Source organism: Halichoerus grypus, chromosome 5 (genome assembly GCF_964656455.1).
Source record: "Halichoerus grypus chromosome 5, mHalGry1.hap1.1, whole genome shotgun sequence".
Taxonomy (NCBI): Eukaryota; Metazoa; Chordata; class Mammalia; order Carnivora; family Phocidae; genus Halichoerus; species Halichoerus grypus.
In genome coordinates, this window is record NC_135716.1 from 158,405,109 (window position 1) to 158,477,197 (window position 72,089).

Below are 72,089 nucleotides of genomic sequence, written 5' to 3' on the forward strand. Positions count from 1 at the left end.
CCTGTGCTTTCCTCTCTTCCTCGTGTCTTCCCCAAATGTCATCTTCCCATGCACGCTCATTCACACATTCCTGACAACATTCCCATTCCCTTTCCTTCCCTGGTTTATTTTTCTTCATACCACTTAGTATCTAACATACCATAGATTTTTCAATTTTTTTGTTGTCTATCTCCCATTGCTAAAATATAAGCTCCACAAAGCAGTGATTTTTATTTATTTTGTTCACTGTTAGATCTTCAGTGTCTGGCATAGAGGGATTTTACCAAAAATGGAATGAATGAATGAATGAATGAATGAATGAATGAATTGGGGTTTCATCTTGTACAACAATGAAATTTCTTTGAGGTGTTTTGTTTTAACTTTGAAAGGAATACAGATTTTGCATTCTACTGTCTCTATATCCAATTTTATTTTGATATTAAAAATGTTTTATATTGTTCCTCCTCCTCCTCCCCATCCAAATTTTCAAGTAAAATCAGTGCTCCAGGTCAATGCTCCGTTATCTTGTGGCCTCCTGTACACCTGGCATATCATCACACCTCCCACCGCTCTTTGTCTTGCTCTTGCTCTGGCTTTCCCAGCAGCAAGTGAAGAGACCAGCTGTTCCAGGGAAAGGCCTCCGGGAGTGAGTTGTCTGTAAGTTCAGGAGCAGCTGAAACTATGAGAGACTGTGGAATGCCTTGAAGCCAAAGGCATTTCAGGCTTCATGGCTAGGCAGACTGAAGTTGGAGGTAGGGAAAGGATGATTCCTTGCTTTTTCACTAATCAAATCATATTTTTTCTTTTCCTTTTTAATGTTTTTTTCCTATCCCCCTTTGAAAATGATTTCTTTGTTTATTTTTTCTTTCACTCTCTCTTCCATTTGAAAATGATCTTACTCGTTAATTTGTTTAATAAATATGCATTGAGTGCCTTCAAGTTGCCAGACAATGTGCTGGGTTCTGGGGATAAAGTAGACACAATAGACATCATTCTCACAGTCATGGAGATCCCAATCATGTGGGGTATGCACAAGAACACAGACTGTGGAATCTGGGGTGATGATTGCTAGGATAGGAATGGTTCATTGCAGGATGCTGGGAGGGCACCTACAAGAGAACATAACCCAGATTTGGGAATTCAAGGAAGACTCTCCAGAGGATGTGATGGTTGGGCTGATACACAAGGATGAGTACAAGCTACTCAGGTCATTTGGAGGGGTTCCTGTCCTGGTGCCTGCATTCTATCAGGAACACCGTCAAACCAAAGTGTGTGTGTGTGTGTGTGTGTGTGTGTGTGTGTGTGTGTGTGTAGAAACCATTCAATGTGGGTTGGATTTGGGAACTGGGGATTTTTTTCCCCTGAGGAAGAGAAGGCTTGGGTTCCCTCCAGTATTTGAAAGACTGACACATAGAAAATGGATTTGGCTTTATTCTCAGTGGCTCCAAAAGGCTGAGTGATAGTCCTGGGTAGGTGTTAGAGGCAGGTGAGGCTTTTGAACAAATCTGTCTAAAAACACAGGGGTCACTGAGGGAGGTTATAAATGCTTTATTGCTGGAGAGGCCAAGAAGGAGCTGGAAGGCATGTGGTGTGATTCTTGCCAGGGAACTGGACTAGAATATTTTTGGTGGCTCCTCTTGCCAGAGGTTCTGGGACTCTGTGCCATTGCCCTTCAGGAGGGGCTTTGTTGAGGAGAGCCTGCGGTATATTTAGACTCTGCCTTGCTTTTGACTGATACAGAAATATCAGACTGAGCCTTGCCCATGGGAGCTTCCACACTCATCAGGGAGAGAAGCATGCACAAAGCTGCAGATAATTCACAGGTGATTTTGTGGAACAGATCATAAGAGTGAAAGAAGTTGGATAAAGGAGCAACTGAGTGACCTGGGGGGCGGGGGTAGGGGATACACTGGAGTGAAGAACTTTGTCTGGAGTTCAAGTCCCAGTTCTTACCCAGGTATCTTCAGGGGTGTCTTCAGGCCAGCCATTTCCCTCTCTGAGCTTTTGTTTCTCCTCTGGAAATTAAAAGCCCATTTGAACTCTAACATTGCAGGGCTCCATGACCAGCATCCTGTAATGACCATTTCAATAGCTGACAGTTGGGGAAAAGAGAAGTATTCACTCATTCATGCATACATTCATGCAGTCATCCATTTTATAAGTACTGGTTGAGCTCTCCCATGGGCTTGACCACCAGAGAAGGAGCCAGAGGCAAACACATAGATGATTGGGATGGTCCATAAGAAGACTCGTACCCAGGTTTGCAATGGTAACAATTAAAAATCCATCAATAGGGAAATGGCCCAGTACATGTGGCTTACTCATATGGTAACATAATATTCTTCATTTAAAAGGAATGAACTAGATCTCTTTGTATCAAATGGGTGGATCTCAAAAACAAAACACTGAGTGAGAAAAGCAAGATGCAGAACCATACACACTTGCCTAGTAAGTGTCAGATATCATTTGTAGAGGGCCTCGTTGCCACCCCCGCACCTTTCCCTTCTCTTGATATAATTTTGTGCAGATATCCACAGCAACTGTGCAACCTGTGCACTTTGGAAGAGGCTCACTCTACCCTCCTCTTATGGTGCAGGATGTGTCCTGGGCCAAGGCTGATGGACACAATCCCACCCCGTGGCTATAATATCTTGTGCAGGACCAGTTGCATAGACCATTTTAGGCCGTGAGAAATGAGGAGAAGTTTGTTGGGGCTCCTGGGGAAGAAGCTTCCTCATCTTAGAGCACTTCCTGACCCACCGCCTCTCTCCCTGGATGCCGACAAGGAGGCATACCATCCTAGAGTGGATGGCAGCCATCTCATAGGGGGGAGGAGGAGGGGGAGGAGCCGGCCCTGGGATGAACCTGAAGCTAGGGAGAGAAGAGCCAGGAGACAAAAGAGATTGGGTCCTTGATGACACTGTTGAATTGCTAAATCAAATCAACCTTGAAATCCTCCTTGCCGCTAAACATTTCAGTTATGGGAGCTAGGAAATCCTCAGTTAGCGTTGGGCTTTCTGTATTTGCGACTCAAAGGATACTAACCAATATACTATTATGTAAATTAAAAGAGCACATACAAAAAACACTATACATTTTTCGTTGATATATACATATGGAAGTAAAAGTACCAAGCAGGGACTAAGAGCATGTCTACTCAATTCATGATATGGTTGACTACATTAGGGGTGGGAAAGCACTGAGAAATAGGTCTAGGGGTGGAAGACAAGGAACAGCTAGCATTTATTGAACATTTACTGTGTGCCAGGCAAGCATTTTCTAAGACCCTTACATCTGTTAACTTGATGAATTTTCATGACAACATTCCACATCTATTTTACAGATGTGGAAACTGAGGCAGAGAAGGGTTAAGCAGCTTCTTCTTGGTCACCTGGCTAATAAGTGGCAGAAGTGGGATTTAAACCCAGAGAATCTGGCTCCAGAGTCACTTATTAGCTTTATGTTCTCCTAATAGCTATGCTAAGGGAACATCAACCTTATCTGTAACACTTTCTGTCTTAAAAAAAAAAAAGGTGAAGCAGAGGGAGAGGCCACATGAGCTTGGGTGAACATGGAAGGCTTTATAGCAGCCTGGCATTAGAAGCTGGACCTGGAAGTGAATCCAAATAAAGCTGGGACATACCGGATTGAGGGCAAGTGAGCAACCAGGCAGAGAGGTGGAAAAATGCAGGATCAAAGGAGCCCATTTGGATGATGTGGGGAGTGTGAGAATGTTGCTAGAAATCAGCTGAAGTCAGATGGCGTTGGGGCTTAGTCTCCATTCACCCCTATCCCAACCCCAAAGGATGGCCTTTTGTTTGCTGGGGGGCCGGCTGGTGCTTCTGCCTCCTCTCCATCCTTGACGTTCTCACGAGGTGCCCATCTGGTTGTTTTCGCTGCGTCTCCAGATGTTCTCTGGACTCCTGCTGTGAATTATCTGCTGACCCAGCAGTAGCCTCTTCCTGAGCACCCAGGGTGCTTTCAATGTAGAACATACAGCCACATTTAAACCAGCGAGACCTTGTCTGCCTGGGAAGCCATATTCAGACTGAGCTGCAGTGTAGACTCTATTCTGGGCTCCGATCCTGCTCAGGGTCACCTGCACAGAAGCGGGTGTGATGTCCCGGGCCATCCACAATGGCTCCTGACAGCCACGGGAGGGACACAGATGCAGGCTAGCATGTAATTAGTGCTAGGAACGCAGCTCTCTGATCACTTTCCCTCAAGAACGTGCCTCTCTGGCTGAGAGGCAGATAATGGACAATCACAGAAGATCCTTGATTATGGCTTGATTGAGCTTATGGGAGCTCCAGACGGCTAATGCAATTGTGGCTTCCAAACCATTCAGTGGAGGGCATTTCCATATGGACGGGGAATTAAATAAAGCTGTCCTGAACACTTTACTGGGCTTGTGCCTCCAGTGTCTGGCCGGATACAATCTTCCGCTTCAAGTGACCTCGACAGAGACTGTAGGGAGTGGTCATGACCCAGGACGAGAAGGCCAGCTTCCTCCTTAATTACTGTCACATTTTTTCCTTCAGGGCTCTTGACCTGCCTGGCATTAGCTTTTTGCTCCCTTTCCTGGAGCCAGAGGTCCCCTCCCTGCCCTCAGTCCCCCCCCCCCCCAGTCGGCACCACAGCTCCAAGCCTTAGGCTTTTCCAGAAGTCTTGACTTTCAGTAAACAGAGGATCATTCTGGACACCCCTTCTACAGGGAGGTGACTCACTGGTCTGGTGGAGATGAGCCAGGGAAAAGAATGGGGTAGAGCACAGGTCTCAGGTCAGGGCCTTGGGGTGGTCCTAGATCTGTCCTGACTCATGTTTGGCCAAGTTCTTCTTTCTGAACCTCAGGCTGTCATCTGGGAAATAAGGGAAACGGGCTAAATGATTTCTAAAGTCTAGGGATTAAACCAATTACCCTCATCTACGAAAGCAATAAAGTAAGTGAAATAGGATGCTGAATTTACCTTCCAGCTGTCTTCAAATGTTGACAAAAGCACTGAAGATGGAAACTGTGGCTGCCACATGCCCTGCCTGCAACTTCCCGAAAGAGAGTTGAACTGGTCCCCAGTCTTTTCCCCATCGTCCGTCTTCAGCCATGTAGATGGAAGAACTGGAGCTCCTTGAAGGAAGGAATTTGGAGGCATAGTGAGCTGCTGGCTTTGTGAGAAGAGCGATGCCTTCCCTTCCCTGCCCCACGGTGAGGATAAGAAGAGTGTTCCCCCTACCCAAAGCCAAGTGACAATAATTCCAAGAGAATCACTCAGAGCCTGAGGTGCCAGCAAAAGTACAAACAGGCATTTCACTCTCCAGTCAGATAACTGCCAAGCTGCAGAAACTTCCAAGCCTACCTGGTGATGCCCAGGAGTGGAGCACGGTGGAAGAACTCTTGGAAGGCTTGGCATGCATCCCCTGCAATGTACATGAATACAGAAAGTGCTGCCTGGAAGATTCTGAAAGTAAGTGGTCGTTGGAGTCATGTGTGAGGCCAAAGGTAGGTCAAAGGACGGTCAGCCTGCGCATCACTGTGGCAACATGGCAAGGACACACAAATGTCTCATGAGGAAAGTGGATGTTACAGGATAGGTGGGTTTAGCTAGTCTTAGGTGGTGAAGACACTCTACCTTCTAGGCAAGGGGACTCCATCAGTAGAGGTCCTGGGGTGGAAGGAGGATTACAAGAGGTGAGCCAGAGGGCACATTGCTCATGTCAGGAGACTATTCAGGATAGAGATTCCAGAAGGAACCTCCCAATGAGCAAGCCTGTATTTGAAGGTCTGTCACATCAAGGGCATCAATGCCAACAGCATTGGCCAAGAGAGAAGATAGGACCAGATAAGTTAAAGATAAGACTTCTGCTCTTTCCAGGGATGCCTGGATGGCTCAGTCTGTTAAGCGTCTGCCTTTAGCTCAGGTCATGATCCCAGAGTCCTGGGATCGAGCTCCACATCGGGTTCCCTGCTCAGTGGGGAGCCTGCTTCTCCCTCTGCTTGTGCTCTCTCTCTCTGACAAGTAAATAAATAAAATCTTTATAAAAAAGATTCTAATCCCCACACCTCCTGCTCTGATTCCAGAATAGCCAAGAGTATCATGAGAAGAGGAAGAGGAAGAAGTGGAAGTATAGACCACACTCCTTCCATGGCCAGCAGACCCCACCCCTTTTTCCATGGCCAGCAGACCACACCCACTTCTCCATGGCCAGCAGACCACACCCCTTTCTCCATGGCCAGCAGACAACATCCCTTTCTCAAATCCAGGAGTGAGACTTGAGCATGGTGAGGCGGAGTAGCTTTGAGTCATATTAAGATTGAAGTTTCAATTTGGGTGGTTTTGATTTGGATAGTTCGGGCCTTTTTAATGTCTGCAAACGAGTCTTAATTACCAAAGAGAAAATGTTCCCATGACTGTAAGGGAGAGGATTGCTCTGAGTTCTGCCTGAGACGGTGTCAGGGGGTAGGGGTGCAAACCAGAAAGAGCATGTTTAAAGGCAGTGGTTGGAGAAAAATAAAGCCTTTTCCTATTTATATGCCATCAATTTCAGACTGTTCAATATGCAGTTTTCATAACCAATTCTCTGATTCAATCTGTTATCATGTTTAGTTTGGTTTAGTGTCAGAAATGAAAAGGTGAAAAGCACCGTATTCACCCCTCAAGCTGGGCAAATACTGTGTTGAAGGTACAAACTGCATTCCCTGGCCCCTGTCAACCTCCCCTGGCTCCCCAGAGGGTAGAGGCCTGTTCTTGCTCCCACAGCCCATCACGTGCTGCCCACCCTCCCAGACCTTCTCTGCTGGATGGTATTTTTGCTTTGGTCTGTCCTCTAGACATGGTGCTCCCAAGGACGTAGGCTGTATCTCTAATGCTTGGTCTAGAGTAGCTCTCAGCACGTTCAGTTGAGGAATGTTTCTGCCTCTGATCTTACCTCCCTGCCCAGTCCAGAGTTGGGGGGCCTCAGTTTCTCACCTATAAAATAGCAGATCGGACTGGATGATTTTAGGGGCCCTTCTAGGTCCAGAAGCCTTGGACCAACAGCATGGTGTTTTCTATTTATTCCCATCCTGGGAGGCATTCTGACAACCAGCTGTTGAGTGTTCAGTGCTGGATTCCTCTGAGAGGAAAGGTCTGAAATGGGCAGGAAGGACAATTCACCTCTGTGCTGGCCACCTATCACGAAGTCTGTTTGCCTTGTACGGCAGGATGTCCCCCGGGTCGCCACAACAGGACCGGCCGATCGGGAAGGGCTGGGAGGGCGTAGACACTGCCCCTCCTCCTCATCCCTCCTGACCCTCTCTGCAGGTAGAAGGAAGGTTTGTTGTCAGGCGGCTTCTGATCTGAATTTCACCAGGACCACGCTCCCTGGGAGAGAGAGGAAAACAAGTTAGATCACAGTCCAAGAGGTTTTGTGGTAAGAGACAGGACTATGGAAGTAGCTGAAAACTGGGAAATAAGGTCAAGGTCTGCCTCACACAACCACACTGGTGCTGAGTCCCAAGCATTGACTAGAGTTTCTGAAGTTCCTGCTGCCTGAGCTCAGGATTAGTCCTCTTCAAGGGAGGCAGAGATGCTGAGGGTGCAAGTGAGGATGACCGGGGCCTTAAAGGCACATGGGAAGCACGAGAGCCCCCAACTTGCATCTCAGGTTTCCTCATTGCTCCGTCTGTTGTTGGTACTTTGATGTTATATGTTGTAAAGGGGTAAGTGTTGTCATTTGCACCTGTCTTGTCCACCAAAGCACAGAGCTCATGCAAGGGGAGTGCATGGGGGTAGCTGCACGCACTGGATTTGGGATTTTTCCGGGAGGTCAGGGGTACTCTGGGGTGCTCAGCCAGGCTGGGAGAGCCTCATGAAGTTGCGGAAGGACCACATAGAGGGTTTTGTGGGCCTCGAAGTGGTGTAATTTTTGACAGCCATTTGTCTCTACACACACACACACACACACACACACACACACGCACGCACACACACCCCTGGGTCTTTTCAATAGATACGTGCCGAGCTCTGGAACTGACAGTCATGGCAGCTGATCATTTCAGAGTGCAAGGGTCTGCTGTCCCTTCATCTCCTCACACTCGGTCAGCATCTTTACACCAGCACCATCCCCAAGGGCCTCTGCCCCTTGGGAGAGCAGAGGGGTGCATGAGAGCTCTCTGCCTGGGAGGATGACTAGGGAGGAGAGAGAAGGGAGAAAGAACAGAGCTGCCATTCCGACCCAGCCATCCCTTTGGGGGCTGTGTGAGTTGCATGAAGTGTGACTTTGCAGAGAAATTCAAACCCCAGCCGGCTGGGACAGCTGGCCCCAGGCCTTCCCACACAGCGATGACTCAGGCAGGCCGGCCCCACTGGAGGCAGCTTTTTCATGGCTTGCTAAAAGAATGCTGTGTTTCCTGGTCTCATTTCTTTAGGGTCTAACCTAAGTCCTCTTAGGAATGCATCAGTGATTCTAATTCAGGTCTCCTCAGGGTGTTTTGGGCATACTCAGTTTATCCTGGTGACAAGAGGTGGCTGTTTCAGCAAAAAAAACAAAAACAACAAAACAAAACAAAACACACACACACACACACACACCAAAAAACCCCAGAAAACAAAAAACTTACCACCATGACTAGGCTGGGCCAACAAGTTGGAGAAATGTTCCACTTTCCAATGAAAGGAGTCTCTGAAGCATCTTACTTCTTTTAGAGTTTTAATGATAAAATTAAGCCAATTTATGGGAGAAAAATAAGCATTGAAAGTCAGTTCTATTTATGGCTCATTTGGTTGTAAGGAATAACTTTTATCAAGCCATCACACAAACACAGGGAGAAGTTTAGGAGGAAACTGGCAGTGGAATATTTGAACTCAAAAGTAGGGTTCTCACAGGGACACATATGCCGGCCATTAGCCTCCCTGGGGCTGGAGTTGGAGGGAGTTGTAAGGGGAAGGTGTCTCTGGGGGCCTTGGAGGCAGCTGTCCCTGGGCCTGCTCTACCTTATCGTTGTGGCCCAGTGTTGTGGGATGAATGTTGTGGGATGAATTGTGCCCCCGCCAATAGATATGTTGTAGTCCTAACCCCTGGGACCTGCAAATGTGCCGCTCTTTGTAACTAGAGTCTTTGCTGATGTAATCAAGGAAAAGGAGTCACACTGGATTTGGGAGGGCCCTATGTTCAATCACTGGTCTCCTGATAAAAAAAAGTCACAGACACACACAGAACACTTGGTGGGAGGATGGCCATGTGAGGACAGTGGCAGAAATTGGAGTAATGTAGTCGGAAGCCAAAGAATGCCAAGGATTGCCAACAGCCAGCAGCAGCTGGGAGGCACGGAGGGGTGCTTTTCTTCAGCCTTCTAAGGGAGCGTGGCTTTGCTGACATCTTGACTTCCAACTTCCAGCCTCCTGACCTGTGAGAGAATAAGTTACTATTGTTTTGTTTTTTAAAGGTTTTATTAATTTATTTGTCAGAGAGAGAGAGAGAGAGCACAAGCAGAGGGAGAAGCAGGCTCCCCGATGAGGAGGGAGCCCGATTCAGTGCTAGATCCCAGGATGCCAGGATCATGATCTGAGCCAACGGCAGATGCTTAACTGACTGAGCCACCCAAGAGTCCCAAGTTCCCATTGTTTTAAGCCACCTAGTTTGTGGTACTTTGTTACAGTTGCCCTAGGAAAGGAATAAACCTAGCTACCTGCCATGCCCCAGCTAACAACTGGCCCTCCTCCTTCCTTGTTCAAGTTCCTGATGCAAAAGGAATCTGGCCTCAGTCATCTTTTGTGGCTGTCCCCAGGCCAGTCAACTGTAACTGGATGTGCTGGGGTCACGTGGAACAGAACAGGACTCCACAAGCTCGAAAGACCGGAGAGGTCAAACCTCCTAAGCATGTCCTGCATACCCAGGTACCTGGGGCAGAGCCCTTCCAACCTTGGGCAGGACCTAGAGGCCTTTCTCATCCTCCCTCTCCACCTTTCCACGCACCATCAACTTCCTACGTGTCATTGCTAATGCCTCTGCAGAAAAGTAGATACTTTTTTTAATGGAGTTCCTGTGAAAAATACAGGGACTTGGGTCCTAAATTCAGATGCCTAAGTCTTGAGTTTAAAGCTAGCTTTTGGCACCTACCCAACTATATGACCATGGCACCGGGCAGACCTTTCCACTTTGCTGACCTTTGATGTCCCTCCAATGAAACGGAGTCAGTGTCCCTGGTCTGCTTAGAGTTCGATCAAATCAGAAAATAGATGTGAACATCCTTTGATCTTGCTGAAACCCCAACCCCACAGGGAGCCCTGCAGGCGGGGAGCAGCCTCCCAGTGCAGGGTAGGCCTCCGTGCAGAAGCTGGGATGTGCAGATGCAGGGACAGGCTCAGGGATGGGGGGCCTGCTGGCCGCCTGCTTCTCCTTTGTCTTTTTCGATAATGCTAATTTGGTTACTCTTAGTAACGGCTATTCTCCATTACTATTACTCATTCCCGGCTCTGAATCATTCTGATGGATACAACTTGACATCAACCAATTTGCCTAATTCATCACCTTTGCATTTCTTTAATAGTAAAGACAAAGTAGGAAGGTTTTCCAACTGGCTTTGCAATTCTTTTCTCCTCTCCTCCAGCACCAGTGGGGGATGCAGGAAAAGCTTCTTCAGAGGGGCTGCTGGGTGGAGAAATCAACTGGCCATTCACTGTGTGGGCTCAGTCGAGCTCAGGGTGACCATAGCTTTGCCTTGTCCTTGACTCTGCAGCCCCGAGGGCTCGTTGTTGGGCAGCCATTTGGGGTTGCTGTCTGTGATTAAGCCCAGCCCAGCCGGGACTGACAGTTCCGTCTGGTTCCCGTGAACTAGTGCAAGCTCATCCTCGGCCTAAAGGTTGGAACAGTTCTCCTTCCTCCATTCAGTCCTGATTCTCTCCTCCCCCAATTCTGGAAGGTGCTCAGTGGACTCATCCTTTCAAGTCCAGCCCCCGCACCTGCCCCATGGTGGAAGAAATCTCCCACCCTGGGCCGCAAATCCCTTTTCCCTCCCGTCATTAAGACCCTTGGTCCTTTCTTTCACATTACAAAAGAGAAATGCTCACTCTAACAAGCCAAACAAGACCGAAACACATATGGGAAAAAGTTAATATTTTCCCTGTTCTCTTCTCCTGTTTCTCCCTCACCCTTGTATCCCCTTGGGTAACTGATGCTTTGTTTTGTCTGCATCTTCCAATGCCTTCCGGATGTGTCCACACCAACATATTCATTCATATACTCACATACGGAAAGGGTTTTTCTTCTAACTTTTAAAGGTGATCATATATATATATATATATGATCACCTATATATATATGATCACCTTATATATGATATATATATATATATATATATATATATGATCACCTTTAAAAAAAACAATATATTATGGACATTCCTTCAGGCCAATTCATGTGTATTTAGTTCATCCTATGGCTTCATAATGTTCCATATATTTTTCATCCCTTGTTGTTTTCTGTTCTTCGATCTTTGTATGTATTTTTGTTTACATTGGTGCTTATGTTTCTGTGGGAAAGGGTCACAAACATGGCTTCTGGGTCAAAAGGTATGTCATGTGTAATTCTTGTGGTTTCTACCTGATAGGAGGTGGTGATTTGGCTCAACAGTGGAATAAGGGGATGCCTGTGCCCTCATCCTCCCACCAGGTTTTAGATGTTAAATGTAAGGATTTTACATCTCTGCCTATCTGCCATGTGACAAATAGCATTTTATCGTTTTAACTTGCATTTTCTAAATACTGGCAAATTTGAACGTCTTTTTCTATTTATTGGCCATTTGCATTTCTTTTCCTGTGAATTCCTTGTTCAAATCCTTTGCTCATTTTTTATTGTATCTTTTAACATTTAATGCCTGATATTATAGTTATTTTTGTACTTGTCCAACATTCCCCCATTCTAATAGCTAACATTTGTGTAGCATATAAAACACTTTCCACGTACATTAGCTCATTATGTCCTCACTGCGATTCTGCGAGGACTGTATTATTATCCTTAGTTTCAGGAAAGTAGAGCTCAAAGCTCCGTTGAAGACCCGCACTATGGTGGCAAGGCTGAGACTCCAGCCACCATCCCACAGTGCTGTGCAAGGGATTGCCGTGACTTTTCCTCCATGTGATGCCTCCGTGGGCCTTATATCAGGGGATACTCACAGAATGAGTAGAGAGATATAGAGTGGATGGAGGAGGAAGGGACTGGTGGATAGCTGGACAGATGGAGGCTTGGATCTACTACCTGATTGAACACTCCCCCAGTAGATGTCTCCCGGATTTCTGCTGAAAAATGTCCTTCTCATTTTGCCTTATCATGGCCAGTGGTCTTGCCGGTCTATGATTCTTGACTTCTCCTCATGTAGTGAGGAATCTCTGGCCATGCATGGAAAACAGCCCCTGGCCTCAGGGAGACAGCATGTAGAGAGTGCCACAGAATAGGAAGACATAAGCAGCAGTTCTCCACTGGAGGTGATATTGACACCCTGGGGACACCTGGCAACGTCACAAGACATTTTTGGTGTCATAGCTGGGGCAGGAGATGCTACTGGCATCTGGTGGGTTGAAGCTGGGGATGCTGCTAAACATCTTACAATGCACAGGACAGTGCCCACAACAAAGAATTATGAGACCCCAAAGGCCAAGAGTGCCACTCTCAAAGAACCCTGGCGTAGGGGCACCTGGGTGGCTCAGTTGGTTAAGCGACTGCCTTCGGCTCAGGTCATGATCCTGGAGTCCCGGGATCAAGTCCCGCATCAGGCTCCCTGCTCAGCAGGGAGTCTGCTTCTCCCTCTGACCCTCCCCCCTCTCATGCTCTCTTTCTCTATCTCATTCTCTCTCTCAAATAAATAAATAAAATATTAAAAAAAAAAAAAAAGAACTTGTAGCCACAGCAAGTCCATCCATAGCGGTGTGATGAAAAGGAAGGAGATAATACTTGCAAAGTCATGGGGCTTGGCTTTGAGCATGCCGGTGCCCGGATACTAGCTGTGTGCCCTTGGGCAAGTCATTTAGCCTCTCAAAACCTTCGTTTCTCCAACATAAAATGGGGATGGTCTTACCTCCCTCCAGAAGCTAGTGGGAAGATGAGGCAGAATGATGGGGATGAAAAGGTGCTAGGTAATGTGGGAGGTGGCCATTGTCATCGGAAGCATTTAGGGGAAGGTCTCTTACTTATCTGGGTGTGAGTTCCAGGGAGCTCGGTTTAGACTCTCTTGGTTTCTGGGCCGACGGTACGTAGGGTCTTTGGATGTGAAAATGCAGGTGTTTGTGGTTTGGAATCCAAAAGACTAGCTGAATGCTAATCTCCCAGTGTCCTTGTTTGCTCCTCTGAAAACTTTGAGGGTGGACAGCTAATCAATGGGGGGAAATGATGACTCCTGCATTGTGCACATGCCGACTGGCAGCCTCTAGCTGAGACCCAGGCCTTGGGAACATGCTTTTACTCTTGAAGGAAGGCTGGGCGGGGAACCACGGTAGAATTCCTAATCCTGGGTCTGGTTGGCTGGGGAGCAAGGTCTGATCCATTCCGGACATCAAACAAGGCAGAGAATGGAGAAGGGAGAAATGAGGCACAGTGCCAAAATTAGGGCCTGGAAAATCAGGAGAAATGAAAAGGAAAAGTGGGAGGAGGTCTTGAGGCACTTTGGAGTCTGGGAGGGGATGCTTAGAGAAGCATTCTATGCTCCTGGTCTGGAGGTGGGCAAATGATTTTTTCTAATCAGCCCTATCACATGGTCCCAACTGCAACCTCACCCTCCACTCTGACCACATTTCCTGACCCAGACTTGAATTTCTACTCAGTCCCAAGGCAGGCCCTCTCCTCCCTGTTCTCTTTTCCCCACACCTGGACCTCCAACCCTTCCATCAACCTCTTTGCTCTGACTAGAATCCCATCCACCATCTTGGTGTGGTCCACCATGTTGACTTTGGTAGGGAAAGAGTAAGGGAGAGAGCCCCAGAGAGGGACTGGCCTCTTTTGAACCTAGGAAATCAGATTCCTCAGCCTGCTGCCAGGCTATTCTGCCCCAAGGACCAAAAAGGTAGTTCTTTCCTTAATATTCTTGGGCTAGAACCAGCCTATGCATAAATACACATGTTCTGTTTTGAGTCATAAATAGTGGTTCATAAGCATCTTTTACAGTTTATGGAATTCACAGCATGGATGCGAAGCACACTCTGCCTGGGTTTCAGACCCTAAGCCAGGCTCTGCATCTTCCCAGCAAGAGCATCCCGAATCCATTGGCCTTCTTGTCTTTCTGGAACTCTTGGGCTAGGGTTGCCCTCATCTCAGTAAGAAGCTTCTGTGAGGGTGGAGAGGAACAGATAAAGGCAAGGATGTCAGGATAGCTTGTAAGGTGATTCAGACCCTAGTTCTGGGAAGGAGGAACCCAGGGAAATTCCGTTATCAGTGTTTCTCGCTCAGCATAGGAGCAGACGGGGTGGAGAGGACACAGACCGCCTGTCTCCCCATGTGGGGACCAGTCCCCTGGGGGAGCGGAGGCTGCCTCCAGCCTGGCTGGGTGGGGCGGGGACTGCGGAGGCTGGTGTGGCAGCTGTGGGCTGCACCGAGGCCTGTCAGGGAGGAATGATTAATGAACAGCCGCACCAGCTGAGGCTAACCTTTGGAGAGCCGAGCAGGACATCTGCAGAACTGTCAGCGCTCTGACAAGGACAGAGCTGAACAACCAATTATGCCGCCATCACTAAGGTGGGCTGTCACTTTAATCCCAGCCATTCACTTAGGCAAGGACAGGGAAATTTCTCCTCTGCAGAGGCGTGTGCCTTGACCACCTTAACCATTTCAGGACAGGGCAGGGACCCTCGCCAGGAGCCGCCCGAGCTAAGCCTCCTGACAAGTCTTCCCACTCCTGGGCTTTCCTGGTTTCCTGTCCCTCCCTTGTCCTGGCCATTGGAGCAGAACTCCAAAACCACACATATGTCTCCCATTTCATTCTGCTGCCCCCATGGCTTGAAGGATAAAATCTGAATTCCTTAACCTCCCATCAAAGCTTTCCATCCCATTGGTTCACTCAATCATTTATCCAATCAACAATTACCTATTGAGGACTTGGTATGTAGTAAGCTGTCTGCTATCTGGTGAGCACAGTAATTAACTATGAGAGCTTTCTTACCTTTAGAAGCTGGTGATCTCACAGTAGAGGCAGATAAGCAAGTCCCTAAGTAGAGTATAAGTTGTCTCATAGAGGTAGTAATGGAAAGCTGTGGGAAGTCAGGGAAGGACGGCTGCAGCCAGATCCATGGGACAGGCGCAGGGATGATCTTGGGCTTTGTCTAATGCCCTGAGCACACATCAGTCAGACAGAGAGGTGGGGAAAGGGAAAAGCAAGTACAAAGACACGAAGATGAAAAATTCGTGAATTCCAGCAATTCCATGTGTCTGCAATGCCAGGTCTGGGAGAAGTGGCCAATAAGTCTGGAAAAGTGGCAACCAAGTGGTGAAGGGCTTTGAATGCCAGGATAACGTGATTTGATTTTGTCCTGCTTCTTAGAGGGAAGTAGATGTGAGACGTGCCCTCCTACTTAGGTTTTCGCTGCCCTCTGAATCTTACCACATATCCTGGATTCCAGGCACGGTAGACTTTTTGTTATTCTCTGACCTCGCTGTACTTTCACACCTCCATGTTTTTGCTCTTGTTTTTTTCAATCTGAAATGTTCTCCTCCCATTCTTTGCTGTAAAACTAGGAATTGTGTATTAGCTGCTAAAAAGAGAGGCCCCAAATAAGAATGGCTATAGCAAGATGGAAGTTTTGTTTTGTTTTTCATGTGACATGAAGGTTAGTGATAAGTGATTCAGGGCCAGCCGTGGCATAATAGCATCATCAGGGACCTAGTCTCCTTCCATTCTTCTGTTCTATCATCCTCAGTGTGGCTTCCATCCTCAAAATCACCTCAGGGTCACAAGATGGATGCTTATCTAGAAGCCTTGCCTTAAACTTCTGTTTTTATTTCATTGGTCACCCCATCTGCAAAAGAAAGTGGGAAATATGGTGGTGATTTTTTGTTTTGTTTTTTTTGTTTGTTTGTTTGTTTGTTTTTTCAGTATTCATTCTATCCCTCCAACAAAATCAGGGTTCTGTTAAGGAGGAAGCAGAGAATGAGTAGGCGACTAACAACCTCTGCCATAAATGCTAAGCAAAAAGCACCCGTATGTGCACCAAAAAAGAGACAGATATGAATGAACTTAAGGGTTCAAAGATGGAGAAGTCATGCTCTAAAAGGTAAAAGGTCTAGGAGAGAACAATGAAACCAGAATAATGAGGATAAATCTAAACAACCGTGAAAGCCTAGATATCCCCCAAATTTCTAACATTTATCTTGAAAAAAAAAGTCTTATATGATGTAAAAGGAGAATAGTAGGATATGGTAATCCATCACTAAAACCCGAGTTAAAAAAAAAAAAAAGATGCAGCATGGAGTTGAAAGAAGAGAGTAAAAGTATGCTTAACTGTTTATCTTCAATAAAAAGATCTCAGAGGATTCCAATCCACACTTGATTCTGATAATTAAAAGAATGTAAATTAGGAATTATTTTGGAAAAATGTCAAGGTTATAAATAGTGAGGTTGACACCAACATTCATCTTCTAATACATTAGAGAAATAAATGCAAAGAAAATAGAATTCATCTACGAATAGACAGGTAAAAAAGGAAACAAGACAGTTACTACAAGATGACAAGAGGAAACAAAATGGCTAGTTATAACAATGTGTAGAAATGTATCAAATTCCCCTATTAAATACAAAGACTTTCAGGTTTTATACAAATAAAATTCATTTATACTCTGGGCACCTGGGTAGCTCAGTCAGTTAAGCGCCCAACTCTTCATTTTGGCTCAGGTCATGATCTCAGGATGGTGAGACTGAGCCCTGTGTTGGGCTTAAGATTCTCTCTCTGCCCCTCCTTGCTGCTGTCTCTCTTTCAAAAAAAAAAAAAAAAAATTCAACTATACTCTATTTGTAAGACAATCAACTAAAGGTCAGGAAAAATAATTCTTTAAAAAAAGGGGTGGGCAGATGCTTCAGGGAAACAGAAATCAAGGACCACAGCATTACCTGGGCAAAGTTTAATTCAAAGCAATAAAGAAACAAGAAAAAGAGTCTTGTTTCATGGAGAGGGAATCCCAACTTTAGCCTGAGTAGGACTCAGAAATCTCTGAGTATTTCTTTAGAGATGTGAACTGAGGCTAGGGGTCTCCCAGGAGAGAACCCAAGCTGTGTCCATTGCAGCAGTTGAGATAGAGCTAGGCATATCTTAGGAGATGACAGGCCTTTCTGTGCCAGAAGTCTTTTTGCCTGAGATTCTAGGGGGCTCATCACTACGGATAAAGAAACCAAGTACAATGAGTGTAACCTGGGAAGGAAATCATACTTACCAGAAGCTAAAGCATTTTTAGGACAGTGTGGTATCTATTATTGGGATTTGCCTTTTGGTCCATTCTCTGTTATTTTTCTAATCTAAGTCTTGTGCAAAGCATGGAAACTACAATTAAAGACTTAAATGATTACTTTCCTAAAACCATAGTTTAAAAAAAAAAAAAAAAAGCCAGCAGTGTGTCCTTGAGATCCTCATAACAGAGTATAACATAAAAGGTGGAGAGGGCTATCCATTCACTTCAACATCGCATTGAATACCATGCAATATGATTGGTGTTTCCAAAGTATTAGTCTGATAGTAGTATGGAATGAGTAAGTCTGGAGAGAGAATAGGTATTTAAAAGGCTGTTACAGTAATCTAAAAGAGAAGTGCAATTTGGAATCAATAAGACTCCAGCGTATTGTCATCGCTGCACAGCATAAAACAGGGGTGCTTAACAAATAAATTCATGGTTGTATCCCATACATGCCTGGAAGAGGGGCAGTGGAACTTCCACTTGTAGCCATAATGGAGTAACTGGGATCACCTCCTACCTTCCCTCCCACTGTAAAGGGATCTAGACAAAAGCTATGAAATAACACTTTCCAAGCATTGGACAACGGTACTGCTGTGCTGTGATTCTTTGGAGAAGGGGAACCAACAGGGTAAGCTCTACAGTTATTCTAGACTTTTGTCTGGATGTGTCTTGTAGGTCATGGTTCCATGGAAAGCTAGAAGCTAGAAAAAGAAAAACAAATTGAACCTAAGATAAGCAGAAGTATGGAAACTAAAGAATGGAGCTCAGTAAAATAGAAAATAAATAGTAAAGAAATCAGTGAAACCAAAAGCTGGTTATTTCAAAAGGTCAACAAAATTGACAAAGTTTTAGCTAGACTAATCAAGAATAAAAGGGGAAGGACACAACTGATCAATATCGTGAAAGAAAGAGGACATCCCTACAGATCCTCCAGACATTAAGGGAGAAGATGATATTGCAACAACGTTATACCAATACATTCAACAACTTAGATGAAATGGACACATTCCTTGAAAGACACAAATTGAAAACTGACTGAGGAATAAAGAGAAGATCTGCATTGTCTCATATATTTAAGAAATAGAATTCATAATTTCAAAATCCTCCCACAAAGAAAACTTCAGGCCTGGATGGCTTCAATGATGGATTTTTACCAAACACAATCCTCCACAAACTAAAAAAATAGTAGAGGCAGGGTAGCACCTCCCAACTCATGTTATAAGGCCGACATTACCTTGATAACCAAAAACAGGTAGTGGTGTTATAAGAAAAGTGGATCCTAGACCAATATCATTGATGAGCCCAGAAGAAGGGCAGAGGCACCAGGTGGACATGGCATTCCTCAATAGAAATCTGATGGGAAATTATGGCCCTAGAGGATATGGAGCTCTCAAGTAGGTGCTGGGTGGTGCAGAGAGGATAGTCTGTGGGAGGGAATTTGTTAATAAGCAAATGTGAATGCCCATCCCCCAGGGACTCCTAAATATAACAGAGAGGAACCACGGAAATCTGTAGATCTTACATGTGCTTGGAAGCAAGAGCTAGTGAAATTATGGTATCATTTGTTTCCATGTGCTAGTAAGAGCTGGAAAATTTGCATTTTATTGACAGAATGTACACTTTACCATGAAAGTATAATTTCAAGATAAAGGCACAAGATAACCTTGCATCCAAAAATAGAGAGCAAGAAGCTATTAGAAATATAAGAATAAATAATCAGAAATGCAAACTGACAGGTTTTACTATTCCTCCTTCTCTTTGTTTTTTTAAAAACTTGGTGAATCTTTTCCATCTATATATTCACTTTGATTTTGGCTCAGAAAGCTTTGGCTTTTATTTTTCCTTTCATTTTTAAAAATTATGTCTTTGATTATTACTTCTGTTATAGATATTCTATATACATCTTTGGCAATACCTTTGATTTTTCATTTAATTTCCTTTTTCCTTTTTGTCCTCCATATGACCTTTTTCCTCCATTGCTTTATCCTTGCTTTTTTATTTAGGAGTTTTATAGCTCTACTCCCAAGTCCCCCACATTAGTGACTCTTTTAAATACTATTTTATTACTGTTACTGCTGTTATTATGCTTGTTATATTACCAGTACTATTCTGTAAGCTTTTGTAATCTGCCCTTCACTTGAGCCAGAGACATGGGTGCAATCTTTGATTCTAGCCTTCTCTCTTTCCCTCCTATTTTCAATGCCTCATCAAGTCCTGTAGTTTTACCTTCAAAAGGAGTCTTGGAACCACCATGCCTCTATTCTCCCAGCTACTCCTTTTGTCTGGTTCCTCATCATTTCTCTTCAGGGTTATAACAAAAGCCTTCAAGCTGATCGTCTAGATGCCAGCATTTTAGGACAATAGCCTGATTCCTTAGCTAACCTAAGATACTCCTTATAATTTCACCCTTGTCTCCCTCACAAGATGCATCTCTCCTATTCCTTCTCTTGGATGCTCCAGTAATTAGCATTCCTGACTGGCCAGGCTTCCTCTCCTTGTGATTTTGCATGTGCTTCCTGGACGTTGCTTGCCTCTACCCCTTGGCAAGCTCTAATTCATTCCTCAAGATTCAGCTCGGACATCACAGACTCTGGGAAGACCTCTCACATCTGCCTCCCCTCCCTAGTCTGTGTCAGGTGGGGTCCCCCAGACCCCACATTTTCCTCTATCACAGCACACATCACATGCTACTGCAGTCCTCTCTTTATTTGTCTGTCTCTTCCAACCCCAGATGGTCAGCTCCTTGGGAACAGGAATTATCTTATTCATCTTTATTTCTCTAGCACCTCGTGCAAGGCTAGTATGAGGAGTTTTTACTGAATGAAAAACTTAAGAGTGATGACTCTAACTGCAAGTCCTAGATAAACAGCACTCATGCTCACCCTTTGCTTAATGCTGCTTTAATCCAGCTCCTAGACTCTGTGATACATGCAACAGAAAGTCAGCCCCTAAACCAGCTGTGTCTCCAGATCCTGGTGCAGGGTTCAGCACACCATAGGCACTCAACAAATATTTCGCGAGCTGGAGTGGGCTGCAATATATTATTCTGTCCCAAGTCGGGTCTGTGCATTGAAAAGGGGGCTGGAAGTCAATGATGAAAGGCTATTTAACTGCATCCACACCAGTCTCCACAGGGATTGTATGGATTTTGTTTTATGTGGGGAAGTGAGAGGACTACTGAATAGAAGAAACCCCGGGCTGCTCACTGGAAGGGATGTAATGACAAAAGACCTGGTGACTTGCAAGAAGGCATCTACTGGAGGGTATTTCTGAAGTTGGCCAAATTCAGTGTGATGTGCAGCAACATAGCAATCTCCTGCTCATTTGTGGGGGTCACCCAGCAGGTGGAAATCAGAATTAGAATGAAATCATGTTTCCGGGACAAATAAATAACAGAGCATCAGGCTCCCTCCACCCTGCTCCCCTAACACCTGTATGCAGTGAGGGGTCCGAAAGGCAGGATGATGGCTGGATATTGCCAGCCAATGGTGCCCACCACCAGGAGGGTAATTCTGGGCGATCCCAGAGGAGACTCAGAAGTAGATGCAGTAGGATGATAGTGCTGCCCTGTGCAGCTGCTGTGTCCAGCTGGACCAGGGCATTGGCCTCTGCTGGGCCATCCCCAAGGGCCATTTTAAGAAGGAATGATAAGATCTAATCAATTATTGTGTAGGAAAGGGAGAGAGAAATCCCGATTTTCCCAAGCCCTCCCTGCTAAAATCTCCTATTGTGGAATAAAGCATTCATTTTCCCTTACCTTTCAGTTCAATTTTAATTTGACGATTTTTTTACTAAGCACCTCCTAACTGCTGGTTACTGCTACAGGGGCCAGGGATCCAAAGAGGGATGAAACACAGTGCCTGTGGTCATGGGGTTCTCAGTGTGCTCGGATGACTGGGGGACAGAAACAGAGGGGCTGGGCTGGCCCAGGTTCGGACACTAGAAGACGGTTGCACAAAAGACAGAGCCCAGCACCCCGATGGGCAGAGAGCTCCTTTCAGCAGCACAGGGTGGGGTGAATCCCAAGAAGGCTAGAACCCCAGTGGAAGGGTTATCTAAGCCAATGGATAGAAGTGGGACATACCGCAGCACTGAGAACAAGAACCAGGTAAGCCAGCAATGGTGTAAGTAGGGCTGTTTATGGGCGTGGTGGGGAGAAAGCAAAGGCCTAAAAATAACCCCAAACTGGCCAGATCAGAAAGTACTGAGAGCATCCAAGGGACCAGGAGAAAAGTCCTGCTGACTTTGGTCCTCTGGAACCTCCTGCAGTGTTTCTATCCCAGGTATTAAATGCCCATCACATGGCTTCTGTCCCAGCCTAGTGGGGAGACGGACACGAACCATTCAGGCTTGAAGTGTGGCATGAGCCACAAGCCCTGGGTGTTGCCAGGGGCAGAGGAGGAAGCATCAGGACAGGCTTCATGGAAGCAACGACTTGGACTGAAAGCTCCCGGAAGGGTCAGGGCAACCCCGATCTTGGCACATGCCCCCAAGAAACCGCCCCCAGCAGTGCCGGATGTCTGGGTGACTGGCAGTTCTGCTTCATCCCTTTCCTGAAATTCCATCTGCTGCAACTGTTCAGGCCTGGAACATTGAGATTCTGCGCAGCAGCGGGCCTATTGGAATGCACAGGAGGCCGCTGCCTGCCATCTCCTTGTCTTTCCCTGGGCTGTGTTCCCACGGAAGGCGTGAACCTTCTTTTCTGTGTCTCCTGGGTGGAACATTTGAATTCCCCTGGGAAACCCCACTAATTCAAAACCCAGTGACTCAGAATTTGTGATCATGTGAATAGGACTCGGATTAACTTGCTCCCTGAACTTGATGTGAAAGGAAGACTTTTCTAATCACATAAATAGGGCAAGGTTTCATGGGGAATGATGGATTTAAAAGTTATTTTTCAAGGGCTTTAGGAGAAATCAGAGTCACAGAAGAAATCTCAAGCCATTCAGCTCAACCACAGGTAGGTTTGGTATCCAGCTTCTACGGGCATGATTACATACATCCTGTGACGGGGAACTCACCCCTTCCGGAGACAGTGGATTCCATCTTAAGGCAGGTTGATTGGAAAGGTCTTTCTTATACCCAAATCTGTAGAGCCCCTAATCACTGGTCCTATTTCTGGCCTCTGGGGCTGCACAGAATGGGTTTGTGCCACAAGGCTGCTCATCAGAGACCTGAAGACAGAGCTCAAAACCTCTCCAGGTTTTGTCTTTACTGGTCATATGCACAGGAACCGGCCTTGAGGTCTCAAGCCTCAGGGAGAGACTGGGGACTTTCTGGGCGAGATGGCTTAGCGGCAGCCTTCCCAGGGATGGGAGTGAGCAGCAGCTGGGAAAGCCCAGGCCAGGAAGCCTCAGGCCAGTAAAGGACTGGGAGGTGGGAGGGGTTCTAGGTCCTGAACCACTCTAGGGCTAGCTGTGCCCTGAAACCAGGCTCATGGGGGAGGGGAACAGCTGAAACAGGGAGCATGGGGCTCGGGACAGAGTGCTCCAGCAGAGCACTGAGCATGGGCAGCACAGCGGGGCAGATGTGCCACGAGTCTCTCTTTCTCTCTCACCCTCCTCTTCCCCATCCTCGCCCTCTCCTTTCTCCTTGTTCTTTTCTACCTCCTCCTAAATCTCACAAGTTTTGGCCGGCTCAGAATCTCTCGTCTCTTTTGGCCTGGTGCATTCTCCTCGCTTCCTATTCCTCCCATCTGGCTCCCTTTCTTTCTGTCCTTGTGGTTCTCTCCCCTCTCCTGTCCTGTCTGCCTCATCACTGTTTCTGGAAGCCTCACCCTCCATATTCAAAGAGAATATATCATATACACAAGCCACGCTCAACTGAAGCTACTTGTGAGCTGGACTTCCTTTGTCTGTTATCTTGAGTGCTTTTTGTGGGGCAGTGACCCTCCCTTGAAATACAATTCTATTCCTGCTTCTGAGTGATGGTCTCTGCATCCATTTCGGGATAGCTGAGAACAGGTAATTTCTGCAGCAGGCAAACAGGATACACAGATGAAAATCCAGATTCACAAATACAAAATGATTTGCTTCAGGAATTATTTAAATAGCCAGTGCATTTACAATGTGATTCAATTTACAAAGATCAGCTTCACATGCAACCTCTCTGTAACATCCCTCTTATGTATGGTGAGTTCATATCTGAGTCTTTAAAAAAAATCAGCAAAATGTTTGAAAGCCTAACTGAGTCCTCGTTCCTTTGGGCAACCGGAGGAAGTAAATCTTTTTTCAAAGGCAGCTTGACATAGTGGGAAAAACACAGATTTTAAATCCTGGGTCCTTAATCCTCTTGGTCTAGAAAGGCTTAGTCTCTCTGAGTCTCTATCTTCTCATCTGTAAAGTGGGGAGAATAAAATGACCTGGCAGGTCCGTTGTGAGTTAAAAATGAGTTGACATTTCAAACTCGTGACCTTCAAAGCAGGTAGGATTACTTGAGATTTGAGAAACATGCGTATCTGGAGTCTTTCTTAACATTTTCTGATCATACGTAGCAAAACCGTAAAGATTTGGAGACTGGATTTAAGAAGGCCATGGTTCTTTGCAGTAAATCCTACCAGAAGAACCGTCATCAATTCCCGGAATTAGCTTAAAGAAAAACTTGTTGAACTGACATGTAAAGAAACCATGATAGCACCCTGTTATTGTTAGTGTGGGTCAATAGGTATATTTTGAATGATCTGTTTGGATACTGTGTTCCTTAGATGCAATGGGTAGGTATGAACTTATAATTTTATGGCTTAAAATTCTAGGCTCTGTATCAAAAGGAGGTGGTACTTAATGTCTTGGCAGAGGATGCAGATTTCAACAATGAATAAAGAAGACAAAGTCTTAAATTAATTCATGCCAACGAAGAGGAAGATAGAAGAGGTGAAGAAGTGATTAACCAGGCAGAACTTCGTAGGATTGGAGGGCACTCCCTGTGGAGAATGGGGCTTTGGTCCAGATGCCATGGGGCTACAAGGTGCTTTATCAGTTTCTTTGTGAACTAAGAGAGGGAGAGGCCAGAAACTGGGTGGCAAGAAACCACCAGGGCCTTCAGAGGACTCCCCCAGATGGAATATCCAGTCAGCAGTGGGGGAAGATCATATGAGCTTTTGACACAAAATTGACTTCGAATCCAGAGTCCATGGAGGTAGTGAAGTACTTAGGAGCAAAGTATTTTACTCAGTTCCAGGACTAAATCTGAGCCAGACTGGTTTAAATAGTCATAGATACTAGTTAATGATTACAATAGAATGAAAAGAGCGTAACAGAAGCTGTTCACTAGTTTCCTTCAGTTCGAACCTAAATGTGCTAAAAAAAAAAAAAAAGTGTTAAAAAGGCATGTTTCAAGCTGTTTTCTCCACTCTCTCAAGTGTACAATCCCTTTCAGTCCCTGCTGACTGAATCCCGGCCCCACCTGTCCTCCAGGACTACCTGCTGGTCACCAGGGTACGCCATATTGCTAAATGCAGTTCTCGAGTCTTACGTGACTTGTCAGCGATGTTCAGCACAGTTGACCACCACCTCCTTTTCTTTTTCCTTTTTGCATATTTTCACCTTTTTAGTTTGGAAATTTTCAAACCCACAGAAAATTTCCAAGAATACTCTGATGAACACCCATATGTTCTTCATCTGGACCCACCATTGGTGATGTCCACTTCAATCACTCGGTTAAGTTGGAACCCTGCAGGCTCCCCCACTGTAAAGGGATTTCTTTCCTTTTCTATTTAGCAGGTGGTCTGTGGTGAGGTACTCTGATATGGATCCCCCAATGAAAGATTTTTACATCCATTAATGATTTTTACCTGAACCAATTATTGCAAAATGTTGAATTTCTTCCTCTTTCATCCCCTGTATACTTTGTAGTTGGCATTCCACTGCAAGGAAAATTTTCCCTCCTTCCCACCCCCTCCCCCACTTTATTTATTTTTGGTTTCTTGTTTTGTATCTGTGAATTTATTGATTTTTTTCATTCAATGAGTTGTAATCCATTACAGTTATTAATCATTTTAAAATTTAAATTATCCTAAAATTGGCCAGTGGGAGCTCTCTTAGGTTGGCTCCTGTGTCTCTTTTACCTTTTACCTTACCTACTTACCTTACCTTGAATCACATTGTAAATGCACTGGCTATTTAAATAATTCCTGAAGCAAATCATTTTGTATTTGTGAATCTGGATTTGTGAGACTGAATAGACAAACAAACAATGGCCAGACTATACATAAAAATAGAACTCTGAACCATGATCTGCAGCAACTAGCTCAGAAAGCTAATCTGTTATCTCTAGCTCTATAAGTCAGATCCTTAAAAAGTCAGACTACTATCTCTAGCAACCACCAGGAAACCATTTTCCTCTGTAACAATCAGCCCCAAATGGCCAGGACTTGACTAATAACTGCCAGTTTCCCTAATTTTTGTCTCTGCTGCCAATTTAGGACCTACCAGAGAACAAAATGTGCCCTCTAACCAATTACACAGGATGCCCTGTTTCTATTTAGCCCACCTACAGCTTTTCCCATGCCAACAGCCTCCAATTAGGGCATACCTGAAGGCTTCCCTTTCCCCCACTATGAAGCTTTTTCCACTCTTGTTTCTGCCTTTGAATCTCTACCAAAATACAAGCCGGGTGGCCGACTCCCATGCTATTGTAAGCTCTGCATAACTAGATTTTGCTTGTTCTCATTTGGATGGTCTGGGTTTATTTCCATAGTGCCCCCATCATTGTGTTAGTGGGGCACCTCTTTGCTCTTTGGCACAAGAAGTTCCAGGCTCACCTTGGACTCTCCCTGCCCCAGCCCTGCCATCAACCAGGAGACTGATATTTAGAAACCAAGATCTGGGGACTCCTTGTGCCCATTTTTCCTGGGATCACTGTCTCCTTTTGGGAACACTCTCTTTTCTAGAGGACCGTAATATTATACTCCCCTGTTTTCCTCCTCCTTCACATGACATGACTTCACAGAATCCTTTGCTCTCTTTCGTCCTTTAATCAGACTCTAAGTGTGAAATCACTCCAAGTGCCAATCCTAAGTCCCCTTCTTTCTCCAGCATAAGATGATAAATTCAATTTTATATATATATATATATATATATATATATTTAGTGAACACCTTTGGTACAGTGAAAAGAACCCAGACTAGGTGATTGAAGTTCTGGGTTCAAGACCAGGTATTGTACTTGCCCATTGTATATGGCCTAGGGCAAGTCTCTTATTACTTAATTCTTATTTCAAAAGCCTTATTTCTTCATGTATAAAGAGAAACATAATAAATAAAATAAAATATTATTATAAACATTTAAGTGCTGCAAATAATGGTTGTGAAACTCAAGTGTGCTAAAATGTGCCCAATCTCACACAGGTATTAGGAGAACCAGATGAGTTAGTGCATTAAAATATTTGGAATTGCCTGGCACGAAGTAAGTACCATATATGTGTATTATTATTATTATTATTATTTATTATTATTATTATTACAACTGGTTACTTAACTCATATCTATTCTTTCTTCTGAGTAGTAGAAAGCTAAATCTTCCCTACTCAAGGTAAACCATGTGACTTCCAGATTTAAATATAGTGGATTTAAGGTTCTTTTCCTCTTCTTTCTCTTCTCCAGTCATCTTAGTTGAGGCGATGAGTGGGGAGATGGCGATGTGAGTATAGTCAGATGGTGCCGGAGCTATGAGCTTTTCTCTGATTTGCTGGCCCCACTGTGGGGGGTTCCTCCTTTCTCTGGATATCAGCTTTTAACCCCAACACACACCCCACTCCATCCTACAACTGATGATGGCTTCAAGGCCCCAGGATAGCCCAGATCATTTTTTCCCTCTACTCTTGCTTCCTTTAGATCTGCCAACCTCTCCTCTTGGGGGCCACAGAAACCTCTGTGTGAGTTTCCCTCACCATGCTGGAAAGCCTGACACTCTGTGGTTTAGGCCAGGAGCTCAGGTGCCTAGAAACTTCAGTCAGCCACCGCTACTCCGCCTCCCAGGTCATGCTGGACCAGAGCTCCCCTAAGAGTCTTGCTGACTCCCCAGGCTATTCCTTGGGAAGCCGGGGCATCATCTTCCTCTTCTCTGAGACTCCACCCCACCTTCTCCCTCACCCTCACCCCGTTAGTCTGACTTTTCTACCAGGTTCCTCTCATTCCGGCTGCACATCCACTCCTACGAAGGACTCAACCCAAATAGATGGAAGGGCTCGGCCCCTTCTCAGGGACCAGCATCTAACCTCCAGCTACATGCCCTCACATTCTCCATCTTCTCATCTGATCCATCTATTTGGGGAAGGAAAATGTACTTATATACCCATGTATTCTTCCCTACTGTACGGTTTGGTGTTTAAATCTGTTTTCTGTCCTTCAAAACCAAACTTTTAGAATAAAAACAAGGTAAACAAATAAATCTACAACCACTTTTATTTCTCCAAGCTTACCTTTTAGATTGAAAATTTTCATTTTCAACACTTTCTTTCACTATAGTTTTTACAAATATCTACTTAGAAGCTCCCAAGCTAAGAAATGGACTCTTTGTTCCCAGCTATGCCCTCCGAAGGCAACTGCATTGTGGTGGGGGAAACAGTATGGGTTACAAGAAAGCATGGAGAAATGCAATCTCAATTTCAAAATATTCCACTTTACCATAAAAGCTACAGCAAATTTTTTCTGAGATAATACCTAATTTTTCTGGGACAATAGTTTTGACTCTTTAGGCTGGTCAGTTGGGTCTGGTTTATATGATTTTCTATCAACTAGTATCAACCTGATCAACCTATATCATCTTTGGTTTCCTCTGAGTAACCAACCTCCTTGACTCTGGTGCTCACCTAGGGTAGGGTGTGGAGGATGCCCTTAATGCCACACTTAAACAGGCCTACCTTTTCTATTTGGTGTGGAAGGAAGCCTCACATATCTTCTTGTGGAGCAGAGGCCACTCAGCCTGGACTGGACTTGCACCAAAGAGACAGCTGGGTCCACTGGTGGAGTCTTTCTGGAGGTGAGTGTAAGGCAGGTCTTGGAAGATGAAACAGACCTATGGATATGTATAGGCTGAGAGGAAGGAGATGGGGGACAGCATGTGCATGAGGTGGGATATTCTAGGCCGGTGAGCACTGTGGTTTTGCTGGAGCAGAACTGACAGACTAGGATGTACAGTGCTGAGAGGCACACCACACCCAAGGATGACTTTGGCCAAGCAACATCATTCTGGATTGGGCAGCAGCAGCAGGCCTGGGTAGTGTATTTGGTAACTAAGAAATCTGAGGACTTCCCTGGGACTCCAGTTTCTACGTATCAACAGAGGATTTGGGCTTATTCTAATCATAGCTTTTAGAGCAGGAAACTGCCTTATTTTATAAGCTTGTACACAGCAGGGCCCACCCTGAAATCTAGTACCCCATGGATCCATCCAACTGCTGGTCTCAGCTAAGGCAGGATAAAGTCTTTGCTAGTCAAATGCTTTGGGACTGGTTCAGGATCACCATCTCTCAACTAGACTCCTCAGGCAGGTCAGTTGGGCCCAAGCTATATCATTCTATCCAAATCAACTGGTGTCAACCTTGTTTAAAAACATTCAGTGGCTTCCATTTCCCTATGAGGAAAATCCAGATGCCCCCTCTAGTTTGCAAACCCCACTATGTTCAGGCCATTCCCCACCCTCGCCTCTCATCCCTCTCCTCTTCCAATCTGCTCCAGCCTCTCTGGCCCTCTTTTTATCCTTCTGATGAGCCAAGCTTGTTCCTTATATCCTTTCTACTAGCAATTCTTCTGCCTGGAACTCTCTGTTAGATCTAAAGTGACTGCTGCTTCTCATCCTCCAGGCCTCAGCTCAAAGTGCACTGCCTCTTCTCACCACTTACTTGAAGCCTTGAAGTAGTGATGCTCTAGTAGCAAAAATCACATCTAGTGTCCAGATCTTGATTTCTAAATACCACTCTCCATTAAAGAGAACTAGGGTTCCTTAGACAAATGGCTGGTTCTAGGACTGGGACATGAAAATGCAAGATGAGCCTAGGACACCTTATAGTAACAGCAAGTGAAGAAGATCTAAAATAGAGAAAGAGAGAGAGAGAGAGAAGTTAAGAAAAATGATGGGACCGTGTCAAAAGGACAAAGGAGCGAATCTGAATGAGCTCCCAATGGCCAAAGCTGGGACAATTAGAGCAGCAGAATACATTACAATAATATTGGATTATAACCCCCCAAATACATTTCAGTTAGTCTGTACTGATATAAACAAATATTGAATGAATAAATAAATAAGGAAGAAGAGACAAATTCCGCATGCAGGATTCCAAATAATTTATGTAGACCTTTTTTCTCAAGGAGGTAGACCCCTTAAGTATGGCCTGTGCATGGTGACTTCCTTCCAAAAAATGTAGTAAGGAAAGGGGGAGGGGAGAGTAACTTGGAGAAACTGGCCAACACAGCCAAGTGATCAAGTCAACAGCAGCAGTGATCAGTCATGTTGATAGTATGCACCCTTGATGTGGTGTGATGAGAATGGCACTTTTCTTTTGTGGTCTTCAGCCCTAAGACCCATAAGCGCAGTGAAATTATGAGAAAAACATCAGAAAAATCCCAATGAGGGACATTGTATAAAACACCCAACTGGTACTCCCCAAACTGTCAAGATCTATAAAAAACAAGGGGATTCTGAGAAACTGTCATAGCCAAGAGGAGCCTAAGGAAACAGATGACTAAATGTAATGTGGTGTCCTGGATGGGACACTGGAACAAAAAAAGGATATCATGTAAAAAGTGGAAGAAATCCACACAAAATATGAACTTTAACTAGTGATATGTCAGTATGCCTTCATTAATGGTAACAAATGTACTATACTAATTTAAGATGTTAATAATAGGGAAACCGGGTGCAGAGTATCTGAGAACTCTGTACTATCTTTGCAATTTTTCCGTAAATCCAAAACTGTTCTAAAATAAAAACCTTTTTTTTTTTTTTTTGCTTAAAAAAACTCACTTAACAGTATTTTTAAATGTGTGAATTTTATTGGATAAAAATAATACCTTAATTTTTTTAAATGGGGAAAAAAAAACCAACAAAAACCTGAGGAATGTGAGAGATTTCCCCAGTATAACTAGCAAGTGGTGAAGCTAGAATGAGGATTCAAGTCGTCCGATTCTGTATCTCATACTACCTGCTATGGACTGAATTTTTCCCCCCACTAAAATTCCTAGGTCAAATGGCTAACCCTCAACGTGACTGCATTTGGAGATGGGGTCTTTAGGAAGTAATTAAGGGGATCACATAAATGAGGTTATAAATGAGGTTATAATTGAGGTTATAAGGGTGGGGCCTTAGAGTCCGATAGGATTGGTGGCCTTATAAGAAAAGAAAGGCTGTCCCTGCCTTCTCCCTTTCCCTTGCACAGACGGAGGAAAGGCCGCGTGAGGACAAAGCAGCCATCTGTGAGGCAGGAAGAGTGCTCTCACCAGAAACAGAACCCGGCTGGACCATGATTTTGCACTTTCCAGCCTTCAAAATGGTGAGAAAATAAATTTCGGTTGTTCAACCCACCCAGTCTGTGTAATCTTGTTATAGCAGCTGGAACAGATGAACACACTACCTTAAAAAAGAATAAGACTGTAATTTATAGAGTACTATGTCCTAAGCACCATTCTGAGAACTGTATAGACATTCAATCTACACGGCGACTCTTGACAGGCAGTTAAGTGATACTATTATTCCCATTTTGCAAATTAAAAACCTGAGGTTTAGAAAGGGTAATGCCTGGGATCACACAGCTAATAAGGATCAGAGGTGGGTCTCCCACTCACAATTATTTGATGTTAAAGCCCAAACTCTTTCAACCACTCCCCAGGGCCTCTGTGGGGAGTCATGCTCCAGCAACTTGAGGACAGAGTAATTGCACAATTTATTTGGAATTCTCCTGCATGGGAGATTTGTTTCTTCTGCTCCATTTATTAATTTATTTGACCATTTCTTTATGTCAGTATGGACTCATGGATATTTATTTTATACTTTGGGTTACAACCCAATACTACTCCAGTGTCCCTTTGACATACCCCCATCGCTGTGTTTTTGCTTTTGCTTTCTTGAGCTCTCCCTTCCTTTGTAACACTGTAAGATACTCCACGATCATCTTATATATTTTCTGCTCCAGTCCTAAAATCAACCATTTCCCCAAAGAGCCCTTGTTCCTTTTCCTGGAGAATGATATTAGAAAGTAAAATTGGGGCATTAGATGTGGTCGTTGCTCCCGGTGAGTCCTTGTTTCTAGGTTCTCTATACATTTCTGCATATAACCATTTATACCTGTACTAATCAAAACATGAATTCATGTTTTACTTACTTATTAATTATTAATTACTTCATGTATCTACTGTAATCCATGCTAGCCTCCTCCCTTTGCTTACATGTCACCTCTCATTCCAACAAGGAGAAACTTGACTCCTACCATCTGCCATTCATTCACTAATTGTTCAATTCCAGCATACAAGCTTAGTGCTATCAGTGAACTCATACCCCATGGGAAACAACTTTATCAACTAGAGTACAGTGTTTATTTACAGGTTGTTTGTGTTACCTTTAGTCATATAGACTCATTTCCAAAGTCACTTAGGTCAGAATCTCTGCCGTCTTCAGTAGAGTTGTTTCCTACATTGTAATACAGTTAGACTGCCCTGTCACTGCCTCTCCGGACTGACCTTGACCTCTTAAAAGATTTTTTTTTATTTGCATATCGCTATCCAATTGTCCGAGCACCATTTGTTAAAAGACTATCCTTTCTCCACAAAATTGCTTTTGTACTTTTGTTGGAAATCAATTGGCTAAATTATATGGGGGTTTATTTCTGAATTCTCTATTCTGTCCCATTTATTTATCTGTCTTGAAGCAAACACCACAGTATCTTTATTATAGTATCTTTATAATAGTCTTGCAATCAGGTCGTCAGTCCTTCCACATTGTTCTTCATTTTCAAAGTTCTTTTGGCAATTCTACGTCTTTTGCACTTCCATATGAATTATGGACTCTGTCAGTTTCCACAAGAAAAACAAAGGCTGATAGAATTTTGATAGGGACTCAGTTGAATCTATAAATCCATTTGGGGAGATTTTAATTCTTAATATCAAATTCTCTAATACATGAACATGGCATATCTCTCCAGTTATTTATATCTTCTTTAATTTTTCTCAAAATGGTTTGTGATTTTTGAGTATACAGATCGTAAATATTCTGTCATATTTATCCCTATTTCTTATTTTTATGCAATGTAAGTGCTTTTAACTTCAATTTCCAATTTTCTGTTGCTGATATATTGAATCATACTGATTATATGTTGTATAATTGTATACAATCATTGTATATTGGGTAATTATATTGTATGAAATATATTGCATCTTGCAATCCTGCTAACCTCATTAGTTCTAGGTCTTTGTTTTTACATTCCATAGAATTTTGCCTACAGGCAATTATGCCATCTGTGAATAAAGACATTTTTACTTCTTCCTTTTCATTCTGGATGCTTTCGTATCTTTTTCTTGCCTAATTGCACTAGCTGGTACTTCTACTGCAATGTTGGATAGAGGTAGTGAGAGTGAACATCCTTGTTTTTTTCATGATCTTAGAAAGTATTCAGTTTTTCATCATGAAGTATGATGTTAACTGTAGTATATTCTCAGATGCTCTTTATCAGGTTGAGAAAGTTCCCTTATGTTCTTAGTCTGTGAGAGTTTTTATCTAGAATGGATGCTAAATTTTATAAAATGCTTTTTCTGTACCTATTGAGAAAAATCATGCGGTCTTTAGTCTGTTATGGTGAATTACATCTATTGACTTGATAATGTCAAACTAAAATTTGTACTCCAGGGATTAAGTTCTATTTCATCATGAATTATTATCACTTTTATATATTGCTGCATTTGATTTACCAAAATTTTGTTAAAAATTTTTGCACCAGGGAGCCTGGGTAGTGCAGTTGGTTAAGTCTCCTACTCCTGGTTTTGGCTCAGGTTGTGATCTCAGGGACATGGGGTCGATTCCCACGTCAGGCTCCACACTCAGCTTGAGACTCTTTCTCCCTCTCCCTCTGCCCCTTCCTCCCTGCTTTCTCTCTCTCTAAAATAAATAAATAAAATATTTAAAAATAAATTTTTTTGCATCTATCTCATGATGGAAATTGATCTCTAGTGTTCTCTCCTTAACATCTGCCTAGTTTTGGTATCAGAGTAACACTGGCCTCATAGAATGAGTGGGGAGTGCCTTTATCTTTCTGAAGAGTTTATAGAGAATTGTTTTTTTTTTTTTTCTTTCTTTCTGAATTGTTTGTTATAATTCACCAGTCAAGTTATCTGGGCCAGGAGTTTTCTTTGTGAGAAGGTTTTTAGTTATAAATTCAACTTCTCTAGTAAATACAGGTCAATTAACATTACCAATTTCTTCTTGCGTGAGATTTGATAGATTGAGCCATTTAAGAAATTTGTCCATCTCCCAAATTTTAGAATTTATTGGCATAAAGTTGTTCATAATATTATCTTACTACACTTTTAAAATCTGTAGACTCCATAGTGATATCACCTCTCTAATTCCTGATGTGGGTAATTTGTATCCTGTCTCTCTGTCTTTTTCTGTCTTTCTGTCTCTCTCTTTTCCTGAGTAGCCTGCAAGAGGTTTAACAATCTTAGTGATGTTCTCAAAGAACTTGCTCTTGGTTACATTGATTTTTCTCTATTGTTTTATTTTTTCTATTTTATTAATTTCAACCCAGATATTTATTATTTCTGTATTTATTGCTTACTTTGAATTTGACTTGCTCTTTTTATTATAGTTTCTTAGAGTGAAAACTGAAGTCGTTAATTTGATAACTTTCTTCTTTTCTCATGTAGTATAAATTTTCCTCTAAGTACTACTTTGGCTGTATTCCACATTATTTCAAAATTCTGTGTTTTCATTTTAATTCAGTTCAAAATGCTTTCTAATTTACTTTTTGATTACTTTTATGACCCAAGAGTTGTTTAGAACTGTGGTATATAATTTCCAAATATTGGAAAATTATCTTTCTGGTATTGATTTCTAACGTAATTCTATTTATGGTCACAGAACATACTTTGCATAGCTTGAATAATTTTTAATGTATTGAGACATAATTTAGGCCCAGACATAGACATTTTATGTTCTATCTTGGTAAATGTTCTATGTGTACTTGAAAAAAAAATGTGCATTTTGCTATTGTTGGGTGAAGTGTTCTAAAAACGTTAAATGGGTCAAATTGGGTGATAGGGTTGTTCAAGTCTTTTATATACTTACTGAATTTTTGTCTACTTTTTCTACCAATTATTGAGAGAGAATAATTGAAATCACCAACTATAATTGTGGATTTATCTATTTCTCTTTGCAGTTCTATTAGTTTTTACTTTATTTTGAAGATAATGGGTGCATAAGCATTTCAGATTTTTATGTCCTTATGAATTAACCCTTTTATCATTATGGAATGACCATCTTTATCCCTTATAGTGTTTTTTTTTGTGGTGAAATTTACTTGGAGATTAATGCAGTTGCTTAGCTTTTTTTGGATTAATGGAATACAGTCCTAATAACTGTGTTAAAGAGCATGTCTATTAATTCTATCATTTGTATCATTTCTGAGTCATTCTTGATTGATTTTTCTCTTCATTATGAATTTTATTTTCCTGGTTCTTTGTGTACCTGACAATTATTTTACTGGACATGAGATATTGTGAATTTTACTTTGTTGGGCGCTGAGTATTTTTATAGTCCTAAAGGTATACTTAAGCTTCGTTTTAGGATGTGGTTAAATTACTTGGAAACAGCTTAATCCTTTTGGTTCTTACTTCTAAGCTCAGTTAGGTGGGCCAGAGCAGGATTTAGCTAACAATTAATATTTCCCACTACTGAGGCAAGACTTTACTTGTACTCTAACTGATGTCCAGGACTTAGGAAGCGTTTCACTCTGGGTGTTGGAAATGGGCACTATTTCCAACCTGTGTGAGTTGCAAGCACTGTTCTTTCTCACCTTTTTGGGTAATTCTTTTCTTGGCTTCATATAGTTTCTCACATACATGTGCTGATGATTATTCAATGAAATACTCAGGGGGAATGTCTGTAGATTTCTGAAGTTCTCTCTGTGTGCAGCTTACGTCTTCAATACACTGAATTGAGAATTCTAGATGCCTTTGTTTCCCTGGACTTCCATTTCAGCCTCCTCAAGTCAGGAACATGGTGAGGCTATTCCAGGGTTCTGCCTTCCTGCATCATTGCCTATAAACTTCCTCCAGACAGTAAACTAGGTCAGTAATAGGGATGTATTTGTTTCCTGTCACTTTGGCATCACCATTCTTCATTGCATAATGTCCAATGCCTTCAGAGCCATTGTTTCATATATTTTGTCCAGTCTTGTTTGTTTGTTTGTTTGCTTCAGGTGGGAGGTTAAATGCAGCCCTGTGACTCCATCTTGGCCAGAACTGGAAGTCCCATCAATTCACTTTTTCAATATTTAAACAAAGAAAGAAAATTTTCTTTTCTATTTTTCCACATAGTTACCATCTCCAGTGCCCTTTATTCTTTCCTATAGATCTGAATTTCCATATGGTCTCATTTTTCTTCAGCTTCAAGAACATTCTTTAGCATTTCTTTCAGTTGAGTCTTCTAATGATATATTATCTTGCCTTTCATTTATCTGAAATTATTTTACCTTCATTTTTGTAAGGTATTTTCACTTGATATAGAATTTTATGTTGCCAGGGTTTTGTTTTTTGTTTTTATTTTAGCATTTTAATGATGTCTTGTGGCCTCATTTGTTTATGATGAGAATTCAGCTACCTCTGGCTGCTTTTAAGATTTTTCTGTCTATTTGTGTTTTTCAGGTATTTAACTTTGATGTGCCTATATGTGATTTCTTTGTTTATATTTTGCTTGAGATGTGATGAACTTTCTGGATCTGTGGGTTTCTTTTTTGATAAAATTTGGAAAATATTGGACCAATATTTCTTCGAGTATTTTTTTCTGCCCTATTCCTTCACTCCTCTCCTTCTGAGACTGTAGTTGCTCATTTGTCCATCCACTTGACGCTGTCTCACAAATCAATGAGGTTCTGTTAATTGTTTTTCAACCTTTTTCACCCTCTGTGCTTCAGTTTGGATGATTTCTATTGAACTACCTTCCAGTTCACTGATTCTGTCTTCTTTTTTATCCAATCTACTATGATATTTTCTAATAAATATTTTTTAGACTTCAGATACTGTATTTCTCAGTTCTAGAATTTCCTTTTCATTCTTTTTCACAGTATTCATATTTCTTCTCAAATTTCCCCTCTCTTCACACATTAACACACCTTTTCTTATAGATTGCTCATCATATTTCTCATAGTTATTTTAATGTTCTCTTTGGCTAATTTCAGTATCTGCCTCATTTGTCACTTTGTTTTTATCAACTGATTTTTCTCTTCACTAGGTTATATTTCTCTGTTTCTTCACATATATAACAGTTTTAAAAAATGTAATTATGTATACAGAACTCTGCATTCTGTTATTTTTCTCTGAAGAACATTGAGTTTTGTTCTAGTAAGTAGGTAAATTACCACTGGATCTCCTTGGTCTTGTGAAAGCTTGGTTTCAGTCTTTAAAGCAAGTCTGTTTGGGTTTTTCCCTTAGTACTAGGATGAGTGCCTTAATCCTGGGATGTTGTATTTAATCCTAGGATGTGGTCCTTCTGAGGTTTCAGTGGAAGCTTGAGGTACTTACTGAGGCCCTCCCATTTGATAGCATTCAAACTTTGAACTCCACCTCCATGGTAGGCTGCTTCTGAATCCTCTGTTCAGTCCTTTTTTTCTTTTCTTTTCCCCAGATTTCCAGCTATTGTTTTCCCCATAAGCTTCTTGGAGTCTCACCTACACATTCAGGTTTCAGGTGTCAGCCAAGGATTAGAATGGCATGTATATGCAGCTCTGGGGGCTCCTCTCTCTATGGCTCCTTTCTTCCTAGGATCTCCCCCCTTCAATTTCCAACTGCCCTGGCAGGCTCAAGGTTCATCCTCTGACTCCTCAAGCTAATACAAGAGAAACTTTCTGTATGAGCTCTCTTGGAAGTGCCCCAGTGCACCACATAGACTGGGGACTGCCCTCAAATGAGAAGCTGAATAAATGGGTATTATCCAGTGTGGTTCCCTTCTTTCAAGAGTCAAATCCCCTCTAGTTTCCAGTACCTTCAAACAGTTAACTTTCTTTCTATTTTGTCCAGAGTTTATAATTAGGATGGGTAAGATAATTAGTACAATACAAGCTACCCTACCATTACCTTAACTTGGAAGTCTCCTGGTTCCTCATTTTTTAAATAAGGATAATATTTACTTCACAGGTTTTTTTTCTCTGTGTGAGAATTAAACAAGAGTACACATGTAAACTGCCTGGCATAGATAGATATTCAGGAAATGTTAGTTTCCTTCTCTTTATGTTGAATTGGCATCTACTTCCTTTTATCTTCCCTTCATTAGTCCTTGCTTCACTCTCTGGGTCCAACCTATATAGGATAATTTCTTTCCCATGTGGCAGCTCATCAGGGGTTTGATGACAGAGATCATATCCTGTGCCTCCAAGGCTCCTTTATCTTCAGGCTAAAATTCCCAGTTCTTCTTGCCGCATCTCAGGCCATGGGTTTTCTCCTGGGAACTTGGAGTGCCTTTAGCTATTTTTTCATCAAGGAATCTCCTAAGTTCAAACTCCACTTCTGCCATTTATAAATGCTGTAATTCAAACAGGTCAACTTATCTCCTCAGTGTCAATATCTCCAACAGGAAAACGGGTTAATAATCCCTATACAGCTTGTGCTTTGCAGACTCAGACCCCTCCAACTTTAGCCACTGTTGGTGGGAGAATCAAAGGAGTGGTATCCCCTGCTCAGGTTCCTTCTGGCACCGATGGAAGGACTGGAGCTCCAGTCCTATGATTGTCTGGGTGATGGAGAAGCACAGGAGAAAGGGGATATTACAACCACAATTTCATTTTTAGTGGCTAGTTTTAGTTTTAATCACCAAAGGCAGTCACATCTTCATGTAGCAAGTTTCACTTTTCTTCCAAAGACCACACAGCGTAGTCTCATCTGAGAAATGCATATTCCTCCTGTTATAACTTCGACCCTATTCTTTACAAAATTAACACTGGTCTTAGTATGCCACAAAAGCATGTTCCTCCCTCCTGAGTGTCTCTGTCTGAAACAATAGGATCAATGAGTACATCCCTCAAGTCTCTTTCTGATCCCTAAATTTCTTTGGAAGAAAAGGAATGGTAGTGATTTGTTGTTGTTTTTTTCCAAATGACCAAAACCAATAGCAAATGTATTAACAGTTCCTTTAGAAATTATAAAGTCCTTACACAAGTGAGTAGGGTGATCATAAAACTTTTTATCCAAAGTAGGATATTTTGGGATGCCTGGGTGGCTCAGTCAGTTAAGTGTCTGACTCGATTTTGGCTCAGGTCCATGATCTCAGGTTCGTGAGATCAAGCCCTGGGTCAGACTCTGTGCTGAGCCTGGAGACTGCTTGAGATTCTCCTTCTCCCTCTCCCTCTGCTCCTCCCCCTCCACTTGTGTTCTTTCTTTCTCTCTCTCTAAAAAAAGACACCACTAAAAAACCAAAAAACAAAATAGGATACTTTTGAGAGTAAAAGGGGGCACTGATAATATGCCACAACTGACTCAGGAAAATGGGTATATGTATGGCATTGTGCTATTACATGCCATAGGGTCTAACTTCCTCTAAAGCTTCCTGATGCTCAAGGAATAAAATGTCAGGCGACTGAATCACCAGATGTACAGACAAAGAGCCCTTTTCCCCATTCCTCTACAGAGACTTCCTTTCTCAGAAACTGTATTGTTTGGGGACTGTGCTCCCCTGGTGGAAGGTGCAGGGAGCTTAGGCAGGATCACCTGTGCAGAGCCACCAGGGAAAAGGACTATGTGGTCACTTTTGTCTGATGCACATTCACCACTCTAAAGGCAAAGACTTGAGCTCAAATCACCTTCTTGCGAGTCAAGGTCTCACTGCCCCTCATTGAGTTGTGTCCTGCCTGGCTAATATGTGTTTACTCACACAGCTCCCGTGAAAGGTCACTGCCTTCCCCCAGAGGTGCTCATTTGCATGTAATGGAGCTGCAAAGTGACCCATCTCTCTTCCAGTTGAATTCAGCCCCAGGCCTAACCCAAGCCTAAGTCCCAAACCAAATATTCAAGAAATACACATGTTACACTCATCCTGCTATTTTCTGAGCAAACCATGCTTTTTTCACTCCTTGTACCTTTCCACGCTGTTGTTATTGTGTCTAGAATGCCTTCATGTTTCTAATCCTCTCTATCTGGTAAGATTTTACTTACTTTTCAAGTCCCAACTCAAATATTATACATTCTGCAAAGTCTTTCCTGACACCTCTCACCTCCACTAATCTGCTACAGGTGTCAGAATTCATTAGGATTTGCTTCTGCTAATGTAATATACACTACATTATATATACATGTATACACACACACATGTATTTATATTTATATTTGTATTTGTATTTAAAAGCATGACAATACTTTAAACAAGATAGGATTTTATTTAGCTTTCACATAGAAGAAGTCAGAAGGTTGGTAGTCCAAGGCTGATATGGTGGTTCCCTGGTGTCATCAGGGATTTAGTTTCCTATCTTTCTGCTTTGCAATCCTTAGAGTATGGCTTTCCTCTCAAGGTCACTTCATGTTCAGAACATATGTCCACATGACAGCCGGAAGAAGAAGTAGCAGGAGGACAAAAATGGATTTTCCTAGCTACTCAGAATTTCTGTGTGTTAAACTAACCTTGAATTCTTGGAATCAACCCAATTTGGTCAGACATATTATCATTTAGACACATTGCTGGATGCCAGCGGCTGATGCTTTAAGATTTTTGCACCTGTGGTTCATGAGGAAGAGTGATGTGTAATTTACTTTCTCATACTGTCTTTGTCAGGTGTGGGTATCATAGTGATGCTAACGTCATAAAGCAGGTAGTAACTACTCCGATTTTTGGTGCTTTGGAATGCTTATGTAAGATTGGAATATTTGTTCCCTTGAATGTTTAGTAGAACTCACTGATAAAACCTTCCAGATCTGGAGTTTCCTTTATGGGAAGACTTTTAACTATTCAAATTTCTTTAATGATTACGGGACTCTCTGAGTTTTCTACTTCTTGATCATTAATGTTTTCTAAGAATATATGCTTATTTCATCTAAATTTTCTTTAATATATTCTATCTTTTTTCTGGTTCTTCCATTGACTATTCCTGCTGCAGTCCAGATGATATCTTCAGTTCTGTCTTCTGGTTCACTGACTCTTTTATTTTATTTTTAGGTTATCTTTGGTTCTTTAAATCTCGATCTTTTTTGATAGTTCCATGCATTTAGCAGCTTTATTGAGGTATAGCTGACATACAATAAATGACACACGCTTATAATACATAATTTGGTAAGTTTTGCCCCGTGTATACACCTGTGAAATTATCACCACAATCCAGAAAATAAACATATCTGCCACACCCCAAACTTTCCCCATTCCACCCATAACCCCCTTTTCTGTCTCTTCTTGCCCAGGCAATCACTGATCTGCTTTCTGTCACTATAATTTGGTTTTCTTTTATAGAATTTTATATAAATGAAATAACATCATATATACCCTTTTTTGTTGTCTGGATTCTTTCATTCAATAAAATTACTGTGAGATTCATTTCTATTCTTGCATGTATCAAAATTTTACTCTTTATTACTGACTGTATTCTGCTCTATGACTATGTAACAATTTGTCTATTCATTCACCTGTTGATAGACATTTGGGTTGTTTCCAGGTTTTGGCTATTACAAATAAAGGTGCTGTGAACATTTATACATGATTCTTTGTATGGACATATGCTTTCATTTCTGTTTAGTGCCTACAAATGGAATGGCCAGGTTATATGGTAGGTGAATGTTTAACTTTTTAAGAAACTGCCAACTGTTTTCAAAATGGTTCTACCATTTTATTACATTCCCCTCAGCAGCATATGAGGTTCAGTTTTTCTACCACTTTCCCAGTAATGGTTATTCTTTCTAGACAGTCCAATAGACGTATAGAGTATCTTATTATAGTTTAAATTTGCATTTTCCCAATAATTAATGAAGGTGTCTTCTCTCTCTCTCTGATCAGTCTGGCTAGAGATTTATCAATTTTCAGATCTCAGAAAAACAGCTCTTGGTTTGATTGTTACTCTCTATTGTTTTCTGTTTTTCATTGAGTTCCACTCTCGTTTTTATTATTTCTTTTCTCCCGCTTTCTTTGGGTTTCGTTTACTCTTTGTTATCTAGTTTATTTTTAAAAAATATTTAATTATTTATTTGAGAGAGAGAGAGAGAGTATGAGTGGGGAGGGTGGGCAGAGGGAGAGGGAGAAGCAGACTCCCTGCTGAGCAGGGAACCCGACTCAGGGCTTGATCTTAGGACTGAGATCATGACCTGAGCCAAAAGCAGCCGCTTAACCAACTGAGCCCCCCAGGTGCTTCTGCTATCTAGTTTCTTAAGGTGGAATCTGAGGCCATTGATTTGAGACCATCCTTCTTTTTAAGATAGGAATTTAATGTTATAAATTTCCCTCAAGCTTTAGCTGCATCCCATAATTGTGATATGGTATATTTTCACTTATATTCAGGCCAAAATACTTTCTAACTTCCTTTTTTTGTTGTTTTTTCTTTGAGATCTAGGTTATTTAAATTGTGTTAACTTCCAAATATTTAGAGATTTTTCCATGTATCTTTTTGTTACGATTTCTAATTTAATACATTTGTGGTCTGAAAACATACTTTGATGACATGCATTCTTTGAAAGTATTGAGACTTGTTCTATGGTCTAGAATATGGTCTCTCATGGTGAATGTTCCATGCATACTTGAAAAGAGTATATATTCTTCTGTTATTGGGTGGAATGTTCTATAAATGTCAGTAAGTTGGTTGATAGTGCTGTTCAAGCCTTCTATATTCGTATTGATTTTCCACCTATTGTTCTAACAACTTTTGAGAGAGGAATACTGAAATCTGTTGACTATCATTGTGGATTTATTTATTTCTCTTTAAGTTTTATTAGTTTTCACTTCATATATTTTCTTGCTCTGTTATTAGGTGTGTAAACACTTAGGATTGTTGTCTTCTTGATAAGTTGCCCCTTTTGTGATTATGAAATAATACTCTATTTCTGGTAATATTTTCTACTCTGAAATCTATTTCGATATTAATATAGGCACTCCAACTTTCTTTTGATTTGTGTTAGCATTGTGTATCTTTTTCTATCTTTTTACTTTTAACCCACTTGTGTCTTTATAAAGTGGATTTCTTATAGACGGAATAGATTTGTTTTATAATCTAATCTGATAATCTATGCCTTTTAATTGGATTATATAGACTATTTATAAATTTATTGTTTTTATTTATGTGATTGGGTTTAAATCTACCATCTATTTTGCTTTCTCTTTGTCCCAGCTATTCTTTGTTTCCTTGTTTATTTCTGCCTTCTTTTGAATTAATTGGGTATATTTTTCTGATTCTCTTTATATCTTGTTGGTTTATTAGCTGTAGCTCTTTGTTGTGCTGTATTAGTAGTTGCTTTCGAGTTTATGGTATACATCTTTAACTCAGTGCATTCAACTTCAATAAGGATACTGCTACACATATCATCTAAGAACCTTACAACATACTTCTACATCTCTACTCTCAGCTTTTGTACTACTCTAGTCATAGATCCAGCTTTGACACCATACCTCATGATGCATTATTATTATTTTTCCTTCAAATGGTCAATTATCTTTTAAAGATATTTAAATAATAGTAGTTATTGATTGCTACCTTTTACTGGAGGTTTCTCTCAGGTCATCTTTTGCTATTCTGTAGCTCTTTCTCTATGCTGCTCTGAGTTGTTCTTTACTGTTTTGCCCCAAGCCTGGATTCAAAACCTTCCATTCATTCCCCCAAAGAACATTCCGTACAGTAAAGGGGTGTGGTAGTGGGCAGGTGTGGGGAGATACATGTATAAGACCAACAGAAGAAAAGAGAAAATTAGAACTGGATATCAGATAGACCTATTCCTACGGTCCATCAATTGTGCTCTCCACAGAGGTCATCCCTGGCCACCTTTGCTTCTCCCTCCAGAACTACTGCCATGTTGCTGGGCCCTGTTCACTATGTCCCTCTCCATGGACAGCAAGCCCCGGAAAGACCGTGAGATCCTCCTTTCCCATATTCTGAGGCACACTTCATTTCCTTCCCAGAAGACTGACAGTGAGAACATCTATCTCCTATAGAGCAAATACCCCACCTGAATCCCCAGGTCAAAGTCAGGTCCCATGGTCTGGAAGGCAGTCACAAGGTCAACAGTATGTTTTCCAAAGATTACACCAAATCCCCTCCAGTTCTACTTCACAATCTTTCACCTCCAATGTGAGATGAATAGAATATCAGGCATACCTCCTTGTTGAATATAGGCTCATGATCTCAATAACATATATTTGAAAAAGTCACACAAACATCTCCCAAGACATGAGTGAAGACTTTACTGGGTAGTCCTTTTAAAATTTATTTCTAGAAAAATGATCTCTCCACAAGGCCCTGGTCCTGTTAAAGACAGAGTTGATCTATAGCACCATATGGAACAGTCAACATCTCAGGGTACATTTGGACCATGTCACTGGTTATGTGCTTACCCAAGAACAGTGGGGCATACCTACTGACCTTACATCTGCAAGATAGTGTTATGGTTTTGAGTATAGACTGAAAGAATCACCCTTAATGGCTCTTTACAGAATGAAATGAGGGTCTTCTCAATAAAAATTTCCTGTTTCCCTCTAGAAGCAGATACATTTCATGATCCTCCAAGTAGAAGTTTCCCAGTCCCACCAACTTTAAAATCTAGAACTAACTCTAGGTAAACTTTCTGCTGCCAATCCTAAAATAATTGTGTGTCTCCACTTGTGTGGAGGGTTGAGGCAGAATAATATCAAACCTCTAATAATCATTGCCACCAAACATACACAACGAGAATGTGTCATCATTTGCCTTGCCCTGAGCCCCTTTGAGAGAGTCCTCCCAACCTCTAAAGAGCTGCTCCATGTTCTGCATGTTCTTGCCTTCCCTTTTCCCAAACACATATTTGGACCAGAGCTGGGCACTTGCCCCAAGGCCAGCCATGGCCCAACCAAACCATCTTACTCCAGAATTTAAATAAGAGTCAGCACCTGGTCGGCAGTGATGGGAATTCCACTTGAAATGTACAGTTGAAGTTAGAGTTGGTTCCATATGCAATATACCACACATGCTGAGGTTATAGGGAGCAGAAACCACAGGCAACACAGAAAACAGGTGAGTAGAAAAGGAGTACAAAGCGAGTACTATGTGTCCCCTGGAGAGGATTTTCCTAACATCACTGACCCAAGTTGTGGGTCCAGCTGTGCTCTTGCCCTGGATGCTGTGATATCCTCCATATGGTAGAGACTATGACCTTCCCATCCAAATTCTGCTCCCTGCTTCTTGGTCTTATTCAGTGTCATAATATGCACAACAAAGAGACTACATTTCCCACCTCCCTTTACAATGGGAATAGCCTTAGTTTAAGTCCTGACCTAAGATACATAAGTGGAGGTTGTTGGGTAGAACTTCCTGGAAAGCTCTCTAAAAAGGGGAACACAGCCAGGATGCACTTGTTTGCCCTCCCCACCCTCCTAACTGCCACTTGGAGTGCAGTTGATGGCTAAAGCCCCAATTTAAGGTGGATTCCCTGGCTGTGGATGGAGGAACAGAAAGATGAAAGAGGTCTGAGTCCCTGATGATGATCAAGCTGCCATGCTAGCTTGAGATTGCCTACTTCTCCATTTCTTTTAATGAAAGAAGACCAACACTTCACGCCAACATCGCTCTGTTGAGAGCTAAAGGCAGTTGGCAGTACAGGGCCCTCACAGAGCCAGAACTCACTCAACAAATGTTCCATGCTAAGTATATGTCAGTAGCCCATGAGCTGAGACATAGGCCCTGCCTCACCGTGGTCACTGTCTTCCAGGGCCCCATGTCCACAGAACAGGTGGAAGAGCAGATGCTGACCACCTAGAACAAGAACAGAGCTACTTTGTGGAGGGGCTACCCAACAGCATCAAGGTGGCTGGGTGGGGCACTCTTCAGGGCCTCCCGGTGGTCATGTGAGAAATCCCTTCTTGGGGCTTCGAGCTGCCATCCATGCTTGTGGGCAACAGGACCATTATTCATGAATTTTTAGAAACTCATATGGAAACCATTTTCTGTAATGGTCACCAGGCCTTCCTTCACTGGTTTATAGGAGAAGAGATGGATGGGATGGAATTCACAAAAGTCGAAAGTGACAGGATGATCTGGTGTTGGAATACCATCAGAGTGAAGATGGTGCAGTTGATGACGGAGAAGAAAGTTTTGAAGATGGCCAGAAAAAGATCAGTGAACAGAGGAGGCTCCTTGACTCAAATCCTAAAAACACATGGTATTTCTTTCATCCTTTATAACTGAAGACTGAAGGCATTCAAACTGAATGGCCATTGGGTCAAATGGCTCACATGGTTGTAAATAAGTTTATATAGGTCTCTCAAAGACAGGACAAAATTGTAATAGCAGTCATCTGAAATACAGAAAGTATGCTAAAATAGCAAGGGATTGGCAATCCCACCAAACAGGGGTTCAGATGATAAGGACTTTCTATTGCAGGATTTGAAACAACCAGTGGACCATAAATGGCTACATAAATAAGCCTTCTTTTCATTCACTGTTCAACCATGTTTGAGATTTAGCATGGAGTGTAGTTAAAATAATTAGCAGTTTTTCATCCCTTTTGGTAAAACCCTGAAGTTGTACAGTAATACTGTCTTGAATATGCGGTAGTAAACTTCGAAATATTATTTTCATAATAAAATACTAAAAATTGTAAAAAGAAAAACTGGCAGTATCTAGTATGGTTGAAAGCCTGCAAATCCTATAACCATACAATTTCCTCATAAGCCTATGCCCTAGATCAGGGGTCAGCCCTTTTCTGAAAAGGGCTAGATAGTAAGTATCATCAGCTCTGCAGGCCCTGTGGTCTCTGCTGGAACTACCCAACTCTGCATTTGGAGCATAAAAACAGCCATAGACAGTATGTAAATAAATGGGCATGCCTATATTCCAATAAAACTTTATAAAAACAAGTGATGGGCCAGAACTAGTCCAGGGATCATAACTTGACAACTCACTAGAGAAACTCATGCAGATGTGCACCAAAATGTGGGTACAAGAATATTATTGTCTATTGTTTGCAATAGCCCCAAACTGGAAACAACCCAAACCCAAACCCAAATGTCCATTGACAGGAAACTCAAAAAGGATATTGTGGTATATGTACCAATGGAACACCAAACAGCAAATCAAATGATCTCTGTATACACAGAAGAACATTCTTTTAAGATTCATGAATAAGTCTTAAAAACAAAATGTTGAGCAAAAGAAGCCAGACGCAAAGGAATGCATCTTGTATGATGTTTGATTTGGTAAAACTAACCTATATTGTCTATAGAAATGCTGTCAAATCAAGCAAACAAGCAATTACGATAAAAGTCAGAAAGCAAGAAGCAATAGTGACCAGGAATGGGTTTATAGCAGGCTTTGGATGCTTAAAACATCCTCACCCTTGACTTAGGTGATGTTTACAAAGATAATTCACTATTTAATATTTTATACAAAGTGAACATTCAGGTTTTTATACAAACTTAAACCTGTATTTTGTACGTGTGTAAATTTCATAAGAAAATGTGAGATTTTCAGTACTTTCCATCTATAAAATGCTACAGACTGACAGATGTTAATAATATGATGTCTGGGTCTCTCTGGAATGAAAGGTGCCACTCACAGTTTTTATTTCCAGTGTAAGAGCAGGTGCCTGTCTTGCCCCATGTGCTTGGAGCTGAGGTTGACCAGCAGCATGAACCAATCAGGAGCCTATCAGCCAGGACTCTATGTCCATATACTTTCACATGCATGTTAACATAATTTCTTAGTAGTTCATATGCCTTTTATTTTGTCATCTGTAAAATACTAATGCGCAAACCCCTGAGAAAACACCTGCATCGTTCTTGTAAGTGAAATCAGACGACGACTACGTGGTATTCTGGCGTAGTTGGGGTCTGCATCTCTCTTCCCTCTTTTACTCCGAAAAATATTATGAAATTGAGAAGTGCTATCTTGGATAGTGTCTCCTGGGAGCAGAGCACGTGATGAACAGACTTCCACCATGGAAGAGATGGGTGAGGAGGTTAAGTAAATTTTCTTTGTGTAGTTCCCATTAAACTTCAATCAGAGTTACAGAAAGAAATTTCCTCCAGGCGGCTGCGAATACAGGTATTGGTTTGACTTTAATAAAAGTCATAACTGATCTCTCTGAGGTCTCTCGTGGAATGAGCTCAGCAGAATTCAGGCAGGTCCTTGAGAGGGAAAGCGCCCACTTAAACATCGCATTATCCTAATAATCCCATTCCGGAGCTGCCGTCCCATTATTTTAAAGGTCTTCATTTGCAAATTGTGGTATTTGAAAGTTTTCTTTTTACATTATTGCAGAAAGCGGGATGGATCTTCCTGAGAGCCCCGCACCTATGTACACATTCCCCCGGCTTCCAGGCCAGCGAAAGACGGCATTGTGGGTAATCCGCGCTGCCCCGCACCTTCACCTCCTGGCCCTGATTAAACCACCTGCTTAAAGCAACCGCTACTTTGGAGGTAAGGATGATTTTAATGAGATTTGTTAAGAAAGAAAAAAAAAGTTTCTCTCATTGCTAAGAATAGCAGTGGTCAGGATGGAGATCAGGAATAACATTGTTGCAAGACAGAAAGTCTCATTGCCGTTCAGTCATTTTTCAACAAATTTTTTCAGGGCACCTACCACCTGTTAGGTGCTATTCGAGGCACCAGAACAAAACAGTGCCAAGGTAGACAAGGAACTCCCAGTCTAGTAAGGGAGACACACAGTGAACAAGTGAAAAATAAGTAAGATGATTTCAGTTAATAAGAAATTACTAAAAAATAAGACTGGATAATAGGTTGTGACAATTTAGGATGGGGGCACCAATGTCGATGGAGGGGGTGCTCCCTGCAAAAGGTGTCATGTGAATTCACAACTATGAGAAGGAGCCATCCATACAAATATTTCGGGGAAAGGGAGTCCCAGGGAAAGCGTATATAGCAAGTGTCAAACACTTAAGGGAAGACAGGAAGAAATTTGGAGCTGCCGGAGTATCCCGCATGAGGAAAAAGGGATTAAGAAATGCATCCGGAAAGGTCCTGCAGAGCCTTGTGGGCCACAATAAGATTTTAGATTTTTTTGGATGTGCAAAAATCTCTTTGCTCCTTTAATAGGTAAATAAGTGTTTCTTAAGATAATGTCTGGCTTTCTGGCATTCAGAGTTACTTGGGTGGGTATGAGGGGAAATGAAAAGTGGCTCTGGATTCTGGCTTAGTCCCTTACCTTTTGCACAACCGTGAGTAAGTTTCCCTGGCCTCTCCAAGCCCCGTCTGTGAAGTGGAGGTAACCACACCCACTTCCGACTCATAGCGAATATGAAATGTTTGTGAAAATGCCCCACCCAGTGTCCACACTCAGTAGGCACTGCGTAATTTTCAGTAGACTCTTCATCTGAATAAACCCCGGGGCCTGCTGAGCCTCCGGGGAAGCGTTCTTTTCAGTAAAAGCTTATTGTTTAAAATGAGGTCAAGCCAGTGATCATGCATCAGGAAAAACCTGAAGATATTAACAGATCCTGGGCAGGCAGCCTTGGTATAGTAGGGTAAGCACCCAGTTCTGGCACCAGATCTGCTGTTCACTAACCGAATGATCTCAGGAAACTAGGCCTGATTTCCAAATCTGGAAAACAGGGATACTCATCATCATAATCTGGCCAAGGGCTTCCGGTGCCACAGTGGGTGTGAACCAGGAGGGCTCTGCCCAGGTGAAGCTAGCCTCCTGGGCTCCTTTGCTTCACTTGCCGTCCCTGCAGGTCGAGGGCCAACTGCTAAGACCTCTGGATAAGTCTGAATCAGTGCTTGAGTTGGAGGAGCGAGCAGCCATCCCCTTCTGGACTTCCCTTTGTCCTGTTCTCTACTGGAATTAAAGGAATTAATTTATGAATTTTCTTAGGATGTTCTGTAATTTACACTCTATCAGATTTAGAACAACTTTAGTCTAAGTCCTTGGTCAAGTGTCCTCTCTCTTTGAGAGAGCAAGGGTACCTATCCTAATGCAGAAGCATCCTGCCCACCCTCCCCTTTCTCCTTTTTGCTGAAACAGAGCCAAGAGAAATGGCTGTCACTCTGGGCCACCCAGGAGTCTCCACTGAAGTCACGTAACATAACTATCCTGGTCAGCACAGCTTCAAAGCAAGGCTAACAGTGTTGCAGGGATTCCAGCCTCTCTGACTAGAAGGGAGCCTCTTAGGTTCAGGATTGCTTCAGAAACTTTAGCCTCCCTTCCCTTCCGCCATTTGCCTAATTTAAGGGAGGCAGATTAAAAAAAAAAAAAAAAAAAAGCATGGCTGAGACCAGGCAGGAGTGAAGGGCTGCTGGCTGTGGGCTAGGCCGAGCTCAGCTGGGGCAGAAGGTAGTAAACACACCCTGCAAAGCTGGAAATCAGAGAAAGTCAGACCAGCTCCAACATGACATCAACAGACCCAGGTATTTCTGCCCCTACCCTGAGATGGGACCCAAAGGGACAAACCCCATTGAGCCATGAGCGCTTGAGTACAATGCAGGGGAAGGAGAGTTAGAATGTGAATATAGAATCAGCTGGGTTCTGGTTTGGGTTTTGGTTTTTCAGTTCTGGGTGGCCTGGGTACAAGTCTGTTTCTCCAAGTTTTGGGAATGAAGATGATGCAGGAGAGGGGACTCAGGATTGTGGGTGGGGATGGCGGTCTCTCCACCAGGGAGGCCCTGATACGCACATTCTCCTATTTGACAGGTCAGTTCTGTGAAGTAGGGCAGGATTGATCATTATTCACATTTACAGGTGAGAAAGTTGTGTCCAAAGGGATTAAGAACTTGTCCGTTGGCACGCAGTTTATAAAGGCAGGGCCTCTACGTAAGTCAGCTGCCTCTCGTCCTGTGCCTACCATGGGCCAGGAGACCCCAGAGGTCCTCTCAAACACCCCAATGCCATCACCATGCACCTCAAAGGGAAGAGCGAGAGTCCAAACCCCCAGAAATGATGCTGACTACTCATTAACTGGAAGGAGAAAGCATGGACTCACAGCTCTCTCCTGCTTAAAGGAACAATTTGTACTGATTAGGGAAGGCATTTGTTCAAGTCTGCAAATCCTTTTAAGAACTGGAATCACTTCTATGCTAAAAAGGCCTGCACAGAGCTTCTAACTGATGATAATTACCAGTCAATTACTCTTTTGTGAAGCCCTTGGGCCCAACAGAGCACCTTGAGGGGGTGGTGCCTGCAGGCCCTGCCCTGCTCCTCCAGCATCTCACCTTAGGAACCTGAAACCAAGCAGCTGGCTCTAGGAGACCAGCTATCGGTCCCAATCTGGTTTGCAGCCCACATTTTTTTGCCCTATAAAATACAGGTGTGCCAGCTGGGACATACTTAGCTAAAAAATTACCTGTTGTTTATCTGAAATTAAAATTAAATTAAAATTTAACTGGGCATCCTATATTTTAATTTGCTTAATCTGGCAGCCCTACATGCTACCCACCCCTTTCCCGTGAGCCCTGCCACCTGGCCCCTTCAAATCATGAATCACTTGGATAAGAATGCCTTTCCCCCCCTCGACACTCCCATGGTTTGGGTTCCCCAGAATCCATGAGGGGTGGGTGTGCACAAATGTAGATTGATGCCTACTATATGCCGGATACTTTCCATATTCTAAGTCATTTTAATTCCCCCCACAACCCTCTGAAGTGTATTCTTAGCCTGTTCCATGGTTGAGGAAGTTGAACGTCAGAGATTTTTCTCAACTTTCTCACTTTCCCCTGTAAGTGGTCAGAGCAAGATTCAAATCCATGTCTGTGGATTCCAGGGACAGAGCGGACAGTGCTGTGTTACTTCTCCAAGCCCCTCCATTTCCTCCATACAATGGGAGACAAGGGTAATTGTCCCTGCCTCACACAGAAGATTGAAGGAGATGCTGTACTGATGTAATCACTGGAGGGCCTGGCATACATACTAGGCCTCAGTACTTGAGGATGGCTTTTGGGCTCATTTCCAGTTTCCACCTTTCGTAGATCCAAGGCTGTCCAGTTCCCACGGCAAGGCAGTGTGGCCTACAGGATTCCCTTTGGCAGAAGCAGCAGCTTTACGGATGTGACTAAAGACCAGGAAGACTTGCAACTCTGCCCTAGCTCTCAAAGCACCTGCTTTGTGGTCTATATAATGAGGAATAATTGTGCCCAAAACGCTCAGTGTGTGGAGTGATGAGTTAATGGTTCAAAAGGGCCTTTGAAGTCCCAAACCCACAAGCAGTCCAAAGCCATGTGTGAATGTTCACATCACCACCTGGGCATTTCCCAAGCCATGCCTTCACTGCCAACAGATGGCCTCATCAGAGATTCTGGACAGAGAATGGCAGTATTCCTCAGTTTCCCATCCAGGTGGTATTGGGCACTGACTACCTGAATATAATTCTCCCACTACTTTGGTCTGCTGCCTGATTGGACTTCCTTTCAGAACCTGCACTTGGCTCTTCCTAGTCATGGCCTCTCTCTAGTGGATGGATCAAATTCTAGGTCCCAACACCCCTTGTCGGCACATTAGCCTGGGTCATGCTAGTTGAGTTTCCAAGATAACACAGGTGAATAGTTGGAAAGAGTTCCACTGGTGTTCTCAATTGTCTGCCTCAGCCTTCTGTAGAAACCCATGGAATCTGTGGTTTATGAAGAGGGTTGGAAACAATCCTCTGCCTAAGATGCATTTAGGACTCACAGCTCTCTCCTGCTTAAAGGAACAATTAGCCTTCAATGCTTCCCACCCCAACTCATTCAGAGTGAAAAAAATAAGTCTTTGCAGTGGCCTGTAATGCCTCACACACCTGGACTCCATTCTCTTGCTGACCAATTTCCCTCCACTCACTGCTTTTCTGCTGCCCTGGACTGCTTGGGACTGCATACTATTCCTCAAATACACCTGTGTGTTTCTCACCTCAGGGCTTCTGGGCTTGCTCTTCCTTCTGCATGGGCATTTCTAGATTGGCCGGATCTAGCTCTGAAGTCAGCTAGAGATGAGTGTTACCCCTGAAGCTTCCACCCTGCCATAAAGAAATTTCTGTTTCTAATTAATGGTCTCTTGGACCCCAGGCTGGGCTCATCTCCTTGCCAGGAGAAAAAGCCAGTAACAGTCAGTGACTCAACCCCTAGAGTAAGGAATTTGAGAACAAGTCATATATGGTTGTGTAGGTTGTGCACTGCACAAGCCACAAGTCAAGGTGACTAGTAGGGGCTGGAATCCAGCCTGAGTACTGCTTGCTAAGCTTGCCAAATGGTGCACCCCCCTGCAGGGTTGCATCCTCCCAGAGGAAGCAGAGACCTGCTTGGAAGCTGACCCACTTACAGGGACTCTCTGAATGGGACAGGTGACATTCAAGCAAGAGACTTAGAAGGCACATGCTATGGCCCGAGTCCTGATTTTGGAAATAGTGGGTTCTGGGTGGGCCTAGCAGTAGGAAACCAGCAAGAGGCAAATGCTAAGCAGCTAGGTGGGTGGTGGGAAAACCCCTGCCTCTCTCAGCCTCTCCAACTATATAATGTGGGTTCCAACTAGACTCAGGTTAGGGAAGCCTAAAACTTGTTCAGAATTAATGGAAGCTACAGACCCTTCTGCAGAAAAGGACACGCACATACACATACCCTAAATCTTGCACACAATTTCCAAGGACCCACACCACCCATCTACCCCACACTATCTGTTGCTATTAAGTCAAGTACCCTTGGTAATCCAGCATGTCTCCAAGTGTCGTCCCAGCTCAGATGCAAAATCTAGGCAGCATCTAAACACTCCAAGGAAGCACCTGCTCAGTGGCAGCTTCCTCCACAGTTGTGGCAGCTGTGCTGGGGGCTGGGGCTGCAGGGAAGGATGGATATTTTGGGAAAACATATGGGAGGGTGGTCCTGCAGGGCTGGACCCTGCTTGACTCAAATGACCAGGGACCTCAGAAGGAAGTTCTTCCCCTCCTTGCCTCCCGACCCCAGAATCCTTCCCTTTTCTGTCCCTTTTCCTTCTAGAAGGAATAGGCAGAGCCCTGGCCGCCTCCTCCTCAGCGCAGACAGCCCCATCACCAAAGGGCCCAGACAATTAATTACCCACCATCATGGCGCCGTTTAGCCTTCAATTTTCCTGACTACCACAAGGATTAACTCAATCTGTGAGACTTCACTGGGCCATTTAAGGGAGCATCATAACTCTTTCTGTTCCCCAGAAATTGTAACCCGGACTCGGTTTTGTAATGCTAATTGCCTTATCTTCATAAATTCTACAGTCTTACATAATTTACCCGCATTGTAGCAGGATTTCCCAAGAATAAAAAAGCAGGTGCCGTCAATGGTAATTTGAATAAGAAAAGACATCTTAAGTGGTTCTTCTCTCACTAGTAATAGAAATTAATTAGCTTTGAGCGGCTTTGGAGGTTTTTGCATTTTTTGCTGTAACCTGTTATGTTTTCTAATTGTATGGAAAGAAGGTTTGATTTGATCACATTATTTGGTGACGGAGAGGCCTCTGTTTGGAGTCAAAGGTACAGAAGGGTGGCAGCCAGAAGAGTGGGAAGCCACGGGAGGCGTGCGGAGAGCGTGGGCTTTGCAGTCAGATAAACATGAGTTCTGAGCCCGGGTGAGCCGCTTGCTAGCTCTGTGACCCTGGACAAATCACTTCCCCTTCTTACACTTCAGCTTTCTCATCTGTAAGACAGGGGTCAGCAACTCCACGGGAAGACAGGACGTCTAGAGCTGAGCAGTTAAGAGCTTTGGCTCTGGAGCTGGACATACCCAGCTTTGGATCCTGCGTCCACCCCTTACTTGGTCTGTGACTTTTCCAGTTAGGACGCCTTAACTCGAGAAACATAAAATGCCATTGAAACTGGCTTCAACAACAGGAAAATATATTACCTCACATGGGAACACTAACGTTAATGCAGGCTGAAGGAGTGGTACAGTTGATGGATGAATATCACCAAAGATCTCAGTCTTCTTTCTCTTTTCACTCTGCCTTATTCCAATGCTGGTTTCCCCCTCCCTGGGCAAGGAATAGAAGTTTCGGGGTGCCTGGGCCGTTCAGTCATTAAGTGTCTGCCTTCTGCTCAGGTCATGATCCCAGGGTCCTGGGATCGAGCCCCACATCGGGCTCCCTGCTCAGCGGGAAGCCTGCTTCTCCCTCTCCCGCTCCGCCTGCTTGTGTTCCCTCTCTCACTGTGTCTCTCTCTGTCAAATAAATAAATAAAATCTTTTTTAAAAAAAAAGGAATAGAAGTTTCCTGGTTCACATCTAGCAGAAGGGGGAGTGAGCCTCTCCCCCTAGATATAAATCCTTCCCTTCAGTCTGATAGAGCCAATTAGTTTACCTGTCCATCCCTGGAGCAATCATTGACTCCAGGAGAAGGCCACCCATGGATTGTTAGACAAATCGGGATCTGCATCCATACAGCTGGGATGGGGACTGCTTCTCTTAAATCATGTATACTACCCAGTAGGCACACTACACTGTAGTGCTTAACTACAGTGACTTTGGCAAGTTATTTATCCCCTCTGAGTTCAGTTTCCTTATCTACAAAATGGGGACAATAAAAGCACCACCTCCTAAGGTTGTTGAGAGGATTCATAATACAGATCTAAAGCATGGTAGGCCCTCCATATATTCTAGTTTCTTTTTCCTGCTCTCACTTCTCTTTCCTTGAAATCCTTGAAAGAAATCCTCCAGGAGGTTATTCAAAGCAGCTCTGTGGGCTTTGGAAGGACTAAAAGCAGAAGAGGAGAGAGAGAAGAGAGACAGTTTCCCTGAGATATTTTCCCAAGTGGCACCTTCTCAACCACAAGAAAACAGCAGTTAAGGGAAGATGGCTATGAAGAGAAGTCTTATTAAAGCAGGACACGAGACGCATGGAGAAGGTGGTCAAAGGTAGATCTGGTGTTTTACACACTTGCACCAATCAACACCACACACCCCACATCAGCTCATTCAGGATGGTTCCATCCTGAGTCCTGGCTCCAAGTCAGGGCCAGCCATGTGACAAGCAGGTCCCTTAGCTAAGGAAGGTCCCAGGGTCTTTTCCCCAGTTGATTGGAGTCATAGATACAGGAGCTGAAAGGCCACTCTCCAATCAGTTGGTTGAATCCCCTCTTTGTACAGCTTTTAAAAACCTGAAGTCTAGAGATTATCAGACTGAATAAAAATGTAAGATCCAACTATTTTCTGTCCACACACACAAAAAGATGCATTTTTAAATGTAAAGACCCAGATAAGTTGACAGGAAAAGGAAGGGGGGAAAAGATATAGTGTGTTCTTTCTTACGTAAACAGTGAGCATATGAAAAGCTGTGTGACTATATTAATATCAGACAAATTAGACTTCAAGATAAGGAATATTATGAGAGATAAAGAGAGATATTTCATAATGATAAAAGAGTTAAATCATTAGAAAGACACCAGTATCCTAAATGTGTATCTATCTATTAAAGGATTCTCAAAAGAAATGAAGCAAACATTGGCTAGCATATTTATTCGCTCAGTAATTAATAGAACAACTACACAAAAAATAAATAAGGATATAGGAGATTTGAACAACACTATCAACCAATTTTACCTCATTCACTATAGAACATTATACCCAACACTAGAAGAATGTACATTCTTTTTAAGTGCACATGGAATGCTCACAGAGATAGATAGGTCATGTACTGGACTATAAAATATGTTCTTATAAATTCCAAAAGATTGAAAATCTACAGTATGTGTTTTCTGATAATAGCGGACTTGAAAATCAGTAACACTGAAGTATTTAGAAAAGCTTCATTTGCAACGACGTGGATGAAACTGGAGGGTATTATGCTGAGCGAAATAAGTCAATCAGAGAAAGACATGTATCATATGATCTCACTGATATGAGGAATTCTTAATCTCAGGAAACAAACTGAGGGTTGCTGGAGTGGTGGGGGGTGGGTGGGATGGGGTGACTGGGTGATAGACATTGGGGAGGGTATGTACTATGATGAGAGCTGTGACTTGTGTAAGACTGTTGAATCACAGACCTGTACCTCTGAAACAAATAATACATTATATGTTTTTTAAAAAAAAGAAGATAGCAGGAAGGGAAAAATGAAGGGGGGGAATCGGAGGGGGAGACGAACCATGAGAGACTATGGACTCTGAGAAACAAACTGAGGGTTCTGGGGGGGGTGATGGGTTAGCCTGGTGATGGGTATTAAAGAGGGCACGTATTGAATGGAGCACTGGGTGTTATATGCAAACAATGAATCATGGAATACTACATCAAAAACTAATGATGTAATGTATGGTGATTAACATAACATAATTTAAAAAAAAGCTTCAAATAATTAGAAATTAAACAATGCACTTCTAAATGACCAATGCATCAAAGAAATCACAAAGGAAATTGTAAAATACTTAACTGAGTGCTAATAAAAATATACATATCAAAACCTGTGGGATGTAGTTTAAGCAGTGCTCAGAGTGACATTTGTGTGTGTGTATGTATGTATGTATGTGTGAGTGTGTGTGTGTGTTTAAATTCTTATATTGGAAAAGAAGAAAGTTTTTAAATAAATGATCTAAGTTTCTGCCTAAGAAGCTAGAAAAAGAAGGGAAATTTTTTAAAAAGGAAAGAAATAATAAAGATAAGAGTGGAAATAAATGAAATAGCAAAAAAGCAAAGAAAGAAAAATTAACAAAGTCAAAATTCATTCTTTGGAAATATTAATAAAATTGAACAACACCCTAGCAAAACTGATCAGAAAGAGAAATTGAGAGAGAGAGAGAGAGGGAACACAACTCAGGTTTAAAAGAGCTATCACTATAAATCTATAGATATTAAAGAAAAATAAAGCAATATTTTGCCAATAATTAGACAGCTTGGATAAAATGGACAAATTCCTTAAACGCATACACAAACCCAACTTATCAACATTGACACAAGAATAGATAGATATTTGGAAAAGGTCTTTGTTTATTAAATAATTTGAATTTATAATAAAAAACCTTCTTATAAAGAAAACTCTAGACCCAGTTGATTTCCCCGGTGAGCTCTAGTAAACATTTAAGGAATAAATAACATCAATCCTACACAAATTCTTTCAGAAAATAGAGGATGGGACAATCCTCAACTCATTTTATAAAGCCAGCCAAACCCTGGTACCAAACCAGACAATATTACAAGAAAAGAAAGCCATATACCAATATTTTTTTTTATGAACATGGGTGCAAAAATTCTGAATAAAAAATAATAAATAGAATCTGGAAATATATAAAAAAGGATTCTGCATCATTGGCCAGGAATGCAAGATTGATATAACATTTGAAAATCAATATAATTTACTATATTACAAAAATAAAGGAGAAAAATAATAGATGCAGAAAAATCACTTGAGAAATTCAGCACCCATTCAGCTCACAGAAAACTTTCTCAGTCTGGTAAAGAGCGTCATAAACAACAGCAGCAGTAATGACAACAACAAAACCCTACAACGAATGCCACATTTAGTGTGTGAAGTACTGAACAATTCCCACCTAAGACTGAAAATAAGGTAAAAATGTCTGCTCTATTTCTATGCAACATTGTCCTGGGGGGTTCTAGACCATACAATTAAGAAGAAAAAGAAATAAATATTAGAAAGGAAGCAATACTGTCTTTATTCACCAATGGAATGACTATATACATATAAACTCTAAGAAATAAAAATTTTAAAACTACTCAAACTAATAGATTAATTTAGCAAGATTGCTGGTATACAAGTTAACAAAAACAAATCAATTGTATTTCCATATACTAACAGCAAACAACTAAAAAATTTCATTTATAATAGCACAGACACATCTAATACTTTTAACAAAGGATGTACAAGCCCTTTACATTGAAAACATCAAATATTGGGGTGCCTGAGTGGCTCAGTCAGTTAAGCATCCAATTCTTGATGTCAGCTCAGGTCATGATTTCAGGATCGTGAGATGGAGCCCCATGTCGGGCTCCACACTGGCCTGGAGCCTGCTTGAGAGTGTCACTCTCCCTCTCCTTCTACCCTTCCCCACCACCCCCCCCAAAAAAAGGAAAAAGAAAATACAAAATATTAAAGGAAAGAAGTTAAGAAAGACCTAAATAAATGAAGAAATCTATCACACTTATGGATTGGAAGTCTCAATATTGTTAAGGTAGCTATCCCCCAAATAGCTATAGATATAATGCAATCCCAATCATAAATTCAATAGGTCATTAAAAAAAAAAGAAATCGACAAGTTGATTCTAAAATATATATGAAATTGCAAAGGATCTAGAAACCTGAAATAAAGAACATGGTTGGGGGACTTTCCCTGATTTCAAGACATAAAAAGCTTATAAAGCTACAGTAATCAAGATGGTGTAGTGTGGAGATAGGGACAGACAATTAGGTCAATGGAACAGAATAGAGAGTCCCAAAATAGACCCCTCCAATATACAGTTATTTGAATTTTAACAAAAACACCAAGGTCATTCAATATGGAAATAAAAGTCTTCTCAACAAATGGTGCTAGAAACAAGTGGGGAAAAAAACATGAAAAAAGAGACAGAACTTCAACTCCTATCTCACACCATACATAGAAATTAGTTTGAATTGATAATAGACCTAAATGCAATAAACACTGAAGCATCTAAAAGAAAACATAGGGGACGATCTTTGTAACACTGGAGGAGGCAAACATTTCTTAGCATATAAAAAGAACTAGTCATAAAAAAAATTGATAACTTAGACTTCATCAAAACTTTAAACATCTGCTCCACTATTTCTAAAATGAAAATTAAGCCACAGACTGGGAGAAAACATTCTCAATACATGTCTATCTAGCTATATAGAGAAGCCTTAGAAATCAATAAGAAAAAGACAAACAACTCATAAAAATGAGCACAATGCTTGAATATACACCTCACAGAGTAACATAGGAGAATGAGTATAAGCACATGAAAAGTTGATCAGTATTACAAGTCATTAGGGAAATGCATTAAAGTCACAATGTGATGCCACTTTACACCCACTAAATGGCCAGCATTAAAAAGGCAGCAAATACTAAGTGTTGGTAAGAATGTGGAAATGCTAGAATTCTCCATATTGCTGGTGGGAATGTAAAATGCAGAACTGCTCAGTAGTAAATATATACTTACCATATGATCCAGATATTATACCCCTAGGTAGTTACCCTAGAGAAATGAACACACACATCTTCTAAAAGGCCCATATGTGAAAGTCCTTATTCATAATAGCCTCAAACGGAAACAACCCAAACATCCATTAACAAGTAAATTGATAAATAAATTGTAGTATATTTCACACAATTGAATACTACCCAGCAATAAGATTGAACTACTGATACATATTACAGCATGGATGAACCTCAAAGACATGCTGAGCAGAAGAATCCTGATTAAAAAATTAATCTCTGGTAATGGAAATCAGAGCAGTGTCTACCTGTGGGTAGAGATTGGACAGGAAAATCATGGGAGCCTTTTAGTGATAGATAGGTATATCCTATATCTTGATTGGGGTGGTGGGTACATGGGTACATACATTTGTCAAAACTCATCAAATTATATATTAAAAAACTTATCAAATTATATAGTTAAAATCCATGCAGTTTACTGTAGATAAATTTTTACCATTTATAAAAATAAAAGAAAAAGATGATCTGGTTATGGAGAATGGATTTGAGGAAGTGTTGAGTGGATTCGGGGAGAATAGTCAGGAAGCTATTCAGGAGACCAGGTGGGAGATGGTGGTACTAGGGACACAGCAGTGGCAGTGGAGTTGAGAAGTGAACAATGTTGAGAGATACTGAGGAAGTAATATGGATGGGGCTTGGTGATTGGAGGAAGAAGGTATGTCTTGGGTTACTGTTAGACTTTTGGCATCATTCAATGAGATGGAGAACCCTAAGGAGCACCCAGTTTGTAAGATAAGATCACAATGCACAGAGTAAACTTGCCAGGATGAAGCTCTGACCATGTCCCTTCCCTGCTTCCTCCCCTGCCTATAAAATACAGCCCAAGCCTCTTAGACACATGAGGTCTGTGATCCGAACCCTGCTAACTTCTCCAACATCAGGTCCCTAACTCTCCTTCCCTCACAGCTTGAATCCTGTGCTACATTCATTTCTAGAGCTGTTGTGTCTTTTCATGTTCTTGTGCATTTATATTATCTGAACCCTTTGCTTGGAAAAATTCCTCAACTTAAGTAATATATCAATCCTTTCTTTGGGAATCCCAGACCATTCAGTGTATGCCTTTAGTATAGGAATCTTTTGCTGTGAATTTCGCTTTACACATCTGTCTTTCTCAGTAGATTGTGAATGCCTTGAAGGTAAGGTTGTTTCTCGTTTACCTCTGGTATTCCCTATGCCTAGTGTCAATAATATTGAAAGAATATATAGATGATGAAGGGCCAAGATTTCTGTCTTTGCACTCACCATTCATTTTGCAAGATCTTATTAAAGTCCCAATAAGTTCTCTGCAGAAGAGGAGAAATGCTAAATCCTTTAGGTGGTGGCAGATGACAGACATAACAAGTGGCATTTAACCAGAAAGACACCATGGGAGTGATTTCAATACAGTCATTCTCTGGGCTCTGTAAAATGAAAGCAGCCCCAGCTGCCCCTAAGAAAGTGAGACTACCATATAATGTGCTTGGGAAAGGAAGGACACCACAAAACACAGAACCTGTTTATAATAGTATCACTAATAAGGTAATGCTGAAACCAAGTTAATGAAGTTGCTTTTGTTAGAGTATTGGACACAAGGAAAGTGTGAGCTGGAATATTTCTTTTCCTGAAGATCTTTAAGAGTATAAGAAATATTACCTTACTGGCTATTTTACTTTCTGCCTGCAAAGCACAAGTTAACTTCTTTTCTATCTTCATTGCTTCTCCCTTGGTTCAAGTCTTATCATCTCTTGCCTAGGCTACTGCAATAGCCTCCCAGGTCTTCTGCCTCCAACCCAACCTAGGCTTTGGCCACCAGAGCGATCTTTCTCTAATACAGACCTGACCGTTCCACCCTCTCCTAAAACTCCACCTCATTTATATCCTATAGGAGAATGCCCAAGCTTCTTAACATGATACAAAATGCCCTTCATGTTGTGCATGAACTTTGCAGTATAACTTTGTGCATTGCTGATGGGAGATGTGTCAGAAGGGCAAAAAGATTGAAAGCTATCCTAGCCCTTCTGCTTTTCCTGCCATTCTTTTTAGATGTTGCCTTGATGTTAATTGGTGAGTAACACATTACCACAGATTCAGCAGCTTGAAACAACATAAACTTATTATCTCACAGTTTTTGTGGGTCAGGAGTCCAGGCATGATTTAGTTGGGTTCTCTGCTTCAGGGTCTCACCAGGTTGCAACCAAGGTGTTGGCTGGGCTGTGTTCTCATCTTGAAGTTTGACAGGGGAAGCATCCACTTTGAGGCTCACTGAGGATGTCAACAGATTCCAGTTCCTTGAAGCTGAGGCCTTCTGCTCTGATGAGCCATCTGAAGCTCTTTGCCACATGGGTGCCTCCATAGGCAGCTCACTATATAGGTGCTTGCTTCCTCAAAACCAGCAGAAGAGAAAGAGCAAGACTGTTAGCAAGATGGAGTCTTTTGGTTTTTTTTAGAGAGAGAGCATGCAGGTGCAAGTGGGGGATGGGGGGAGGAGCAGAGGGAGAGGGAGGGAGAGAATCTTAAGCAGGCTCCATGCCAAGTGCAGAGTCCAACATGGGGCTCAACCTTATGACCCTGATATCACGACCTGAGCCAAAATCAAGAGTCAGACACTTAACCAAATGAGCCACCCAGGCGCCCCAAGATGGAATCTTATAAACATAATGTAATCACAGGAGTGACATCCCATCACCTTTGCCACAATCTATTGGTTAGAAACAAGTCCCAGGTCTCAACCACTCTCAGGGCATGAACACTAGAAGAAGGGATCACAGAGGTCATCTTTGTGTCTGCCACCAGATGCCACAGATTTGTGAGCTCTCGAATCTTTGCTCATGCTGTTCCCTTTCCCTGCATTATAGGATGCTTTGTTATGGAAAGTGATTTGTATAAATGTGACAGAGGGTGTGCTGTCCTTTCCTGTTCCAGATTACACATAGCTCATGCTATGCCCTTCCCCATCTCCTGCCACTGGTGTAGAGGAACAAGCACTACACTTGAGTGACTCAATACTGGCTCCAGACCCACCTCTACTGGTTGTAAACCACAGATACTTTCTGAGAAGACCACCTCGATTCAAGTCTGCTTCTGCCACTTAACTTTTGAAAAGATACTGATTCTCTTCTCTCCCAGGCTCAGTTGCCCAATTGATAAAATGGAGAAAATGGTGCAATCCACGTCATGAGGTGGCCGTGAGGATTAGGTGAGTCAATACAAGTAAAATGCCAATGGAGTGTCTATCACGCAGGAAGCCCTTGATAAGAGTTTTGTCATATCAAAGACGACTTCTGGGTTCAGCTGCTCTGAGGTGTGTCCCAGTGAGTGGATGATGCCAAGGGAGCAAAGGACCTTGTCTCTGGGTGGTGGCTCTCCCTGTTCTCTGCAAAGCCCACCCCTGTGTGCCTTACAGAAATGACTTACCCGGACAGCATCCTCCTACAGTCCCTCTCCACCCAGGCTGCCCCTCCCCAGCCTCAGCAGAGGTCAGCACTGTGGACAGGGTCAGGTCCTCACTGGACTTTGACAGCCCTCCCTGGAGCCAGCTTCCTCCTAGGGGAGGGGAGAACAGCCACAGCATAGACCAGGACAAGTGTATCTCCTGCCGCAGCTTTCAAAGACTAGCTCCCTGGGGGCAGGAGAGGGGGGGCATCATCCACTTTTTCCTTGGCTGCCTTTGAGTACTTTGAATTTCATTAGGGCAATTATTTCAAATGGAATTAAAAGGGTTTAAAATTAGACCCTAAACTCTTAACAATTAGTGACGCAGCGACCTGCCATCCACAGAGCCACAATAGACCTATGTCGATTGGTACGTGAGCACAATGCCAGTCTCCAGATTTGCATGCACTATTACAATAAACGGCTTTTAATAAAATGAATATTCTTAATTACCACCGCATTAATAAGCTGCAAATTAGTCATCATTAAAGGCCCCACGGTCCCTCTCCACCTCTCTGAGAGTCACCGGTGGGCTTCATCAGCTTAGCTGCTTCTGAAAATGCTCAAGTTTTCCTGTGGCCTTCTAGAAGGTGGCCAGTTGGGGGATACACCCCATATTAGCCTCAGACCAGAGGTATGAAGACTGGGTCGGGTCTCTGGGATCCTTCTTGCTGCCCCAGCTTGAAGCTGCCAGTGTTTTGTAGGCCTAGAAAGCATTAGGCCAACTTAGGCCCCTCAATCACCTTGATCACATCATTTGTTCACTGCAAAATCCATTCATTGATTTACCAGGCACCATGTCAGAGAGACTTGCTGAGAAGATATCCAGCATTTGCTTGAACCCCTCCGAGAGCTGGAGCAGCCCCTGCTAAAAGGTTTTCCTTAGAGAGTCTGGAATCTGCCTGGACCCCACTTCTGAGGCACTGGGCTCCACCCCCTACATGCCCAGGGATGCTCTGGCAGACAGGAGCCCTGGGGGAATGTCATCTTGGGCAAGAACGCTAGACTCACAGACTTTGAATCTGCTCCTGAGTCACTGTGGGAGCCTGAGCAAGTCCCTTGCCCTCCTGGACCTCTGTTCCCCCATCTGTATGGTGGAGGCCAAGAACCAGCACAGTTTTTCTCTAAAGGGCCAGATAATAAGTACTTTAGGCTTTGAGGGCCAAATGGCATCTGTCCCAACTACACAACTCTGAGAAACAGGCAGGAACAGAATTTGGCCTTGGGCTGTAATCAGCTGGCCCCTGGCCTGAGTAAGTAATAAAAGGTCTGGCAGATCTGGGGTGCTGTGAATCTGTAAAAGGGCTATTCTTCCCTGGAGAAGTTTGGGAAGAATCTCGGGCAAGCTCTCATGAAGGTCATTTAGACTGCATTATAGGATGCTTTGTTATGGAAAGTGATTTGTATAAATGTGACAGAGGGTGTGCTGTCCTTTCCTGTTCCAGATTACACTCACCAACACACACACACACACACATTGCAGTGGGCGACTTGATGGCCTCATGAGATATCTTTGGCACCTCTGAATATTACTTACATGGTTGTTTTTGCAGATGTGATTAAGTATCTTGAAATGAGGCAATTATACTGGGTTAATCGGATGGGCCCTGAATGCCACTGCAAGCGTCCTTGTAAGAGAGGGGTAGAGGAAAAGTAGACATGGAAGAGGAGAGGTGGTGTGGAGAAGGGAGGCAGAGAGTGGAGTGATGCAGCCACAAGCCGAGGGACTGCCAGTTACCACCCGAAGCTGGAAAAGGCAAGAAGCAGAGTCTTCCCTAGAGCCTCCAGAGTACAGCCTTGCCAACACCTTGATTTCAACCCAGTGAAACTGATTTTGGACTTCTAGCCTCCAGAACTGTAAGAGAATAAATTTTGTTGCTTTAAGTAACCAAGTTAGGGTAATTTGTTATAGCAACCATAGGAAACTAATACACACACTTTTTCTCCTATAGGAACCACGGATGTTCCTCATGCTTCTGTTAGCTATACCTTGGCTAAAAGGAGAAATAACAGTAATGATAATCCTTTAGACAGATTCCTGCACTGGGGTTTATACTGATAAAACATATCCATATGCATACAGTAGCCCTGTGAGGAAGACATTAGTCTCTACTCCACAGGGAAGAACTAGACTCTAGGAATGTGAAGTGTTTTGCCCAAGATCACTACTAGTAGGTGTCAGAGTCAGAATTGAACCCAGATCTTTTGATTTCAAGTTTACCCTGCAGCCCAAGTTGAAGGCTGTGCTAAACACACCAGCTGCAAAGAAGCAAGGACTATTGGACGGTTGGAGTCAAACTGCAGTTTGGGAAAGCAGTCCCTCAGAATGGAATGATAGTGCTGTGGTCCCCAGGTAAAGCCTAACTCAGGTTCAGGTTCTGATGAAGATTTATTGGGTATCTGCTGTCCAGTTAGCCAGCAGACCTTGTCTAAGAGCAGCTCCTGGTTGGGGACTAGCAGATCTACTGGGGACTTGGACCACCCAGCAGGTGGGGCTTTTGCGAGTCCCAAAGGGGACTCTTTGATTTATGTCTTTTCACGCCATTTGTGGTAATCCCAAGCAGCACTCTGGTGAGTGCCAGAGTGGGGCATTCTTTCTACCACACCACAGCTAGGGAAACCAGACAATAGATGTGTTGACACTCTTGTAAGTGCTAGCCTGAAGGGGAGCAAACCCAGCCAGAAACCCACCTGTTAAAAAGCAACATCCTGTAAAGGAGGCTGGTTATCTAGTTTGCAACTAGAACCATGACTGCTATGGTAGCGGAGCTCACCAGGCCAGATCTCTATTTGTTGGAAAATCCAGATGAGCACTTTACTCATGATTCTCAGAAGACTACAGACCTATTGACTGAGTGATTGAACAACCCATACTAGAAAAGGATAATAGATAGTTTATTACACATTTAATTCAAGTACATTTATTTCCAACAATCACAAATGATATATATATAGTACGATTTTCTAAAGCTGGAGGACTGATACTTGATTTCAAGAGGTATTACAAAGCTATAGTAATCAAGAAAATGTGGTATTCACATAAAGATATACAGATTAAGTCAATGGAAAAAATAGAGTCAAGAAACCGACTTATATATGTTCAGTTGATTTTTGACAAAGATACCAAGGTGATTCAATGGGAAAAGTATGGTCTTTCAACAAATGATAATGGGACAACTGGGTATCTTTATGGAAAAAGAAATAACAAACCTTGACCCCTACATCACGCCATACAAAAAATTTAACTTGAATGGATCGTAGTCCTAAATATATAACCTAAAACTATAAACTATAAAACAGAACACAAAAAGTATTTTATTCTTTGTATTATATTTGTATTCTTTGTTTCACAGTATTAGGGCTCTCCAGAGAAACAGAACCAATAGGATAGAGAGAGAGAGAGAGATTATAGGAATTGGCTCACAGTTATGGGAGCCAAGAAGCTCCACAATCTGCCATCTGCAAGTGGGAGAACTCAAAAAGCCTTTGGTATAATTCAGTCTGAATCCAAAGTCCTGAGAACCAGGGGGCCACTGGTATAAGTCCTGGAGTCTAAAGGCCCAAGAACTGAAAGTTCTGAAATCCAACGGCAGGACAAGATGGATGTCCCAGCTCAAGAAGAAAGACAGCCTTCTCTTGTCCTTCACTTTTTTGTTCTGTTCAGGCCCCCAATTTATTAGATAATGCCTGTCCACATTGATGAGAGCAGATGTCCCTACTCAGTCTACTGACCCAAATGCTAATCTCTTCCAGAAACATCCTCACAGACACACCCAGAAATAATGTTTACCAGCTACCTGGGTATCCCTTAGGTCAGTCAAGTTAACAAAATTAACAACTACATATATATTTTTAAAATGAGTAAAATACTTTTTTTCAGATATTTCACCAAAGAAGATATTTATATGGTCAATAAACACATAAAAAGGTGTTCAACATCATGAGTCATTAAGGAAAGGCAAAGAAGAACCTCATTAAAGTACTGCTTCATGCTGACTACAATGGCTAAAACTAAAAAGACTGACAATACTAAGTGTCAGTGAGTGTGTAGGGCAACTAGAACTCTCACGTGTTCTTTTTTTTTTTAAGATTTAATTACTTGAGAGAGAGAGTGTGGGCATGTGCAGGGGGGAGGGGTAGAGGGAGTGGGAGAGAGAGAGTCTTCAGCAGACTCTGCACTCGAGCACAGAGCCGGACTCGGGGCTTGATCTCATGACCTGAGATCACGACCTGAGCCAAAGCCAAGAGTCAGATGCTTAACCAACTGTAGCAGCCAGGTGCCCCAGAACTCTCATATGTTCTGATGGAAGGTGTGAAATTCTACAACCCTTTAGAAAACAGTTTTGTAGTCCCTTATAAATTTAAGTATACACTTATAATATGAGACAGAAATGCCTAGATATTTACCTAAGAAAAATACATGGCCACAGAAAGACTTGTACCCAAATATTCATAGCAGCTTTATTCAAAATAGCCTAAAACTGGAAACAACCCAAATATCCATCAACGGGTGACTGGATAAACTTGGTTCATCCATACAATGGAATACTACTCAGCAATGGAAAAATGATCACTGCCAATGCATGCTACAGAGAAAACCTAGCATATGAATCCATGTGTATGATGTTCTAGAACAGATAAAATTAGTCTATAATGATGGAAATCCCACCAGCAGTTGCCTGGGGAGGGAAATTTGGGGGGGAAGGATTAACTGAGAAGGGACACAAGGACACTTTTTGGGGAGATGGAAATGTTCTATATATTGATTGGTGTGGTGGTTACACAGGAGTGTACATTTGTCAAAACTCAAATGGGTTCATTTATCTCATGTAATTTATTACCTCAATAAATTTTATTTTAAAAATACATATATATTGTGGGGTTCTGATCATTAATTTTCATATCCTTCCCCAAATAAACTGGTAAAAACTCACACTCAGATATGGACATAAAGACAAGTTCTTCCCAGATTTTTCTTTCTCTCGTGTTGCTCACATTCTAGGAATCCTTCAGCATGGGTCCTGTCTAGTCCCTGTCTGTAATGGCTCCCCACATCCTTGTAGGAGATCAGATTCTGCAAACTCCCAGCCTCTGCTTAGGACAGTTATTTGGTTTGGGGGAGTGAGAGTCACACTGTTCTGAGTATAGAACCAACTGAGAAAGAGATTCTGGGATCAGAGCTTTGCAAAGGCTAATAAAGGCTTAGGTTAGAGGTCAGCTGGGGTTCCCTACTATCCCTCCCTCTCCAATCACTGGCCTACTAGACAATCTCAGCCTCTTCCTCAAGTGCGGACCTGTCCCTCAAGTTGATCACGTGGAGAAAGAGGGGGTGCCCCAGTCCAGAGCACAGATGCTCCAAAAGAGATGGGACCTGGAAGGGGCTGAGCCACACTCCGTCCTCATTCTAAATTACCCAGATGCAGGTAAGTCCTGGGGAAGAGGTGAAAGAGGAGAGGCTAAAAGAGGAAGTTCTCACCATCTATAAAATATAAGGAGCTGTGAGGTGGGGGGAGCAGGGAGACATGCTAGCTGCCGTGCCTATCATTAGGGTTCCCTACATTCTATTCTTTCAGGGACAATCCCAATTTATACCTTCTGTCATGTAGTAACTACAGATGGTGCCCCTTTCACCCTCAAAAGTGACCCTGTTTAGACAACTAATGATATGGTCACGCCACCTACCAATCATACGGAAAGGATTTGCTTTCTTCAAATGCTATCAATGCCTCTTCTTCTCACCTGTTACTTTCTATGTTTCAAGCCCAGCAGCTCTTTCTCTCTCTCTGGGTACCCAATCTACTGCATCCAGGTCCTATTCTACTGCAGGCTCGGGAAAGCTTTTTAAGTCTAACTTTAACCAGTCATAAAAGGTCCTTTTGGCAAATTGGATCCAAGTGGCCTATTGGGCGAATTTACAGCAGCCCTGATCTTTCCTGAGCGTTACCATGAGATTCTTTGCTCTTTCACTTTTCCCTCTGCTGTGAGGAGGGCTGCACTGTTGCTGGAAGAACCACAGAGATGCACGTGACAGGGTTCTGTCCTTGCAGAACTGCTAACTTGGACTATTGTGGCAATTCTATATAACTCAAACATACGGGGCAGATCAACAAAGAGCCTCCAAGCTCAGAGAAGGAGGGAGATGGTCTACCAGTGGATGGGAAGAGGCAGCAGGAGGCCATGGTACCTGGGCAGAGCCTGAGGGTGAGAAATCTTGTTGGAAGCAGAGATCAGTGAGAGACCTCTCAGGCTCATGCATGTGATATAATGATAGTCCTTCGGGTCTTCTCTGTTGCCCCTCCATCCTTCTCGGGGACTTCAGCCCCTCTCATAGGATATACCCCAGCAATCCTCCACAGTGCTATCCCCTGGGCCATCCATTGCACCACTGCCGAGCTGTCTCCCTAAATACAACTCTGTTCATTTGACCTCCCCGGCTCAAGAACTTGCAATGGCTCCTCTTGCCTACAAAACGGCTGCCACCTCAGCCTGTCATTTAAGGCTTGCCACAATGGAGCTCACTCCTCCCTCCTATTGTCATCTCACTATCCCCCCGTACTCAAGGCTTTTCACTTACATCTTGCTGTGCTCCTCTCAGGTGTTTGCATCCAAAGGAAGATGTCCTCATTCTCCAAGAATCAGCTCAAATTCTCCCCTCTCTCCACCACCTTCTCCGATTCTTCTAGGCTACTGTGGCCTCTCCCATGCCCTTTGCCTTGTTGCACTTCATTCATACCTCTCTTTGGTGACTCTCATCAGTCTGCTTTGTCCCCTAATTCACTGGGGTCATGTGCCTCCCCCACCAGACTGAGAGACCCAATAGGGCAAGAACTATGTCTTTCATCTCTTCGTCCCCAGGGTCCACCCACAGCAGGGCTCAGAGCAGGTGATTAGGAAGTTCTGCCGGGTCATGAGGAAGGGTCCCATGGGACAGCTCCCACATCCCCTCAGTAGACCATTGCCTACTTGACTTGTGCCCTGTCCATGCCCAGGGCCTCAGAAGGTACTCTTAATGACCAGCCAGCCTTTCTTTGGGGGAGTTCACAAGATAGCCACCTGGCCCTCCAGTCATCTTTTTGTCCTTTGGGTGGAACTAGAGGGGAAAAAAATGAAGTATATTAGTTTACTGCTTGATCTTTGCTCCTCTTCAGCAGAGCCAAATCTAAAGTGAATATTGATGACTCCACAAAGCCCAGTGTTTGGTATTCACTGAAAACTATTGTGTATTCCCTAAATAGTTCGTTTTGTTTTCAAAAGTTCTAAAAAACTCGCTGTATTGAAATGCATGTTGTTGCATCGATTTTTCTAAAATACACCTTGTTATCTTTTCTTTGGTAATTGGTGACTGGTAATGACTTTGGCAATTTAACATGTTCTTGCAGACACTTTTCCCATTCCCCTTGATAACTGAAGTCAGGAGTGAGGGCCTGTCTGTCAATCTCTGACGCCTGTCAGCCTGCATGATTGACGGCTTTTGGTCCCACAATAGAGACCATTTTTGCAGCCCCCGTTCTGTTATTTTCCCCTCCTTTAATACTTGTGGGGGATGGTGTTTGCTTTATAATCTGTGTTTAAAATCCAACTTGGAATGAGGCCAGCTCCAGAGAAATTATCACAATGTCTTGTTAGCTTTGCATCAGGAAAATTCTCCAGAGGGTTCCTTAAGCTATGATTCCACCTTCTGAAATTACCTCTACTCAAAAATCTAAGCTTCAGCCTTCATCCTGATCCCTTCAAATTCCTGGAGAAAGGCCGAGGGGTCTGCCCAGCCATGCTCTAATAGAGGGCATGACCAGGGGGACCATGTGCATCTGGAGTGGAGGCAGGCCATCCCCCTCTCCCGGGGCCTCCGTGTATAAGCCCCCACATAATGAATGGGGGTCTGAGTGGCAGAGCTCAGCAGAAAAGAGAAAGCTCTGGGTCTGCTGGGCAATTATATTCCTCAAAAACCAGAGCAGGCAGGAGCCTCTCCCAACTAACATGAAACAGCATTTGGTTCGGCTCGACACTGCTGGGTCATAGGATTGTCTGAACCTTCTGTAGAAGCAACTAAAAAAGATCAATGAGGGTCACAGATATAAGTGATGACGTGTCTTTCTGTGGTTATGAATAATTTGGGGTTCACAGATCCATTTGAGAATCTGATGAAAACGATGGCTCCTCTTCTTAGAAAAAATGCATATCCCTTCCTCAAATCCTGCCTACAGTTTGAGGGGCAGCTGCTCTTCCTTGGGATCAGGTTAAGATCACCTGCTCAATGTGAAGGTAACTGGTGATCTTAAGCAGTCTCATGACTCTGTGACGTTGGATGCTGATCTGGGGTCTGGCTACAGGAACAAAGTCTGTATGTAGGAGGCCAATTCTTGGAACAAGTGCCCTTGGTTGCAGCTGCCTGTGAGTGTGACTGGGCGGGGCGGGGGGGGGGGGAATGTAAATGCCCACTGCTGGCTTATTAGTCCATGGAGACTCTGGGCAGATAGGACAGCATTAAGCAGAGTCTATGCAGCAAAGAAGGAAGACTGGAAATTTGGCTAAACTGAAAATCAAAGCAATGTTGGGAAACCAGAGAAGGAAGACGGTGGGTAAGTCAGAGGATGTCCAGTTTCCATGTCACTTACAGAAAGACAGTGTCAGGAACAAACCCTGCAAACACCTTCTCAGTGGCCTCCCTCTCCAGCGTGGTCTGGCACATATTAGGAAGAGATGGTAAGTCATTCTTAAAGGATTAAAGCCTCATTGTAAAAGAAAAAAAAAAAAAGACTAAAATTTAGTATCTTTCCCTTCCCTGTGCTCCATCCTAGCCAAACTCCTATCTACTGTTTGTTGCCAGGATTCTTTAAGGGAAGGGGGTCTCCATTTACCCCC

At 42.7% G+C, this 72,089-nt stretch overlaps 1 long non-coding RNA gene across 1 annotated transcript; it reads left to right on the top strand.

Moving 5' to 3' along the window:
* Positions 1 to 22,194: 22,194 nt before the first annotated feature.
* On the top strand, positions 22,195 to 54,688 carry LOC118552536 (uncharacterized). The gene is made up of 4 exons (XR_004925577.2): positions 22,195 to 22,336; positions 45,701 to 45,877; positions 47,977 to 48,135; positions 51,637 to 54,688. It is a non-coding gene; the product is annotated as an uncharacterized LOC118552536 (long non-coding RNA).
* Positions 54,689 to 72,089: the final 17,401 nt, after the last annotated feature.